The 66,594-nt window shown below is 30.0% G+C and overlaps 4 protein-coding genes, 1 long non-coding RNA gene and 1 pseudogene across 7 annotated transcripts; 2 read left to right on the top strand and 4 right to left on the bottom strand.

The window, feature by feature from the left end:
• The first annotated feature begins 8,298 nt into the window (after positions 1–8,298).
• On the top strand, positions 8,299–16,193 carry LOC149518920 (uncharacterized). Its single transcript, XM_089761184.1, has 2 exons — positions 8,299–8,437; positions 13,590–16,193. The coding sequence occupies exon 2, from the start codon at positions 13,723–13,725 to the stop codon at positions 14,272–14,274; it is 552 nt and encodes a 183-aa protein (XP_089617310.1). The 5' UTR covers positions 8,299–8,437; positions 13,590–13,722; the 3' UTR covers positions 14,275–16,193.
• Positions 16,194–16,228: 35 nt separating this feature from the next.
• On the top strand, positions 16,229–17,334 carry LOC111281665 (uncharacterized). Its single transcript, XM_089760413.1, has 2 exons — positions 16,229–16,670; positions 16,763–17,334. Exons 1-2 carry the CDS (start codon positions 16,229–16,231, stop codon positions 17,332–17,334), a joined length of 1,014 nt encoding a protein of 337 aa, XP_089616539.1.
• LOC111283126 (disease resistance protein ADR1-like) lies at positions 16,653–25,246 on the bottom strand (annotated as a pseudogene). Its single transcript, XR_016342002.1, has 8 exons — positions 25,098–25,246; positions 24,633–24,843; positions 24,143–24,540; positions 19,671–19,953; positions 19,110–19,527; positions 18,929–19,014; positions 17,662–18,196; positions 16,653–16,955 (listed from the first exon to the last, which is right to left on the bottom strand). The product of XR_016342002.1 is annotated as a disease resistance protein ADR1-like (transcript).
• A 2,792-nt stretch (positions 25,247–28,038) lies between these two features.
• LOC149518919 (uncharacterized) lies at positions 28,039–29,548 on the bottom strand. The gene is made up of 2 exons (XR_016342492.1): positions 28,649–29,548; positions 28,039–28,538 (listed from the first exon to the last, which is right to left on the bottom strand). It is a non-coding gene; the product is annotated as an uncharacterized LOC149518919 (long non-coding RNA).
• A 2,204-nt stretch (positions 29,549–31,752) lies between these two features.
• Positions 31,753–33,646, bottom strand: LOC111282843 (cytochrome P450 81D11-like). 2 transcript variants are annotated; one of them, XM_089761183.1, is made up of 2 exons: positions 32,681–33,636; positions 31,753–32,509 (listed from the first exon to the last, which is right to left on the bottom strand). In XM_089761183.1, the coding sequence occupies exons 1-2, from the start codon at positions 32,813–32,815 to the stop codon at positions 31,883–31,885; spliced, it is 762 nt and encodes a 253-aa protein (XP_089617309.1). In that variant the 5' UTR covers positions 32,816–33,636; the 3' UTR covers positions 31,753–31,882. The 2 variants fall into 2 exon arrangements, 1 of the variants encoding a protein (XP_089617309.1); XR_016342350.1 differs by having other exon boundaries at positions 32,388–32,509; positions 32,685–33,646.
• Positions 33,647–51,273: 17,627 nt separating this feature from the next.
• LOC111282131 (cytochrome P450 81Q32-like) lies at positions 51,274–53,255 on the bottom strand. Its single transcript, XM_022870090.2, has 2 exons — positions 52,304–53,255; positions 51,274–52,132 (listed from the first exon to the last, which is right to left on the bottom strand). Exons 1-2 carry the CDS (start codon positions 53,186–53,188, stop codon positions 51,512–51,514), a joined length of 1,506 nt encoding a protein of 501 aa, XP_022725825.2. The 5' UTR covers positions 53,189–53,255; the 3' UTR covers positions 51,274–51,511.
• Between the last annotated feature and the right edge of the window lie 13,339 nt (positions 53,256–66,594).

Genomic DNA, 66,594 nt, shown 5'->3' with positions numbered 1-66,594 from the left:
CTTTGATTTTCGATTTTAGTTTTTATTTACTTATTTTTTATAAAATTTCACAAATTTCATTTATAAGCCTTCATGTAAGCCTTTTCCTTCCTTTGCAACACTGTTCTTTACTCTCCTTTGGATGACCCTTCGTTTGATTCAAGGTGAAACTCTTGTTAATTATAAACTCAAAATGTTGTACCCTTGGCTAAAAGACTTGTTTGCATTTCAAACCCAAACAATTCTGGTTCGGATAACAGAATCAATTTAGTTGTTAATTACTTAAAAAAGTTATGTTTCTTTATCAAGTGAAACGTTGAATCTAGTGATCAGAGTTTAAACGTTGACAACCTCAAATTAAAAAAAAAAAAATTATTTGTTCACTAATGAAGAGTTATTTTATGCTTTCATTGGTGAAATGTTACATTTATTAGTCAAATGTTGTGTCTTATGATCAAAGGAAATATTTTTTCACCAAGTATTTTTAAAAACTATTTTGCTTGAAAATGTTGAGGCTCTCAGACCTCAACATGCAAAACCCAAACAATTATCCTACAATGGCAAGGATCTCAAAGCGTCTGACCAGAAACGACGTGGAGCAATGCTTATCATTACCTATTCCTCATATCTTTCATGTAGAAGAAGGCCAATTGTTTTACTTCTACTTTAGTGACAGGGCCGGCGAAGGCATTACTTTTCCATGTTCCATTCAGCAGAAGCAAGACATGGGATTGGTTTTTTCTATACACTGGCACAATTTTGTTCGTGCAAAAGAAATCCGACAGGACGACAAGGTTGTTCTCCTCGGCAAATTAATGGGGGGTGAAGATAGGAGGATGCAGTACACTATTGAAGTTCGAAGAAAGATCAGATTGCTTGGCAAGGATATTTGGGGTCGATTGGTGTAACAGCATGAGAATGTTTGTGCCTTGCATCTTTTTAATAAGGAGCCAATGCTTGAGAAATAAATTTGCTTTATCGATCGTGTCTTCAAGTAAGAAAACAATGTTATATAATTAACTAAATCCTGTTTGAGGTATTGTTCCTATTGATGTGTACTTTGTACTATTTTTTTTCTTTAAATTGTGTTGGAACTTCCATTTTGGCTCAATGAATAATATTTGTTTCCATCTCATCATATCATTTTACTCTTTCTCTTCATTTTTTTGATCTTAATTCCTACATACTCATGAAAAAGATCAGTTAGGGAACTAAAATAAAATCTGGTTTTTTTGTTGTTATAATTGAGAATTTGGGATGATGATAAGCATTATGTCGTTTTTTTTTTTTTTTTTTTTTTGGTGGAGTAAATTAATGTACAACAACTAATTACTTTACATGCAAACTAAAAAAAAAAAAGGTTAATCATTACAATTTCGTTTATTAAAGATTAGTAATAACAAAAGATTAATAATAAAACCTTCTTTTCAAACTAGTGCACATGATGTTGAATTTTAAAAAAAAAAAATTAAATGAAGTTATTAAAGTAAAGTTTATAAAAATTTTTTAATAAAAATGATTAAATAAAAATTAAAATTGAAAATTCAAACTAATAGATTAAAATATATTATTACATAGATCAAGTGTACAAAATTTAAAAACGTTTAATATAATTTTTGCAGTTGATTTGAAATAAGTAGAAAATTTCAAGACATAAAATCATAGGGATATTAAGTGAAAATGCAAAAAATTTAGGGGTGTATATATATATATATATATATATATATATATATATATATATATATAGCTTCTGCTGAAGAGAAGCAACTGAATAATCTTCATCCGTCTGCAGTAAAAGTAGCTCAATTATTAACCCTGCAATATTGATAATGTTCTCAATGCTACTAACAAAAAACGACGTCAAGAAGAGCTTGCTGATCCCTACTTGTTCTTTCAATTTCATCCCTTTCAAAGAAGGCCGTTTCTTTTATATGAATGTAGTTGATAACACTTGCAATGCCAATGGACATTTCCATGCTTCATTCAGCAGATTGGTGATATGATCATGATCAGAGCATAGGGTCATCTGTTACTTCCTTTGGTTGGCTAAAATTTGATTGGAAAAAAGATGTAAGAGTTGGTGATATGATTTTTCTTCTCCAGAAATCCTTGGATGATAATTCTACAGGGACGATGCAGTTCAGAATTGAAGTGAAGAGAAAAATCAGATTGCGTGGTTAGCACTCCTGGACTGCTGTGGATATCAGTGATTCTGCAGCCAACGATTACATAAAAGTGCATTATGGTTGATTTTTTTTTTCACATTAATTCATAACTTTTAATTAATTTTAAACTTGATTAATAACTTTTAATTAATTGTAAACCATTATTAGGAGAATTATTCTTTTTGTATTAATCAAAATGCATGTTCATTTTCGAGTATCATATATGAGAATTTTCTTCTTTCTATATATATTTCTTTTCTTATTTGATTATGATAGAAGTTAAATAGTGAAATTTTAATTAATCAAAGGATAAACTAATTATTATCAAACTAAAGACACATGATTTTTTTCGCTTTTATATATATATATATATATAAACTTCAAAAGTATTTTTTATGGACTAATTACTTATATTAGTGGCAAAGAATTTTTTTATAAAACATAAGAGAAATTACAATCATTCAAGTATTACATATAAAACATTAATTAATTAATCAATCAATCAAAATAGATAAATCAATCAACTAATATATAATTGGATAAATTTGATATAAAGTTGGATTAAACTTATACATATGTGAGATTTAAACCTGAAACCTCATTGTTTTAAAACCTCTTTCTTATAAAAAAAAAAAAAAAAACCTGATAATTGGCAATGATAAAAAATTTTAGTTTCATAAATTAAATTAATTTAATTAAAAAATTTATTCAATCGATACTTAATTATTGTATAAATTAAAGATTAAAACATAAATTTTAATGATACAATCCAATAACTTATACTTTTTCAACCTATTAAAAAATGAAAAAAAAAAAAACTAAACTAAAACATAACATTTTAAATTTAATTCATGGTTGTTTATATTTTTTTTAATAGGTATGTTAAACTTTAATTATACTAATAACTAAATACATTTATCCAAAATTAATTAAATTCTTGATCATAAATTCATTAATAGATAAGTTTATGAATAATACATTCATGCAATTTAGATTTGATTTGTTGTTATTTATACTACTTAATAATAAACATGAATCTAGACTGAAAATGTTAAATTTAAATGACACTAAAGTACATTCATTCACAATTAATTTAAATTCATAAATACCTTGAATTTGAATTGGTTCAATTCACAAATAATTATATTCATGAATAATTAAATTCATATAATTTAATAATTAAATAATAAAATTTTACCAAACCAACTTTTTTTTGGCAGATTTCTTCAATGACACTAGCATAGGCTCTTGAATAGAGAATTTACACTTTGTCTTTTATCTACATGTGTAATTCTTAATAAAAATTTATCGTAATTCATTATAAAAGTATATATACTTAAAATTCACAAATTTTAAGAATTTTATAAATTTTATTAATTACTGTCTATACCATATTATAAAAGTTATCCCTAATTGTTCTTTACTCCAATTTACCATACACCTATATGATATCTTAACAAAACAATTTAAGCGTAAATTTGGGCATATATTTACAACTCTTTGCTTCTAAAAGGGAAGGGAAATGGAACAAGCTTCTCCACAAACAGTAATGAAAAAAGGGGAAGGGAAGGGAAAGGCAACAATAAGAAAGTTGAATCTGATTTTTTTTTTTTTAATTTTTGAAATATTATTTACAAGAAAAAGAGGAAAGAAGTGGAGTTTGCATTGGTGATGGTGACAGCAAAGGCATCAGCTATTATAATGGGACTGTTTGAATTTTGGTTTGGTTTTCTCCATTTGCTTGAATTTTTTTTCTCTCTTTTAATCTGAGTTCTTATTTGGGTTTGTTATTTCTCATTGTTTTTTTGTGGTTGATTTTCACGCCAGGTTTTCGATTGGTTTTCGATCACGATCAGATGTTAAAACTTGGAGGTTCTACCTTCATCCAAACGAAAGCTATGAACCGTTGTGGGCATCTTCATCGACTTGAAGTATTAGGGTTGTGCATTGGGTCGGTTTGATTATAAAATTTCAAAACTCGATTAAATCGATTTAATACCTTAAAAAACTAAACCGACCAATTATTGGGATAAAAATTGAAATTAACCGAACCAACTTAATTCAGTTGGTTTCTTCAAATTTTTTTTATTTTTCAAATAAAATTACAAAAAAAAAAAAAAAAAAAACTGAAACAAGAAGTTCACACACATGAAAATGCGTGCATTTTAGAGCTGGCTATGGGTGAATATAGAAAACTAAGACAATTGCTAGCGATCCACTAACATTCAAAGATACGATAGTAAAACAAATTTAGAAAAGAGTATAATGAGGCAAATATGTAAATCTCTATATTTTCTGTTTACATTTTATTTTTAGCAGCACTAACAAATCTAGAAATTACACCTGATCATAACTAAGAATCAAACAATCATACCAAAAATTACAAATTCAGAAAGAATAATACTAAAAACTAGATATTATTGCCATAATAGACATATCAAGCTGAGAGTATGAGAGGTGTGAAGACCGACAGTTGGAAAGAAGTTGAGAGGTGTAAGGGCAGGAGGGGCTGTGGGACATGAAGGTTGAGAGGTCGAAGGCATAGAAGTTGAGAAAAGATTGAAAGGGTTAGGAGGCGTGAAAGAATGGTTGAGAGCCAAAGAGGGGCAAAGAGCTAAGAGGCATGCATGAGGAAGAGAAAGCCAGAAAGAAAACAAAAAGATTAGGGTTTAATAGCATAAATAAGGGTAAATGGGTATTTTCATATCAAGAGGGTTAATTTTTGGTTTTTTTGGTTGGTTCAATCTTTGGTGTGCAAAACCGCAAACTGATCGATTAAATAGTCCAAACTGACAAGATCGCTAAACCCGAAAAAATCGAACCTGATTTAATTAAATTTCGATTTTTCATGAATTTATTCGATTAAAACTCACCCCTATTGAAGGTAATTATTGTTTTTATTTGAGATGTGGAAAGAGATTTGTCTACATTGTGTTGTTACTTTGTTTTATTGTTGTCTAGAAAATTTTCATTTGAAATGACCTTGATAGCAATTGTGTGCATTTGTATAAGATTTTGATACTGGTAATTGAATGACGCCTATTTCACCAGGACTTGTCTTGATCTAACTAATTGAAGGGAACAATCTCATGTACTATTGTGCTTTTGCATTACCATACTGATGGAATTTTGTTTTTCGGTACCTCTGCTTTTAGAAATGGCGTGGAACCTTGAAAGATACTAGATAAGGATAAAGTAAAAGTAGAATTATATGCTGGGAAATTGAAATGGGAGAGCTTTTACTAATTTTGGCAAGACGGTATAGTTGTTATTAGTTTTGTTGCAAGTGTTTGGAAGAAAAGGTGATGGAATGTAATCAAATGTACACATTATTTGTGTACTTTTCAAGTTGTATGAGTATTTAAATGTACCCCAAGGCTTGGTCATTCTAGTGACGATGCGTTTTCACTTCTCAGTCTTTTTTTTTATTTTTTGTGAATGGCCTCTGTTGCCTGAGCTGTTGACTTTGTAATGCTAGGTTGCTGGCAGCTACAAGATGAAGTCATCCTTTAAGATGCTGAGAGATTGCTAATGACTCAGAGCAATGTAAAAATGGTACTGTATTCTTTATTGGTCTCTTCGGGTTACTGTTTGAGTATGTTTTTCACATTCTATTCTTTTTGCAGCTCCTAAGGCATTTCCAAGTAAAACTCTTCCGAGGATCCAGAGAATGAGACAAAAGGAGCAAAGCCTCCAAAGGCGCTTCTTAAAGGTTGGACAAATTTTGATTTATTTTTAGTACCAATTAGAAATTATTGGCATGATCCTAGGCATTGATCAGAAACATAATTTTGTTGAGCTGAAAATCAATTTTCTTGTTTCTTTTTCCCTTGATATTCTGCCCCCAAAACTCAACAAAATAAATAAAGCGGAAAAGGAAAAGGAAAAGAGACATCAACAAGTATATAACTATGTACCAAATTCTCCCTCTTTTTCCTTAAAAGTTCGAATCATTTTTGAGATTAAATGCTTTATATTTTGGAATTGACAGTGGTTTTCATAAGAAATCAAGCTCAAATTTGTCAATGTGCTGCTGGTAACATTATCTATCCCAGCTCAAATTTGTTAAATTGTGTTTTTGCATGTTTGGTTTGTTTGATTTTTTGTGATACTTTATTTAATTTAGTTCTCAATTACTTTTCATATACATATTTTTTGTATTGATTGTTGGTATTTGTTTTTAATTTGTATTGAATTTGTTTTACTTGAAATTAAAGTAATCTAAAAAATTCAAGTGTAAGTCAAAATGAAGTGATGTGTTTTTTCAATTAAGAAAAAATTGGATGTTGATACGTATCGAGTTATTCTTTGAGTTTTTTTTTATGTGTTTTTAGATTTTTTTTTTTAATTTCTTGAAATTTTTAAAAACCTGTTTTTGTGATGTCCTGTTTTTTGTTAACTGAAAGCATTTGTCGATTGATTGATTGATATGTGAACTTCTATCTTCAAGGTAATGTTAGCCAAACAAGAGAGAATAGGATTAGAAGATCGGAAAGATTAAGGTCTAATAGATTGAGAAAACAAGATAACATCACTTTGAATGTAGTTTCTCAGTCTGGTATTACTTAAACAAGGGATGATAGAGTTTTTGATCAGATCAGGGGTAGGGGAACTGAAAGATTGAATGCCAAAAGGTTGAATAGGAAAACATTGCAAAATTCATATGATAGTTTAACAGTGCCTGTCAGTAATATTCCGGATGATAGATTGATGACACGTGATGTAAATAGTGGATATCAACCTCATGTATCAATTTGTTTTACTGTTGGTATAAATGGAGAGTCAAACAATCTGTATAATCAAAATGGTTTGTATTCAAGTGTGGATCAGCTTAACTTATTACTTTTCTGCAGATGTTGTTAGAGTATTAATATCACTCACAACTGTCGTGAAAGTTTGGTTGAACAACGAAAGTGATGAGGTTGACAAGCAAGATATCTGTATACAAGATATAAGGTTCGTCTTTTTAAAAGCTTAAATTTTATAAAAACAATAAAAGCAATCCCCAACTTAAGATTTTTAGCCATGTTATCAATTTCATTAAAAATAATTAGAGGATAATTTAAGGAAGAAATGAATATATCTATATATAAAAAACAATTTAAAATCTTGAAAACCTCATTTCTTCTATAGAACATCGTATACATCATCAGAAAAAGGAAGAAAAAGTGACGCTGTTAATGGCGTCATCGATGTCGGTGGGGTGGTGGCGAAATATGCTGCGGAGATGGAAGAAGAAGAAGAGGAAGACGCTTGCAGGATCTGTCGAAACCAGGGAGATGCAGAGAATCCGCTTTGATACCCCTGCGCGTGTAGTGGAGCATCAAATTTGTCCGTCAAGATTGCCTTCTTCGATGGCTCAATCATAGAAGTGCTTGCCATGTGAGGTTGGGATTTTTTTTTTCTAATTACTTCTGGTATAAAATGATGGGTATTTTTGTAAAATAGGTTAAATTCAATAGGTAAAAGAAGGCTCTGTTCAGGTGTCTACTATTTTCTTCTGTAATCTTTTTCATGAGTTCAAATACATAATCGCATATAATCTTTAATGTTTAACAACTATATCAGATTGTTCTATATTTGTGATATTTTGTCATGCTACCAAGTCTAATCAATTCATCGAAAACTTATTAGTTTTATCGTTTTATTATGAACTCTAATGTGGTCAAGAGTTGGACTTTTCAGTGGATTTACTTGACAGTTCCATGTGATAACTCAAACATGATAATGATTCAGTGCAGATATTATAACGCTTTTGCGGCATATGCTGGCCGCAATTTAGGTCTGGCAACAGCAACTGTAGCTCTTTGTGGTTTTATTGCTCCAGCAGTGACAGGTTCTGGTATTCCTGAAGTGAAAGCCTATCTCAATAGAGTGGATGTTCATTCAATATTAGCTCCAAGTACTCCTTGTAAAGGTGAATGGAATTGGGAGTATAAACCAATATTTAATAAGGTTCTTTTTCTTGCCATCATCACCCTTTTGCTTTCTTGACACTGGTTTGTCCTTTTTGCATGTATCATTATAGACAATACATATATGACTATATTCTGTAAGTAGGGTGGCGGCGAAGTATGATGCAGAGATGAGAGAAAGAGAAAAGGAAGACAATTGCAGGATCTATCGAAACCAAGGAGATGCAGAGAATCCAATTCAATACCCCTTCGGGTGTAGGGGCGGCATTAAATTTGTCCAGCAGGATTGCCTTCTTCAGTGGCTCAATCACGGCATATTGATGGACAAATTTCTCAACACGTTTTTTTGTTGAGAAAGAATATACTATCAGATTGAAGGTAATTCCAACTCTGATTTGATTTCAATCTCTTTAATTGGGGAAATTTTTTTAGATGTCAATTTGTTTTTTTCCTTTCTATAGCCGGTATTGTTACAGATTTTGTAGCAAAAAAATTTGGATTCTGAAATTGTTTTCTACTTAGTTGACTGATTTTTTATTTTTTAGTTATTTCTTTGTTTTATTTTTCTTTTTTATTGCAGATATTGTCAAATCATTGAAGGAATATAAAATAAAACGTGGTTTTAAACAAACTTTTAATGTTTAATACCCAATCTCACCAAAAAATAATAAAAAAAAAAGACAAGAAAAAGTTTCCTCCTATTGTAATTACACTTTTAATGTTTTATTACATTTTAGTTTATACTAACAAAAGAAGGAATAACTTTTTAAAACCTGTTTGCAATAATCTTTTGTTTTAAGATTAATTTAACAAAAGATTATAAATATCATCTATATATAAAAATATGAATTTCAAAAGTGATAATAGTGAACGATCAAAATATTTTTAGTAAATCAAAAGTGATTATAAAATAATTTTTTATTATTAAATTTTTATTGAGATAAATTATAATTTGAACTCTTTTATTATTAGACTTAAAAATTGTAATTTGAATTTTTTTTATATTATTATACTTTTACACAAAAAAAATGACTTTTTATTATTAAATTTTTATTAAAAGTGATAATAATGAACAACTAAAATACCCTTAATAAATCAAAAGTGATAATAAAATAATTTTTTATTATTAAATTTTTATTAAGATAAATTATAATTTGAACTCTTTTATTATTAAACTTCTTTAAAACTGTAATTTAAGCTTTTTTTTTTTTTATATTATTAGACTTCTATAACAAAAATAATTAAATATTCACGTTCCTTTAGAGAAATCAATTTACGATATCAACAAGAAATCTTCTTTTTTACATTAATATTAGATTTTTCACTCTCCCTATTTAGGTAACTTTGCAACTTATACTAACTTTTAATTAAAATTAGTTAATTTAATTGTTTTTTTTTTTAATTTCAGAGTGTTTAATGCTTATGCTTCTTTTATTGAACTAAAAACAAATATACATAGTTACGAGGAATGTTTGTATACTCTGATTTTTGCATGTGTAAATAGCTAACAAATTGTAAGAGATGAAAGTTTCTAAATAGTTCTAACCTTGCATTACAAGATGATATATATCACTTTTAAGATTCAGATTTTTTTTTTTTTATTGCTGGTGGTAATACAAAGCATATAAATGAATTTGAAGAAAACCAAAGCTAAAATTCTCTGGCTCATCATTATATTCCTTAATGAATATAAACATCACTTTCATGCTAATACATTAAAAATGATAATTATAACTTAGTAATACTACGAAAAATATTTTTGACTTTTCTTTGTTAGATTCAAATAAGACAAAGAGATGGTCTTCACCTTATATAAAGATAAATCCACATAGTGATAACCATCAAGAACAGAAAGCAAAAGAAATAGACTCCTCAGTTCTGTTACTCAAACTATACATGAATCCCCCTGATATGCTTATACAATTAGCAATACTAGAGGAAAAGTAACCAGGTATTTGGAAAAAAATATAATCAATAAACCTATGTTCACGAGCCTGATAAGATGATAAGATATGTAGCTTTTACAACTTTCATTTAAATATAAAAACCACATACAAACATTTCTCTTCCTAAATAGATAGTGCAGTTCGTTAGAAGCTCTGATAACATTGCCCCAAAAAGGCCAAATAAAGCATCAGAGGCATCAACAGAAATGTTATGTTGAATGAAAAGAGAATATAGTATACTCCCCCCAAAACCAGACAATAGATAGATAAACCCAACACACACTGCTAGGGGAAATAACATATATCATTTATAACACCATGATGGGCAAAATCACCCTCAAGGTAGGTATCAAAAGAAAAATCTGAAAGTAAGATTTACAAAATCCAATAGACTTAGTACTGTTGGAATGAACAAATCCATCCACCAAGTAATGCAATCAATGGATCATCTATAAGTCATATTTATATGATATTTCATTTTGTTAACTGATCAAGACTAACCAAAAACTTAAACTTCAAAATTTCACATATTCCAAAACATATTATATACTACAACACAAAATTTTCCTAGGAGAATTTGGAATAATTAATGAAACATTAAAAAAAAGGAAAGATAACATACTAAATCGAAATTGCTGTTCAAGGCATATTCCAATGAAGACCAAGCTCAACATGTTTGCTAGCAGATGAATAATACCAGCACGAAGCCAGATGCAAGGGCTTTCTTGTAGTATGTTACTGCCATAGGAAGACTTAAAGACATAGATGCTGGTGAAATATGACAAAAAAGCAATGTAAATAAAATGAAGATGGAAGGCTAAATTACTACATATATTAGTGTGATTCCAGTGAAAACCCATTTTCTTGGAAGCAATAATCATTCACATAAGGTTTTGCTTCTACAATCAATCATTTATATTTACATTTACATTATTCCTATGCATATTCAGGAGTCAGCAGAACATGGTGTGTGCTTTAACCATTATAAAATCTCTATTAGTATTTATTGATTGCATGATGAGGGCAATAGAAAGCAGAAGTACCTAGACTCCATCTGTTGAACTTCCTCAGCTAATGTCTTTTGCAGATATTCACAATTTGAAAATCCATCAAAATGAACCAACTTTCTAACTTTTTGTAGTGTTTCCCTGAATAAATACAAACAGTAGATTCTTTCAAGGATTATACATGAAACTGTTGATGCACAAGACATCTACCCACATACATCATACATCTATTAGAGATGCATGCATAAGTTCACATTCATGCATGCCATATGTACATGCTGTTAAATTAACAGTCATTGAAGGAGATTTAATACTAAGAATGCCACATAATAAGCACTAAACTAAAAAAATTTTACATTTTTACATCCTTGATAAGCAAATGCAGCATCATTCAAATTTAATATGCATAATGTCATTATCATTAAAAAGTTTAGATCAAGTTAGACATTGAACAATATCTTTTAAATGAAAACCTTTGTGTGATTTTTTGTGCAAAACTTATGCATGTTTATCTTTTTGTCTTTTTGTGTAAAGATTCTTCTCTTCTTTGTAGACAAATACTTGGCTCATTCCCATTGTAAAACTATCTGCTGATTGCTTGGAATTTCCTACATCAAATTTGACCTTAAATCAAGAAGAAAAGTTACACATCAGTGAATTCTTTTAAGGTGAAACGAAATTCATTGGAACATGACAAGATATCAAGGTTAAAAGTTTATTTTATGCTATTTTTTAAAATTATGCATTTTAAGATTTAAATATAATAAAAATTTATGTATAACAAAATTTTCAGATAACAAAAGAATTAATCATTCAATTAATAGAACATGCAATTACCTTCAATCAATGAAAGCATCAATGGAGGATTATCCTAAGCAAAAAAAAAGACGAAAGAATGACTGGTTATACATAGCTCTATCTTCTCCATATGACAAACAAGGTTAGTTTTATAAGATTTTTAAATGAAAAAATACAATTGTATTTATTTCAATTTTCTTTAGAATTAATATGAAACTATTTTATCAGTGGAAACATTGTATACTCCTTCATTTTCTCCATTACATCAATTGAAGAATATTTCATGTTGTAATTATTGTGGTGCTAAAAAGTTTGAATATGAGCCTCCATCATTTTGTTGTCAAACTGGTCAAGTGAAATTAGCTACCACTCCTGTTCCAGAACAATTATACTATCTTTTTGTATCTCAAACTGAAGAAACCATTGAATTTCGAAAGCACATTAGATCTTACAATAGTATGTTCTCATTCACATCATTTGGAGTTAGGTTAGATAAGGATCTTGCATCTTCAAGACAAGGTATTTACACTTTTCGAGCACAAGGGCAAATATGTCATGATATTCCAGCATTAGTTCAAGAAGAAAATACTCCATGTTATTTTTAGCTGTATTTCTATGATACTGGTAATGAACTTCAAAATAGAATGAAGACACAACATAATGAAAACTTAAGTGCAAAAGTTGTGGAGATGCTAATAAAATTTTAGAAGAAAATCCTTATGCCCAAGTCTTACGAAGATTAAAGGATATATCTTCTTTTGAGGATTTTGAAATTCGTATTGCGGCAAATGCTAATCTAGATCAACGAGTTTATAATCATCCATCTGCTGATCAAGTTGCTGCTATATGGGTTGAAGGAAACAACTCAAACATTCCATTTGAAAGAGATATCATAGTTCATGCTTATTCAGGAAGACGACATAAGAGTTAAACATTATTTCGGTTGTTATGACCCCTTACAGTATCCTTTACTCTTTCCAAATGGAGAAGTTGGTTGGCATCAAAATATTAATAAAGTTATTTTGAATAATGCTAATGAGAATGAAGCAACAATTGGAAATAGATCATCTTTTCATTTAGCAGAAGAAATTTTTGAAAGATAATGTTAAGGTAATTATCATGAACTTAATATTTTTAAAATTATTATAAGTTTAATTTTTTAAATGTTATTTATTTCTCATTACTTTTATCATATCATATATAGTAAAATTTTTATCTAGAATTTGTTACTTTCATTGTTAGCAAATCATTTTTAAAATTTTCACTTTCTTATATAAAATTGTACTTTGCTAATCAGTAAAAAAATACATGCACTATTCATTCAATTAAATCCTTAATAAATATTAGCTTCCTATGACAAAGATTCTATTTTTTTATTTTATAATATCTAATCATACTTTGTTAATTTTTTATTTTTATATACTTGATTAATGTTAGTTTTATGTTAAAGACTCGTAGCATTAGTCTTTTAGTTACTTTAGCATTTGTACAAGTTTTTAGCATTGCTTTAACTTATTGATATTTTATTTCCTATAATAATCTTATGTTTTATTGTTAAATTGGTAGTTAAAATAGTAAACTCTAAAATTTATTTATTACTTCAGGAATTGTTGCAGAAAAGAGTAGAAATATGTCAATAAGGGAATATTATTGTTTCAAATTCCAAATCAGAGAGTTTGAAACAACAATAACTATATACCTTTTGGCTAGGCAATTGTTTCAACAATTTTTCGTAGATATGTATATTAAAATTGAAACATCAAGGCTTGATTTTTACAGGATAAAGCAATCAAATATTTGATCTGAATTGTATCAAGGAATTGTTGATAGTGTAATAGCCGGAGAAGTAAGAGGAAGCCAAGTGGGAAAGAGGATAGTTCTTCCTGCAACTTTTATTAGTGGCCCTAGAGACATGCGGCGTAGAGACTATGATGCAATGACTTTGGTCCAACGATTTGGAAAGCCAGATCTTTTTATGACTATGACATATAATCCAGAATGGAAGGAAATTATAAATGAGCTCAAAGAAGGTCAACTTGCTCAAGATAGACCAGATCTGACTTCCAGAATATTTCGTACTAAATTGCAAGATCTCAAAGATCAAATTTTCAAGAAAGAAATATTCGGAAAAGTTGCAGCACGTGTCTATGTTATTGAATTTCAAAAAAGAGGACTTCCCCATGCCCGTATATTAATCATATTAGAAGAAGGAAACAAGATTTTATCTGAAGATCAATTTGATAGATATGTTTGTGCTGAATTGCCAGATAAAGAACTTTATCCAGAGCTGCATGAATTGGTTGTGAAAAACATGATACATGGCCCTTGTGGAAAATACGGACCTATCAAATCATGCATAGTTGATGATAAATGCAAGTTTCACTATCCTAGAGCTTTTTGTTCACTGACACTGCAAGGAAAAGATGGATATCCAATATATAGAAGAAGAGCAAATGGTTCGTAGGTGAAGATAAAGAACAAAATTGTTGACAACAGATGGATTGTACCATATAATCCATATTTTTTGACAAGATATAATTGTCACATAAATGTTGAGATATGTTCAGGAGTGAAGGCAGTCAAGTACCTTTATAAGTATATATATAAAGGGCATGACAAAGTTGCTGTTTATATTGCACAAGATGACGGGGATAATGTCATTGATGAAATAAAGTAATTTCAAGATGCAAGATGGGTATCTCTTCAAGAGGCTATATGGAGAATTTTTCAGTTTGAGTTGAATGAAATGTCTCCTCCAGTCATAACTTGCAGTTACATCTTCCAAACCAACAAGCTGTGTATTATTGAGAAAATCAAAATTTACAAAATGTGTTGTATTGGAATCATGTGTCAAGAACAATGTTGACAGAATATTTTGAAACATGTGCTAATGAAAGTAATGCAAGAAAGTATTTGTATAGAGAATTGCCTGAGCATTACGTGTGGAACAGGCAAAATCAAATATGGACAAAAAGACAAAACAAAACTGTGATTGGCCGCATAAATAGTGCAAATCCAAAAGAAGGTGAAAGATTTTATCTGAGACTTTTATTGAATCATGTTAGAGGGCCTACTTCTTTTAAAGATTTATTAACAATTGCTGGAATATGTTATTTGTCATTCAAAGAAGCAACAGAGAAAAGAGGTCTTTTGGAATCAGATGAAAGTATCACAGAGTGTTTGATTGAAGCAACAACATATCAAATGCCAAAAGCACTTCGAAAATTGTTTGCTATAATATTATATCATTGTGAACCTACAAATGTAAGGAAACTTTGAGATAGATATTTTGAAACAATGTCTGAAGATTTCAAAAGGATTCATAAAGATGCAATCTTCGCAATAGTATCAGATACATTGACAAGTATCAATTATTTTTTAGAAGGTATGTGCTAATAATCTTTTCCTCTATTAAATTATTTTACTTTCATTTTTAAATTTTGCTTATATGATGCCGTTTAATTTTTATACTTCTTTTTTATAAACTTTAGGACACGATGATGGGGCATTTGATTTTATATAAATGGAATATGTAAGACATTAAGAAATTTAATAAGTAATGGAAAAAGACAAAAAAAAAGTGATCCATAATTCATTTGAATAGTTTGAAAAAGACATGATAAGTGTTTTTTTATATTTGTAGAATTAGATCAGACAAACTCGCCACTTTATGCTTGCAGAAATATCTTTAGAATAACATAACAACAAATAGATATACCAATGATCCAAAAGTTTAATACCTTTCTCTCTCTAATTATTTCTTATACAAGAAGATTGGAATAGTAGTATTACTTGAATACTTATATAAAATTCTATAAAATTTCTGTCCATTATATATGATCTAAGGTGAAAATTTTTCTAATGACATGGTGCTAAAATTTATTATGTTATGAAGGTATGGGGAACAAAACGATTTGTGATTATGATTTACCTTCTTTACATATTGATCCGATGGAAGGCAAAGGACCAAATTGTCGACAAATAATAGAAGAATCAATACAAATTCATCCTGAAGATTATGATGCAGAAACAAAATTAATTCCTGACCAAGAGAAAGCATTCACAATTATAATGGAAAGGATTAATTCAAGAAGAAGTGGAGCTTTTTTTATTGATGGGCCTGGTGGTACAGGTAAAACATTTCTTTATCAAGCCTTACTTGCACAAGTAAGATCAAGACATATGATAGCATTAGCTACAGCAACATCTGGTGTAGCAGCTGCAACACTACCTGGGGGTCAAACAGCACATTCACGATTTGTTTTACCATTAAATCCTAATGAAACAGATTTTTATGGTTTCTCAAAACAAGATGGGACTGCAGAGTTGCTACGAAGGGCATCCCTAATCATATGAGATGAAGCACCTATGGCTAAAAGATTTGCCATTGAAATGTTGATCGAAGTTTAAGAGATATCATGGATAGCACAGAAATTTTTGGAGGAAAAGTAATTGTTTTTGGAGGAGATTTTCGTCGAGTGCTACCTGTTGTTCCTCATGGTACAAGAGCAGAAACAGTTAATGTTAGTTTTGCAAAGTCTTATTTGTGGAGTAAGATAGAAAAATTGAAATTGACAAGAAATATGAGAGCAAGATTAGATGATGGCTTCAGTGAGTTTTTGCTTCGAGTAGAAAATGGCGTTGAACCTACAATAAGTAATGACTTAATTCTTCTTCCAAAGAAAATGGTGATAAAATACGAGAATGATGAAATTTCGGATAGAAAGCTGATTGACAACATCTTTCCTTTTCTTACAGAGAATGCCAGGTCTAAAAAATATATGATGGAACGTGCAATTCTTGCAACAAAGGATAATTATGCTGATGAACTCAATGAAAAAATGATAAAAATATTCCCAGGTATCAATATCAATAAAAGTTAAATAATTGTTAATGTTGCCATATTGATATTTATAGATGATATATGACTAATTTTGATTATATATTTGCAGGTGAAAGCAGAATTTTCTATAGTTTTGATAAAGCAGAAGATGAAAATAATAATTGCTATGAAGAGGAGTTTTTGAATACACTCTCACCAAAAGGACTTCCACACCATAAGTTGGAACTCAAAGTGAATTGCCCAATTATGCTGCTAAGAAATTTGAATCCTTCGATCAAGTTGTGCAATGGGACAAGGATGGTCTGTAAAGGATTTGACAAAAATGTCATATATGCAGAAATTACAACTGGACAACATACAGGTGAAAAAGTTCTTCTGCCAAGAATTCCTCTTAAACCAACGGAAGATAAAGATTATCCATTTAAATTCATACGCAAACAATTTTCAACACGACTTTGTTTTGCGATGACAGTGAATAAAGCACAAGGGCAAACGATACCACATGTTGGAGTTTATCTTCCTAATCATGTTTTTTCACATGGTCAATTGTATGTTGCATTATCTAGAGGAATCTCAATGGCTACAACAAAAGTTTTAGTCAAAACTGAGAATTCTATAAAAGAAAATGAGACATACACAAAAAATGTGGTTTACAAGGAAGTTTTACTTTCAGAAACATAATGAAACAAAACTTTTTTTTAATATTTTTAAGTGTTTTATTTGTATTCTTACCCAAGACATTTGACAAATGTTATTTTTTATTAAGGTATACTTGACCATCTATTATCTGGAGTAGATGCAGCGAACTAATCTGTTCAATATGTTTTACAAACAGGCAAAGAGAAAGAAGAAATGATAGAAACAACAAAAAAACCTATGAACCAAACATCAAAGTAAAAACCAAAAAAAAAAAACTATATATATCATATATATATGTTCTTGAATCTTGAAATTGTTTGAGCACAAAAATTGATTGATGAGATTAAAAGAAGTAAATAAAGAGATTACGTGGAGAGAACAAGGTCCTCATCTATCTTCTTCCCCAAGGGAATGCTTTAAATTTCCTGGAGAACATATCAACGGAAAAATAAGAGTAGGTTAGCTCAATGCTGTACCAATATTGTGCTTGATCTTTCTTTGATAAAACCTGCAAAGTCCAAAGGCAAAATAATTTTAAGTTGAATAACCAAGAGACTGTACTACAGGAAAATGAATGTGATCGCAAATAGAATTTCACTGTCCTCCTGAATGAAGTCCACCACCGCTTTCCTCTGAGGACACCTAAACCCACAGTTTTCAAAAAATTCAAGAATGTGATAGCGCTGTCCATGATTCAAGATTTTCCCTTCTGCCATCAACATAATATCATCAAAGAGATCAAAAGTTTCAGGTGCAGGTTGCAGCAGTGAAACCAACAAAGTAGCATCTGTCATATGCACAAGCTGCTGAAGACAAGCAACAATCTGAAATGCTGTGGAATTGTCAAGTCCATCTGCCATCTCATTCATAAACAAAATTTTTATGGGACCTCTAACAATCTCCCCTGAATAATTTGGAGAAGTTGAAATCAGAACTCACCCAAGATTTAGCATTTATCTATTTAGGGTTAAATCCCTTGGCCTAGCATGCGCATGCATCTTACTGCAGAGCATTATTTTGGTAAACTTTGTTATTTACATACACCAAATTCACTACCTGTAGTCGACCTTTTCTTCTAACCACCCAAGATACCTCTTCTAAGGGCATTACTAACAAATGTTTCAGAGCAAATATCAAGTCCAAGAATTTGATAAAAAAATGCAAGAACAGCAGAAGTAGACGTTAGCAGGAAGATCTGATAAACAAACCACAGTTAATTCATGCTTGCAATAAATACTAATTAGCAATTAAGCTAGCTATTAACCAGTGATACCTTGACATTGGTGTTGAGGGTTCAACTGAAATTATATATATTTTCATTTCCTGTCTTACTTAAAATTTGTAAGTAAGTGTAAAAACCTAAGTACATTATGTGTCACAGTTCTTGGAGACTCTGTTCCTTCACTTTTCCCAGTTATTGTATGTGCTATTTTAACATAAAGTTGAACACTCCATTTCCAAACTTCCTTATTTGCTTTTGTAAAACACAAAAGCTTTTGCAACTTAAACTTCAACCAACATCAATAATCAAATTAAACCTCCATGTATTTAAGTCAATCAAAGCTTAGTATGCTCTATTTTTTTTTCAATTATAAAAATATAGATAACATGTCAAAGACTTGGAGAAAGAACTAACCTTTTATAGGCCAGACAGCCAAATCAACAGAGAGATTCAAGAGAAATTTAGCCCATCCTTTTAGGTGAAAGGAGCATTCAATGTTCCCGTATTTCAAGAAGCAGGATTAATGGTTTAATAGAAAATCATTCATATAATACAAGAAAAAGAGAAAAGAAAAACTGGGTTTTGCTTGGTTAACTTGAAAGTTCCATTGCAGCAACAAGCCAGCGCCGAAGTCCCAAATTTCTTTCCCAAACAAATAAGCAGCAAGGGTCATATTCCAAGCAAAAAACCTTCCAGCTGACAGATATGATAATGCAGATAATTGCTGGGGCCACCATTCCAGCTAGTGGAAGCCCATGGCTTAAACCATTACATCGTAGAAAACCTTGATGATGAGGACACGGATGACCTCGATTCTGAATCTGAGCTTGGTATTTATAGAAGCCGGGAGATAGTCTATGCAATGTAATAGGAAGAAGACAGCTTCTCTGCATTAATGGTGGACTTTTTTCGGGCATATCAAAGTGTGAAGACATGGTTGCAGAGAATTTATGGTGGTGTGCCTGGTAAAGTATCAGAGAGAAAGACTGTAACAACGCTGGTCTCAAATTGCCCTGGTCCATTGAGTCCATTATGTTCATAAAATGAAGCTTTATACATGAAAATAAAGGGAGCTTATACAGTATATGAGAAAAAAGGGAACTTAGAAACATGTCTGAAGCCAATTTAAGTGGATATCTTCCTCATGAACTTTTACCTTTAGATTGGTGAGATCACATTTGAAAGAATACCATTGATAGGCTGTCTCCTCATCACAGATGACATCCTTCAAATGTTGAAGTTTTTTGATTGTTGAAGGTAGGTTACAGCTGGAGCACCCCCTCATACAGAGCTTGCTTAGATTGTGCAGTTCACCAATCTGGATTGGCATGTTGATGATGCTTAGACAGTCGGAAATGTTAAGAACAGTAAGCTGGGATAAGCTCCCAATGGTCTCAGGCAATGTCTTGAGGTCAGTATAGGATGTTAGTGTGGACAAACTAAAAAATAAATCAGTGTGGAAACTGAATGTATATTAAAAAACTGTTTATTGAGAATTATACAAGAATCTTAGGTTTATATACAACTAACTAGGGGTTAAACTAGGAAACTAAATCTTCCTAAAAAACTAATCCTATGATTGAGGGATTGTCTATCCTAATTTTAGGGATACAAGTACTTAATTCTAGATATACAAATATAAAGATACAGATTACAAGATTATAACCAGCTGTAAATAAGTGTTTTCCCACACTCTCCCTCAAGCTGATGAATAAGTGCTTTCCATTCCCAGTTTGAAAATAATTTCTTGAAATGTTGCACTGCTGAAATCTTTAGTCAACACATTTGCAAGTTGACCCTTGGTTGATACATAAAGTGTACAAATCAACCCACTGTCTAGTTTCTCTTTTATGAAATGCCGGTCTACTTCAATGTGTTTTGTTCTGTCATGTTGCACAAGATTGTGTGCAATGGTTATTGTAGACTTGTTATCACAGTAGAGTCTCATTGGTCCATCCCACTTGATCTTCAAGTCTTTTAGGATAGTCTTTAACCATAGTAGTTCATAAATTCCTTGAGCTATTGCTCTGAACTCTGCTTCAACACTTGATCTTGCCACCACATTCTATTTTTTACTCCTCCAAGTCACAAGATTACCACTTAAGAAAGTGCAGTAACCTGAGGTGAATCTTCTATCAATTACTGAACCTGCATAATCAGGATCTGTATATGCTTCTAGAACTAACCTCAAATTTCTTTTGAATAAGATACCTTTTCCAGGATTGGCCTTCAAATATTGCAATATACGGTAGACAGCCTGGAGGTGCACTTTTTTAGGACTATGCATAAATTAACTTACCACGCTCACAGCATATGCTATATCAGGTCTAGTATGTGAGAGATAAATGAGTCTTTCAACTAATCTTTGATACATCTCTCTATTTATAGTAGCATCTTCATTAGCTTCTCCAATTTTATGATTAGGATCTATAGGGGTATTTGCAGGTTTACATATAAGCTTTCCAGTTTTCTTCAGAAGATCCATCACATATTTCTGTTGTGAGATGAAAATATCATGTTGTGAGTAAGCTACTTCAATTCCAAAGAAGTACTTCAATCTCTCTAGCTCTTTTATCTCAAATTCTCTAGCCAAACATTGTTTTAGAGATTCTTTCTCTTTTTCATCATCTTCAGTTACAATTATATCATCAACATACACTAATAGAACTGTGACTCTCCCTGAATCAGAGTGCTTGATAAACAATATGTGATCTCTTTGACTTTGTTTATATCCCATTGCTAGCATCACTTTGGTAAATCTCCCGAACCAAGCTCTAAGAGACTGTTTGAGGCCATATAAAGCTTTTTTCAGCCTGCATACTTTGTTTACTTCTAGATGACCTTCAAATCCTGGTGAAATCTTCATATATATATTTTTTTCCAAATCACCATGAAGAAAAGTATTTTTTACATCAAATTGTTGAAGCTGCCAATTGTAATTTACAGCCAATGATAACAAATTCTAACTGTATTCATCTTGGCAACTAGAGCAAAGGTTTCCTGGTAATCTAATCCATAGGTTTGCTGGTAATCCAATCCATAGGTTTGAGTGTAGCCCTTAGTCACTAACCTGGCTTTATACCTTTCAACAGTACCATCTGCATTGTATTTTACAATGAAAACTCATTTACACCCTACTGGATTTTTTCTTTTAGGCAACTCTACCAGTTTTCATGTCTGATTTTTCTCTTAAGGCCTCCATTTCTATTTTCATGGCTTACCTTCATTTCTCACTGGATAATGTCTTGGATAATGTTGTTGGAATAGAAATAGTGTTTAGGCTCACAAAAATTTTTTTTTGGGATGGTGAAAATTTTTCAAATGACACAAAATTAGAGATTGGGTATAGTGGATGCTTGGTACATTCTCTGGTTCTTTTTCTAATGGCAATAGGCAGATCATAATCACTAGTTATAGTTTTAGGAGATTTATGCTCATTTTGAGAAACAGAGTCAAAAACTATAGTTACCTCATTTCTAGAGTTAGGATCAGGTTCTTGGACTGGCATTAGTTCAGGATCTGAAACTTTTCTTCTTGAGTACACCTGTAATTCCTTCATAGAATCAAGAACATATTATCCTTTGTCACATCTTACATATTTGGAATGGGTTTAGACTTAAATTCAGTATTTGACTTGAGCTCAACAGAAATATATTTCGATTCAGAAGAATTAATGGGTGTAAATGTTGAAGAAGGGGGTAAATCAAGCAAAAAGAAGTCTTTATTCTTATCTTTCATAAATGAAGTCTCCCCCTGAAGATAAGGTTGAGTAAAAAATAGTTTATTTTCTTCAAAGTGACATCTGCAGACATAAAATTTTTTGATAGGAGGATGCTAGCACTTATATCCTTTTTTAGTTAAAGAATACCCCACAAAAATACACTTAATCGTTCTTGGATCCAACTTTTCCCTATTATGATTGTGAACATGAACAAATGATGTACAATCAAATATCCTAGGTGTGAGATTGTTTGTGGTATTGAAGTTGGGATAAAATTGTGAGAGTAGTTCTATAGGAGTTTTAAATCCCAAAACTCTTGAAGGTAACCTATTTATAATGTGTGTTATAGTGAGAACAGCTTCCCTTCAGTAAGATTTAGGTACATTTGCTTGAAAAAAAAAGCTCGAGTTATAGCTAGTAAATGGCTATTTTTTCTCTCTGCCACTTCATTCTGCTATAGAGTATTAACACAAGATGATTCATGAATAATCTCTTCTTTTTGGAAATAGGTGGATAGACTCTGGTTGAAGTAGTCTCTTGCATTATTAGACCTAAATCTCTTGATTCTCACTCCAAATTGATTTTGGATCATATTTTAGAAGCTTAAAAATACTATTCACATCTGATTTAAATTTAAGTAAAAAAACTCAAGAGATCCTGGTACAATTATCTATGAATGAAACAAATAATCTCACACAAAAAATATTAGAAATTGTAGAGGGACCCCAAATGTCACTATGAATCAAGTAAAAGAGAGTAGAACTTCTTTTGTTACTGATTGGAAAAGACATACCTCTATGCTTTGCAAGTTAGCAAATATCACAATGAAAATCTTCAACATTTAATCCTTTGAACAAAGAAGGAAACATGTTTCTCAAAGTTTCAAAAGAAAGATGTCCAAGACGAAAATGATAAAGCCAGATTTTATCTTTATTGGAAGATTTTTTAGAAAGAAATGACAAAAGTAAACTATTCTTGATATTACTTGTGTTATTTGATGTCTTCAGATAGTATAGTCCATCCTTCTCCTTAGCAAGTTCAATCATCTTCCTCGAACTCTGGTCCTGAAATTCACAATAAAAGGGATAAAAAGTTACCATCATCTTTGGTAAGTTTTTGTATAGATATCAGATTAGTAGACAATCCAGGAACATGAAGAATATTTTTGAGAACAAACGAGGGATTAACTTGAATATCTCCTAATCCTGCCACTGTAGTAAATGAACCATCTGCAACAATAAATTTCTTATTACTAGGACACAGGTTATATGTACTAAACTTTTGTGAGGAATGTGTCATATGGTCTGTGGCTCCTGAGTCAATGACTTAAGAACTCGTAATAGGTTTAGCTAAGACATTTAATCCATGAGAACCGGAAGCTTTATCTGAACTAAAAACATTTCCCAAAGAACATACCACAGTAGGCTTTTCAAGAATTTTCAATAAGTTTTTTAGTTTTTCAATCTCTTCCCTATCGAACTCTCCTTGTTTCTGAGACATCTGTAGTACTCTAGTGATTTTTTCAGTTGACATTTTCTCAAATTGGGTGGTAGTGATATCTTTCTTTGAAAGAGTTCGACAATGAAGGCTAAAAATTTTGTTTTCCAAAAAAAGCCTAAAGCTCTGATACCATGTGGACAAACTAAGAAATAAATCAGTGTGGAAACTGAATGTATATTGAAAAATTGCTTATTGAGAATTATACAAGAATCTTAGGTTTATATACAACTAACTAAGGGTTAAATTAGAAAACTAAATCTTCCTAAAAAATTAATCCTATAATTGAGAGATTATTTATCTTAATTTTAGAGATATAAATACTTAATTTTAGATATACAAATATAAATATACAAATTACAAAATTACAACCAATTATAAATAAATATTTTCTCATCGTTAGTCTTAGCACTTTCAAGTTTACCAGCTTTCCAATGCCTTCAGGCAATGCACGAAGCTTGTGACAGTTGGTAATACTAAGCTTCATCAGTTAGAACAAGATCACACAACCCATCAGTCAGTTCCACCAGATCATCACAATAGTCAATGTCAATGTCCAAAAGATTTGGAAAAATATCTAAGATCCTGTTAGTACCATTCTTAAAAGCCTGACCAATAGTACACATAACCAAGTGGAAAGTTACTTAATTCGGTCGGTAGATACCATTATTCATGACTACCAAAACCTTCAATTTCTCCATTTTCTCCATGAAGACAGGCAAGGTGTAGTTCTTTGTCCGAAAATTGAGAACTAGAACCTCAACTTCTGGTGCTTGAATGCTGCCCCAATTGAATGAGAATGTTTCATCTGTGATTAAACGGCATAAGAAGTTAGCGGTAGGAGTAAATTTCTTAATTTGAGTGTATGTGTCTGAAGGTTGGAGAGGTACAGATAACAACCTGTGGAAATAGACAAGAGGCGGGCACCAAGAGGTGGTTGCTTTTCTTCCAACCACCAATTGGGAAAATTATTACTGCTTAGTTCTACAATTAACCTCTTTCTTTTTTCAACAGGGTCAAGCTGCTCAGATAGATAGCCAGCTCTCTTAGAAGATCATGCCGCATGATGAAGTGATCATTGTAGTATCCATCAGCTTCACTTGCATCTTTCCTGGTGAAGAAGAAACAATAAATATGTTGGTAAAGACACAAACAGATATAACATAAACAATAACTTTGTGCCTATCTAATAAAGGAAGCAAGTTTGAGGATTTGTCCCGGTTGATTTCCATTTAGATTAATGGAATTATAGGCTACCACAGGAGAAACCCCTACAATATGAATAGATTTGAAGAGAATACTTAAACGAATATGGACGGCGAAACGAAGGAAATGAAGAAGGCGATAAATGAGGTCGACGGTTACCATGACCCCAGGATGAGGGTTCCGCTGATGATTCGACCTAAAAGGTACCAACTTTCATAGTCAAACCAGTTCCAGAAATTGTAGAAGCCATTTTGGGTAAGGTAAAGAGTGGTACGGTAGTTGAAGTAAGGGTCAAATTCATGAATCATGCATTCATAGCAGAGGACGGAGAAGAGACGGGCATTGAAAACAAAGATGTAAAAAAAAAAAAAAAAGATAGAACCATGGGCAGTACCTGAAGAAATGGAAATGCAGAGAAAATCTTCAAAAATTTAACAGAAAACGAAGTTCAAAGTACAAAATCAAAAGAAGGGAAAAGCTTTTTAGTGGTTTATCAAAAATAAATGAGGAGTTTTAGAGAGAGGAAGAGAAAGCATACCATAAGACATGTCAGAGACCCAAAAAGATGATGTCTTGAAGATGGAAACCGGCAAGAAAATGGCCAAATTCTAATTATTAGTGTTATTATTTAATTAAATAGATTCTAAAAGTGAAAGGCTTTAGAACGAGCAAGGTAAGATAAAAATGACAAAGTAACAGACTTTTTTTTTTTTTTTTACTTTAAATGATTAAAATTTAATCTTTCTTAGCTCCAACTATTAAAAAAATTCAAGCCTGAATTTTGTTCCAAAATCTCAATTTTGAATTTATCTAAACATTTCAATGAATAAAAAATAAAATTTTTAAATATAAATTTATATAAATTTAAAAAAATTTAAATTAAAAAATAATTTAAACTTGAAATTAATCCAATCAAATTAATAATATCTTAAATTTAATATTAAAAATATACTTTATCACTACAGGTAATAATCACATCTTTTGTATTTTGCCATCAGGAAATATAGTAAAATAATTATATATCTTATTTATTATGCCGTGAGGTAATATATATATAATATTAAAGTCACAATTCCTACTTTTACTAGACTTCAATTCTTTTAATGTTTCACTTTTGTTTCGGATTATTATTTAACTTAGAAACAAAGTTTAGTTAAACAAAACAATTCATTCACAAAACTTTAATAGAAATCAAAGTCTCTATGTTTTAGTGTCAAAACTATAAAGCTAAGCGTATTATTCCATAGTGTTATCAAATGCATAGGTGTTTCTTTCATTATGTAAACTTCAATATTTCTTCATAAAACTTTTAAAAATTAATTTTACAATCATTCAAACAATCTAACTATTTATTATTTATTTTGTCATTGTAGCTTCAAATTTTCATCACAATGGAAGAAAAGAAGTAGACATATTTATTATTTTCCTGTACTTTCAATTCACATGTTTTTGCTTCTTTATGGTATTGATATTATTAGTATTGTTAACTTGGTCACCTAATATGCTAAAGTTGGGATTTGGGAAGGTTTTCATCCATTTGCATGTTAACCAACGAGAAAAATAATTAAAATTTGTTATGAATTCATTATTATTCCTTACAGTACAAACATAATGGCTAATCAATATTTAAAAATAAATCAATTAAATGTGAAAAATGATAAAAGTTGTAGAACTTAAAAAAAAATACAAAAGTGTACAATAATGCACAAGGATCAAGAAAGCTTTTAAAATTGATCTTCATTGATGAAAAGGTAAAAATCTTTAGTTCTTTTTTAATATAATTTTGATATAACATTTGAATATTTTAATATAAATTCTGAATTTAATCTTATTTATGAATTGCAGGGAACAAAATTTTCAGCTGTGATGTTTAATGAGACAATAACAAAATTTCAATTCTCTTTAATGAAAGACAAATAATATATAATATCAAATGCATTTGTCAAATCTATTAAGAAAGAATATTTTAATGTTAACAAAGAGATTGAGTTAACAATTACATCTTATACCAACATAAGAGAAGCAGAAACTCCTATAAGTTTAGAAAAAATGTTGCTTGATTATCATCTAGTGGATAAAGTGATGGAAATCCCAAAAGGAGAAATATTTGGTAAGTTTTCTTCATTTTATATAAATTTTATTAAAATAAATATATATTTAATTAATTTATTAACATTAATATATGTTAATTACAGACACATTAGGCTTTGTTATTGAAGTCAAATCTTGTATTATGGGACGCAATGCCAAGCGTCAAATAACAATAATGAATGATAAGTAAGTATATATTATACTATAGTTATTTTTATATATTTTCATCATTTGAAAATTATTTAATAAAGATCATTATATATATATATATATATATATATAATTGCAAGATGAAATCCATTGAAGTATTATTGTGGGGAAGTTTGGCTGAAATTGAAGGTCAATTACTTGAAGACATAAAAGAAAAAAGACCAATTATTGCATTATTAAATGTACAAGGAAACACATATCAATGTAATTGATATATTTTAAAATTATATTTTATCTTGGCTAAAACTTGCTTAAATTTTTTAAACTTATTATTTACTATTTATAAACTTGGTCAAATTTTCAAATAGTTTTTTTTTTTTAACTTATCATTTACTAATTGTATATTTTTCAGGTGTTTATCAACTAAATACATTCGCAATATCTTCCATCGTCATTAATCCTACAATAAAAAAGACAAAGAAATTAAGAAAGTGGTAAGTTCTTTATTTTCTTTAAATACATTGCACTCAAATATTTTAGAAATAAAAATTATTTTATATTAATTAATTTATTTATTAAGATATTTTATTACGAAAGTCACAATGTGATATCATACTCAATGCTTGAGAAAAAAAATGGAAGAATTGGAAGTCACTTTGGAACAAATCATTGATCCATCATTTGCAACTACAAAGGTGTCTAATTGGTCCGAGCCTAAGCTCATTGGACCTGGTTCAATGGGGTCTAAATGAGAGGCCCAACTGTTTATTCTTATTTTTATTCTTATTTTTTTTAATTTTGATTTATTTATTTATTTATTTTATTTTAAGATAATAGGATATTAGCACAAAAAAAAAAAAAAAGATAAAATTTTACCATGTAAATGCATGTTGGTAGAATTATACAGGGATTGAATCGGTTTTGTGATGAAAATAGTTCCCAATAATCCAATTTGTCAGCCTTTCCGAGCAACGGGTATAGACCAAAACCCAAATAGTTCAACCGCCAACTCTTGTTCAAGTTAGCCCTGCTACCATTTTCAAGTCCTCACCTAACAATCACCCATAGCTACAGCCACGCTAAGCCATCCCTCAAACAATATCCATAAACCAATACACAAATATACTATCATTCTAGAGACCACCATTGTCCGAAGACAGAAAGAAAAGGCCAAAGAATCATTCTGCCAATCAAAACCTTTAAGAATCTCACCGTCACCTCTGTCACAACACAGCAAAAAATAACCAATCAATACCCAACATAGCCTCACACAGTCTCACAATATTGAGCCAAGCAATATTATGAATCCAGAGGTACTGAAGCTTTAGTTTTTGGTTTGGTAGTCACGCAGTAGAACACCTGAAACTCAGTAGATAAAAAAAGATGACAATCAATTCAAAGAGTTTTCGCCATAACAGAGACACAAACTACCAACAGAAAAAATAAGAATCTGGGTTCCCGTGACCTACATCGGTGGGGGCAACGACAAAGGGAAGGGAGTTGCATGCGATGAGAGGCAAGTGGTAACATACGGTAGACTGTTAGTGTGGAGTTACCTTATTCTGGGGATCGAAAAAATAAAGGAAGAAGACAACAACAAAAAAATTGAGAGCTGTATCACTAGCTTTTTGAGAAAGAGAAGTTGTCTAACTTTTTACAATAAAGAAAAAAGAAAGGAAAAAGATCCTGTAAAAATGGTTTAGAACTTGAAGATCTGGTCAAGTCCAAAAAGCTTAAATTTTGAGTGTAACTTGAGGAGGATTCAAGACTCCATAATTCGAAATTGAGAACTCTAAGCTCGACTACTTTTTAGCTTAAGCGGGCCTACGTTGGATTTGAGTTGTAACTCAAATTTCAGGTAGCAGTAGAGGTGGTCTTTGGCGTGGTGGCAACTGGTAAAGGCTGCAGCAGACATCGATTGGATTTTATGCTTCTGGTAGACGACAGTCTCCGACTGTTGGTAGCAGCTGGTGACAACGAGGAACAGTGACAACCAGTTTTTGGGTTTTTGCTCACTTGTAAAGACAAAGAGAGGATTGGCAGAGAAAATGGATAAAAGAGAAGAAGAGGGACGGGTTGACCCGTTCAAAGCTCAGACCCGGTTTGAGTTTCTATTGAACTAGCCCACTCAGTGATCCATTTAAGCCTAAAACTTCTTCTCAAATTGGCTTAGACTTATTTTGATTATGATCTTAGCCCAAATTTCGGTATTCCATTTTCTATCATATTTTGTTTTTAGTCTTAGCATTTATTTGATTTATTTATATTCATTAAGGATATGTTGGTTAATAATTAAAAGATAAATTGAGTAAAAAATATTTTCAGTTATGATATTATTTCCAAAAAAAAAAAAAAAATTAAAAAATATATTTTTGAGGAAAAGTTAAAAGTATCAATTTTTCTTGAAAATAAATTTTTTTTTAAAAAATATTTTTAGGAAAAAGTTGAAAGTATCAATTTATTTGAAATTAAAATTTCAGAAGAAAATAAATATTTAAGAAAAAGTTGTAAGTACCAATTTTCCTTAAAAATAAAAAAAAAACATTTTAAGAAAAAGTGAAAAGTATCAATTTTCCTTATGCAAAAACAATTAGTTTTTTTTTTTAAATGAAAAGAAAAGGATTTAAATCTCAAGTTGAATTTTTATTTCTTTTCCTTTTTTTTCTTGAAAATTTTTAATGTTAAATAATCCAACGACAGAGTCTTTGCAAGTGAAACAGTGATTTTCTTGCATATTCTTGAGGTGAAGGGATTTTTTTAATTTTCTACCAAAAGTATTGGAGTTAATTAAGAATAATTTTTAATAATTAATTACTTAGTAAAATTTTTTAGGCTTATTGGATAATACGAATTTGAGCTGGTACCATCTTTCGATAGGTGTTGTAATGGTGCTATAACCTTCTTAACTCGTAATCGAACTCCTGAACCCTGTTCTGGTTAGTAGACCTGAACCTATTCTTTTAGGAACTCTTAGTCAAGCTTAGGTGTTCCTTGAAATGATAGATTCTTTAGGTGACCAATCGCATCTAAACAAAAAAGATTGGTAGCGACTCCTTAAGCCAATGTGGAGCCATAGATCACCAGATCTATTTGTTATGATAAAAGGTTTATAATATTCACTTCTATTAAATTATTATTTTTGAAATACTATAAAAAATTAATTTTCTTTAATTTTGTAGAATATGGTATATTCATTCAAAGCAACTGTAATGAATATTACCAACAAAAATATTACCAATAAAGAAAAACCTTGGTATGATGCTTGTAAAGAATGCAAGGGGAAGGTAGAAATTGATGAAGACATCAACCAAGCATGGTGCAAAAAATGCTTAAATTCACTACAAATTTTGGACCGAGGTAAGAAATTTCATTATAATAGCATTTTATATACATAAAATAAGTATGCATTTTTTATTCTAATTAAATGAATTTCAAACTAATTTATATCATGTTAATAGGTACATGTTAAAATTGGAGATTAGTGATGGAAAGGAAAGTATTATACTCACTTTATTTCAAGCAACAGAAACTCTCATTGGTTGTGAAGTTTCAAAATATCTCAATTATTGAATGATAAGGTAATGAATTATTATTTACATAAATGTAATTTTATTTAGTATAATATGAAATATTATTTATAACATTATTATTATTTAATTGCAGGAAGCAACAAAGAATAGAGGAGAACCTGATTATTATAATAATATGGTTTCAAGTCTCAATGAAGAATTTAAATTCACAGTGCAAATAGATCAAAATTAAGAGCTTGAACGAGTTAAACGGCGATTAATTGCTTTAAAAATACATAAAATTAAAGATAAAGATTTACCAACAAAGAAAAGAAAAAGAAAGCTCGTGAAAAAGCAAAAGGCAGAAAAAAAGGAAAATGTTCGATCCAATTTCATTGTAATAGAAGATGATTCTTTAAAGAAAGATGAAGATGTAGACAATAACCTTCCACTAAAAGACTTTAAAAAAAAGTTTCTCAATAGAAAAATCAAAATGGAGAAAGATTAGATGTTTATTTTTTTATACAACTTCTTACTCAGTTTTTTATCTATATTTTTTTAAATTTTAAATTTTATTTACCATCATAATTACAAATATTAAAATTAAATTATTGTGATATTATATTTTAATTGATTATCACGTGCATAGCACGTGGCAAAAAACTAATATATAAAAAAGAGGCCCTCCCTTAAGTGGGGATAGAAATCTAGTTTTATTAATAATAGGCTCTAATTGTAATTATCTAAGTGATATTTCATTTTCATATTTTTTTGATCAAATTGTACAACAAATACTTGTACTTTGATTAAATGGTGAAATTAATTCTTTTAATGTGTTCAAATTAAATTTTTATATTTCATTTAATTATCGAATTTAATTAAATTATTAATAATTCAAATTTTTACTAGATAGATAATCAAAGCTTATTTTTGCATAATTTAATTTATTTTTTTACCGGAATTAATTTCATCATTTAATTAAAGTACAAATATGTTTTGCCTAATTTAACTTACTTTTTTTTAATCTAGACTAATCCAATCATTAAAAAAAGCGAACAAAAAAATAGAAAACACTAACTGAGTCCTACTACAATAAAATAATTACTAGATAGGTAATAAAATCATTACTAGATAGGTCATCAAAGCCTATTTTTGCAATATAATCACCCAACTAATGATAACTAATGTAACATTTCAAATATATTTATAAAAAACCTTATTCACGATGGGACGAGCTTTGCACATAGCAATTAATGGCTGAACTTTAGGCATGGTGATTCCCTTTCCTTCAGTCATGTCAATTTCCTTGCCATCAATCCTTTCCCACTCAAAGCATTGAATCAAAGATCCTAAAGTTAATCCCAGCATTCGCTGAGCTAGGCTTGCTCCTGGACATGCCCTCCTTCCTAACCCAAATGGCATTAACTTGTGAGAATATTCTCCTAATTTCTCACCATTTTCAAATCTCTCTGGCTTGAAACTTGTTGGATCATCCCATAGTTTTGGATCCCTATGAATGGCCCATGCATTCACCAATACGATCGCACCACGTGGCACGTTGTATCCACCTAAGGTACAATCGCTAGATGGCATGTGTGGAAGCAGAAGAGGAGCTGCAGGGTATAATCGAAGTGTCTCCAATATAATACTTTGAAGGTAATGTAGCTTGGAAACATCTTGTTCATCAATCAGGTTTTCTTGACCAATTTGATTGTCTAGTTCAGCTCTAGCCTTCTTCAATACTTCTGGGTGATTTAGCAAATTGGACATTGCCCACTCTATTGCGACTGCTGATATATCAGTTCCTGCAAGTATTATCACCTTCACAACAACGTTAATTTGTTAGTTTAGGACATTTCAGATTTGAATGTCATCTTCTAAAATTAAGAACATGAACCAATTAAGCTAAGCTCCGAATTCAAAACCGAATATCTTTCAATAATAAAATATTGAAAAGTAAAAAAAAAAAAAGATAAAGATTCAACTAATTACCAACCCTTTTATAATTTCGTCAGTATAGTAATGAGGCTCAGATTCTTGCAAGGAAAGAAGGTGATCAATCATACTATTATTGTCCTGCCTCTTGCTTCGGCGATTCTCAATTGAAGTTTGCAAGAACCTGTCCATCCTTTTTCCAACCTTCTTCACCTTCTTTTCAAACCCTTCACCAAACCAGTTCAATATAGGAAAGTAATCTGCTGGATTTGCTGTTCAACTATTCTTGAATGCGTCTGCCATAAGTTCCCTAAATTCTCTTGCTTCTTCTTCATTCGTCACTTCATCTCCATAGTACCACATCCCTGCCAACATCCTCATTATGTTATTAAGGGTCATGTCATTAAACATAGATTTCAGCTCCACTTTCGCAAACTCTTGACGCGAATCACACGACAATTTTAGTAACAAGCGCCTGATTTCATCTTTTCGAACAGTTACGGAGGCGTTTAGACGAGTTGATGAGAAGATTTCAATGGCACCAATTCGACGTAAGTTGCGCCAATGATCACCATAAGACGATGTTGTAACTGTGGTATTGTTGTAGCCTAAGTGTTTCCCTATGATAAACTTGGGGCGATTGGCAAAAACTATATCGTTCTTGATGAAGCATTCCTCGGCTGCGGTTGAGGATGATACTACAACAAGAAGCTGAGAACCGAGGCGGAGGGAGAAGATTGGACCATATTTTTGTGAAAGGCTATGGTACAAACGATGGATGGGGGGTTTTAGGAGGTGAAGGTGGCCAATTATGGGTAGTGATGGTGGGCTTGGAGGGAGGTTTTTGGGGTGTTTTCTTGATTGAAAGAACAAGTTTAAACAAATGATGAGAAAGATAAAAGAAAGAAATGAGTAAAGAATTGTTGCTTCTTCCATTGTTTGATTTGCTTCTGGTAGCTCTGTGTTTGTTTGATCTTATCTGATTTGATTTTTTTTTTATTATTTTGTGGTGTAGAGAAATAAAATGTATTTGCTTTGATAGAGGGGCGGCGTAATATGAGCATTGCTAAAAAATTTGGACCAATCTTTCAATGGGTGGAATTTTCCAAGTTAGACTTCTTTAACATGCATCACAATCATGTGCGTTCTTCGCTTATTTTAATTTGTCACTCACATCAGCAGCCTTTTTGTTTGATTTTTCCTTTTCTTAAATGTGGGTCCGGTTTACTTGCGTAAGAGATATTGCCATCCTGGAGACTTCTTGCGTAGGAGATATTGTCGTCTTATAGACTTAGTCATCATTTGGCTGTTTTTAAAATTGTGTAAGCGAAATGAGAAGGATTGATACTGTAGACACCCGCTTTTCATATAAGTTTAATATATTTAAAATAATAAATAAATAAAAATAAAATTTCAGTTTTAGTAAAATTTTAAGGTTAAGAGTTTAATTTTTAAAAATAAGATCAAAGATTTGATTTTTGAACGAGAATAAACAGATTGGATGAAAGGAAAAGTTTGATTTTGAAATCCCATTAAACCATTTACCCAATCTTATATAAACCTCATCAATCACAATAGTAAGAACACAAAAAAGAAAGGAGGGAGAAAATAGAAGTGATTCGAGGAAATTTTTTGTTTCAAAAGATTTTTTGGAGAATTTGTGGTTTTTAATTTGTTTTTTTAGCTTTTTTTGAGTTTCTAAAAATTTTTTAAAAATTTTTAGAATTTGGTGAATTTCTTGGCAAATATTCAAGTTTTTCGGTAAGTTCCGGTGAAAAATTCAGTTTCTGATGATAAAACTAAAAAATCAATGATTTTTTCGACGGCATTCAGCGAAAGACGATAACTGAAAATCCCCTAGAGCAAGAAATAGAAGAGAAAAAAAAGAAAGGAGAATGAGCGTCTGAGGACCAGAAGACTTTTTTTTGCCTTTTATATAGTCCAAAAATGAAGCCATTTTGAGCTAAGAACCCGATAGGATCCACGCGTTTCCTTATGGTCCAACCCGACTCGTAACGCCTCGACCCACCTACCCGTATCACCTAGCTCCTGTTGAGTGGAGTGAGCCATGCTGCGCACTGAGCCACTCCAGCCGAGTTTGTCTTTGGAGTCGCATACTGTCCAAGCCTAGCCAAAGCCGAGCTAAGGTTTTTATTTATTTATTATCATTATTTATTTATTTACTATTTTTTTTGCTTATGAATTTTTTTTATTAAATTGAAATAATTTATTTTATTAAACATTCTTTAATTTTCAATGATTACTTAAAATCAAATATTTTTGAGGAAAAGTTGGAAGTACCAATTCTTTTTAAAAATAAAAATTTTAAAATCAAATATTTTTGAGGAAAAATTGAAAATATCAATTTTTCTTGAAAATAAAATTTTCTAAAAAAACATTTTTAAGGAAAAAGTTGAAAGTGCCAATTTTTCCTAAAAATAAAATTTTCAAGAAAACATTTTTTTTTTAGAAAAGTTGAAAGTATCAATTTTTCTTGAAAATAAAATTTTCAAAAAAACATTTTTGAGGAAAAAGTTGGAAGTATAAATTTTTCTTAAAAATAAAATTTTCAAGAAAACATTTTTTTTGGGAAAAGTTGAAAGTATCAATTTTCTTGAAAATAAATTTTTTCAAAAAACATTTTTGAGAAAAAAGTTTGAAGTACCAATTTTCCTTAAAAATAAAATTTTCAAGAAAATATTTTTTGAGAAAAAGTTAAGGAAAAGTTGAAAGTATAAATTTTCCTTGAAAATAAAATTTTTCAAAAAGCATTTTTGAGGAAAAGTTGAAAATACTAATTTTCTTTGAAAATAAAATTTTCAAGAAAATATCTTTTGAGGAAAAGTTAAAAGTATCAATTTTTTTTAAAATAAAAAACCTTAAAATACTTTAAAGAAAAGTTGAAAGTATCAAATTTTTTGTATAAAAACATGAGTTTTTTTCTTATAAAACTACAAAAGATCTATATCAAGAGTCGAATCATTATTCTTTTCTTTTTTTTTCTTTGAAAATTTTTAATAATAAATAATCCGACGACGGAGCCTCTGTGAGAGAAACAATAGTTTTCTTGCATACTTTTGAAATGAGGGAATTTTCTTAATTTTTTTATCAAAAGTATTGGAGTCAATTAAGAATAATTTTCAATAATTAATTACTTAGTAAAGTTTTTAAGGCTAATGGATAACATGAAATCAAGTTGGTACCATCTTTTGATAGATGTTGTGGGGGTGCTATAACCTTCCTCACATGTAACCCCACTCTCAAATCTAGTTCTGGTTTCGCGGATATGGAATCTACCTTGCAAAGATACCTAAGTCAAACTTAGGATTTCTCTCTAAAAAGGGACAGATTTAGTCAAGTGACCAATCGTACCTAAACAAAAAATATTTATGGTGACTCCTTAAGTCAATATTTAGCGATAAGTCTCCGGATCTAGATGTTATGATAGTTTGGCGACTCCACTAGGGAAAGTCGAGAGTCAGGCCAGCAAATAAATTTGTGTTATCCAAAAGCTTAATAAAATTAAACTTTTTGTACAAATTTTTATTCATTCATTCTATTTATTTACTTTGTTCACTTTGTCATTCATATGCATATGCATAACATGAGTTCTATACTCGAGTTTCATCCCTTTAGGAGGTAGTAAAGTACCTATGCTTTCGAGAGATTTTAATGCCTCCGCAGTAGCTAGCAAAATACTCCTACTCAAATTAAATCTTTTTCGCTTGCAGTCTGTAATGGGTGAGGATTGGGATGCCTTACTAGTTTGTGACGAACGATGATGTAAAATACAATTTGAAAACCTTTAGATTTTCAATCTTTAAACCACATATAATGAACCTTAGAAATGACTAACCTATAGATAAAGCCCTCTCTTTCCCTTTAGAATTGACCAAAAGCTTAGGATTCATTCTTTTATTGTGTGATGTTCTACTTTAGTTATTTATATGTTTTTTCTTATCTAGTGTACTAACTGTCTTTCTTTTTCATCTTTGTATGATTCATACTCATATCATGAAGTGGCATAAAGAATATTTGCCTAAAAAGACAGTCTTCAACAAAGAGTTTTTCATGGACTCCATAGAACGACTAGTTTGCTCTTCATCCGTATTAGCTCCGTGTGAGTCACCAAACGAAGTAAAGGTTCATTCAGAAAAGATCCAACAAAAGGAAGCGGATTGTCTACCAATTGGCTATGCTTCCACTTTGTCTCAAGAAATATCTATCCTTTTCAAACAAAACAATCTAGAGGATTTAGTTGATATATGGAAGAATATGAGTCCATCAAAATAAGAGGAATTTTGCCAGAGACATGGGCATATAACACACCATCTTGCAATAAATGTCAAGAATAAAGTAATTAGAGCTATAGTACAATTTTGGTATCCTTCATAAAAGTGTTTCATTTTTAATGAAGTTGATATGGCATCAACTATCAAAGAATATTCAACTCTGTTGGGTCTACACCTCAAGGCCCATGACAAGATATATGTTAAGAAACACAAATCAGGATTCCTTAAGAATCTGGCCTATCTGATGGGGATAAATAAGGAGATTGTGGATTCTCATACAAAGAAGAAATAAGAACAAGTTTATTTATCTTGAAAGTTTTTTTACGATTTCTTAGTATAACATGCCAACGAAGAGTGGGGGTTAGACGTGTTTGCCTTGGCCATATATGGAATGGTGATCTTTTTAAAGGTTTTGGGGTATATTGAAATAGTAGTGGTTGACTTCTTCAAAAGCATGATCAATGGCTGTAACCCTTCAACGGTGACATTGGTAGAGACTATTAGATCTTTGAGTTACTGTCGTCAGAATGGGGGACGTTTCACGGGCTGTATATAACTATTGTATTTATGGATGAAAAGCCATTTTGAGTGTAAAAGAAGTGCATTCTCAAAGCTTTATTTTCATAATCGAGTTTCAATCAAGAAATTTTGTGAAAGTGAGTGGCCAGAGTAAAAGTCTAAAAGAGAATGGATAGTTTTTTTACAAAAGCTGACAAACATCGAGGTGAGATGGTTGGTCTCGTGGATGAATCGTGAACCCATGCTATATCAGTGTGAAGATAACACTGTGGTCCCACTTCTGGGTCTATGGGAAACAACAGGTTATGCGTCACTTCTAGTGAGAAGATAGTTTGAGGTCGAACAGTTCATTCTCATAACACATAAGCTTCATCAATCAAATTTTTTTTACAGTAAACTAAAAGCATTTCAGAGGATGAATGATGTGATTAAAGCATGGAAAAACTCCCATAAAGTGAGTCCTAGATCGTTCATTGATAAGGTTACTTATGGGTACTTAGCTTGGAGAACAAGACGAGTACAGGAAATGGCACTCACTCATGAAGGTTTTCAACAACCAACAAGAGAAAAGCTTGAAGAAATACCATTAGAATTGGAGCTTACGAAAAAATAATTCGAGATAAAAAAAGATAAGCTAAAGTAAGAAATCGAAAAGCTTCAAGAGAAGAAAGATCAATGAAAAGATAGAGCTGAAAAACATGAAGTCAAAGTTTACAAGATTGCTAGAGAACATGATACAACTGTTAAAAATCTAGTGGAGCTACACCAAGAACATAAAAGGTTATGTGTAAGGGTTAAAGCGAAGGAGATAACAATCCCTGAGCTGGCTGATGAGAATGAGCCATTGAAACAGGAATATGCTAAATTAGAAGAAGAAAGTACCTAAGTACAGACAAAAAATAACATGTTAAATAGCTACCTAAGCAGGTTAAAACAAAGGTTAAATGAACAAGAAGACTATATCGCTGCATTGGTTAGAGAGCATAGAGAATTATCATACCAAGTGTGGTGTGGTAAAAGGAAAAACCTAGGAAGACAGAGGTATATTGAGCATTTGACAACTCAAAATTTGTAAAGAGGTAGGTAAGATAAGAGAAATGGTCGAAGAGGTAGAAGCGTTGAAGCAAGTGGTGGCCCCAGTAGGGAAACATGGACAATGCCTATTGAATTTCATTAATGAAGCAAAAAACTAGTTGAGCAGATCAAACGATTCTATGGTTATAACTCTAGAATGATAAATTTTATGTAAATAAAGTTTTTTTGAAATAAATAAAATCTTTTGGTTAAACACTGTCTTAAGGTAAATGTTTTTTGCATGCATGCATTTTATTCATTGCATTCTCATTCATTTCATTTAACAAAATAATCATCTTAGGTTGTCATGAGATAGTCATATAAACTTGCTAATTCTGAGATATGGTATTAAAGGTTCAAGGATAGCTCGACAGTTGATAAATTCGAGCCAACCTATACGTCACCCATATAATACTTTATTGCAAGCCAGACAAATGGAACAGAAACAAAATACTCGTATGGACAAGTTCGAGAAAGCTTAAGAGGAGATAAATAGGAAGTTGACGAAGTTGATGGAAATGTTTAAAAAACTGGACAAGGGTAAGACAGTAAAAGAAACCCCTAATCTGAATGAAAGGTAAGATATTGTGGATCTATTATACCCTTCCAAGTTTGATCCAAACCAAGGTCAATCTTTTCAAGAGACACAGGTCCCACACATGCCATTTTCTAGGGCATATGCTTACACCTATCCTGAAGTACCATATCGTAGTTACACTAACTCCACTTTTAGGGTAAAGACAGCAGACCCAGTTGAAGTCTCTGATTTTGATGACCTTAAAAAGAAAAAAGGATTGAAAGTAAAAACCTCTAAGGTAATTGAAGAGTCAAGCTCTTAATTGAAAATGAATATTTTAAAGGATAGAGTTCGAGCCATTGAGGGTATGGATTATTTTGGCACTATAGATGCAGCCTAATTATGTTTAGTTCTAGATGTGATCATCCAATCAAAGTTTAAAATCTTTGAATTTGAAAAGTTTGATGGGACTAAATGCCCGTTAACCCACGTTACCATGTATTATCGAAAAATGGTCACCCATGCTCATGATGAGAAATTATTGATGCATGTCTTTCAAGATAGCCTTACAGGCTCTGCGATAAGGTGATACATGTAATTGGATTGAGCCCGTAGCCAATCCTGAAATGACTTGGCAAAAGCATTTGTAACCTAATATAGACACATTATGGACTTAGCACCTGACTGACTCTCTTTACAAAGTATGAAGAAGAAAATCATAGAAAGTTTCAAGCAATATGTTTAATGATGGAGAGATGTTACTTCTCAAGTCCTACCACCTCTCACAGAAAAAAAGGTAACAGTGCTTTTTGTCAGTTCTCTTAAGTCTCCATATTATGAAAGATTAATAGGAAATGCTACGAAAAATTTTATTGATATGGTTATATTAGGTGAGATGATTGAAAATGTTATTAAGAACGGTAAGTTAGATGGAAGAGAGACAATCGATGCAAAGAAGAGTGGCCCATTTAAGAAGAAAAAAAGAAAAACTCATGTTGTGAGTTGTGAGGGCCAACAGTTTAGAGGTTATGTTCATTTTTATAACCACCCTATGTATCTAGCCCAAGTTGCCGCTACCCACTACCCATATCAACCATCATACCAGCAAGTTTATCGACCAACCCTTCAATCACAACCACCCGTACACATATACAATTCATCCACCATACCTCAAGCAAGATTTACCCCTAAATAGAATACCCAGCCAAGTAATTCAAGAGTGTCATGAAACAACCAAGAGAATGTCACATTTGACCCAATCTCTATACCTTATACAGACTTACTTTCACAGCTCGTGGAGAAAAATTTAGTAGCTCATGTCTTTGTAGATCCTATGCAATCACCTTTTTCCAAATGGTATGACCCAAATGCTCATTGTGATTATCATTATGGGGTTATAAGCCATTCCATAGAAAACTGCATCTCTTTAAAGCACAAGGTGTAAAACTTGATAAAAAAGAGTTTGATAAGCTTTGAAAAAGAAGAGGCACCTAATATCAATGGTAACCCTCTGTCAACCCATACTGGGGAACAATTAATGTCATACATAAGGATCAAACCAACAAGATCAAAAGAAGGGTAGATAAGATTAAGACCCCTCTAGACAAAGTGTTTAATGCCTTGTTGAGAGTAAAGATATTGTATCCAGTGGACCAATATACTTACCGTGGAGAGTACAACCCGTCCTTAAAGTGTAAATACCATAAGGGAACTGTAAGGCATTCGATTAAAAACTATGATTAGTTCCGTCAAATTCTACAACAATTAATGGATTCATTCCAAATTGAGTTTTACAAAAATGAAAGAAGCTCAAGAAATGTAGAGGTATCCACCACCGAGCAGGTTTCAAAGCCTACCCCGAAACCAGTGACAATATATTACAAGAGGCCAAAGCTAATAGAGAAACCCACTTCTAAATCAGTTATAACTTTCAAAATCTCTAATCTTTTCCCATACCAAAATAACAAGATAGTACCATGAAAATACAATTGTGAGGTTGTAACGACGAGGTCAAATGAAAGAGATATATCAAGCAATTATGATATGACAAATATAACTAGAGTGGGTAGCATGACTAGGAGTGAAAGATGTTACTTTCCAAAAATGGTAGAAAAAATGAAAAAAGAGAAAAAAAATTGGAAAAAAAGAAGGGAATAGAAAAGATCCTATGGCAGTGCCAAGATAGGAGTACTAGAAACCCATTTTTGAAAAGAAAGCTTGTGAGTTTCTGAAACTAATCAAACATAATGAGTACAGTATGATGGAACAGCTAAACAAAATACCAGTTAGGATCTCACTTCTATCATTATTGTTGAATTCAGAGCCTCATCGTAATGCCTTATTAAAAGTTTTAAATCAAACACATGTATCCCATAATGTATCTGTAGAGTACATAGATAACCTTGTGAAAAATCTGGTGGCCTCAAATTACATTTCCTTTAATGACGATGAGATTTCCCTAAAAGGAAAAGGGAGTACTAAAGCTCTGCATATAATGATTAGATGTAAAAGTCATACAATGACAAAGGTTCTTATTGACAACATCTTTGTAATTAATGTGATGCCTATGTTCACCCTGGCTAAGTTGTTTATTGAGATGTCTCACATGAAAACTAGCCACATAGTCATCAGAGCTTTCGATGAAGCTAGATGGGAGGTGGTAGGTGACATTGAACTATAACTATAGATCAAGCTATGTAATTTTAACATGAAGTTTTAAGTGATGGATATTTCACCATCATATAGCTATTTATTAGGAAGGCCATGGATTCACATGACGGGCTCTATCCCATCCTTGTTGCATCAGAAGATAAAGTTCATTATCGAGGGGAAGTTAGTGAGTGTATTAAGAGAAAAAGATCTGCTAGTGACCCAACCAACAAATACCCCATATGTAAAAACTACAGATGAGGCTGTAAAGTATTCTTATAGATCTTTTGAGCTGGTTAATGTAACTTATGTTAGTGAAAGATCTAGGCTGTATACACCATAATTGTCGGCCACTACCAATATGGTTGTTAAATAGATGATTGGAAAAGGGTGGTGTCTCGAAAGAGGATTAGGAAAGAAGTAAGTAAGTAATTCAGAAGCTATCAGCGGTGATCAACAATCAAGAGAGGTTTGGCTTAGGGTATAAGTCTACAAAAGAGGATAAGGAAAAGTTGAGTGAAAGTAAGAAAGAGAAAAGGATGGATAAGCTTAAAGAACAAGAGCTAGAGTAAAAAAAATGATTATTTCTTATTTTTATTACATCTTTCGATCAGGAGGATGTATCTATCCTAGAGATGATAATCGGGATATGGGGTTGAAAGAACCCTTTTCTGAACTTACCATTCAAATTGTGGAAAGAGAGGCGATAAAAGTCAAGATAAAGAGTCGCTGGTGTATCCAACCCCACAAGGTTCAAAGCTGAATAATTAGGAAATCATTGAGCTACCTATTATCCTTTAGTCTTTCAAAAAGTAATGTAGTGAATAAAATTCCTATACTTCTGCCTAAAAGTACTAAGATTATTTTCTTATGTATGGTTCATTCATTCATTTCAATAAAAAGATCGATGTGATGTATTTGTATTTCTTCTGTCTATTTTTTAATTTTCATTCCATACATCTTGTCAATATTTCTCTTTTTTTACTTACTCTTAGGTACCCAAATAATAAATATAAAGATAATCATGATAGTAACCTAGGGTTTGATTTTGAAAATTCAATATATATTGATGAACTTGATCATGAAGAGAACTAGGATGGTGATACTTTACTTCTTGGCTTAGTGAAATTGGTAGAACAAGAGAAGAAACCAATTGAACCTCACTAGAAAAGTACTGAATTAATAAATCTGAGAGATGATATTAATAAAAAAGAAGTTAAAATAGGCATGTCACCCCTGAATGATAAGCAAAGATTAAAAGAATTACTTTGTGAATATATGAATGTCTTTGCATGGTTCTACCAAGACATGTTTGGACTTAGTACTGAAATAGTGGAGCATAAGCTTCCTTTAAAGCCAGAGTGTAAATCAGTGTAATAGAAATTGAGATGAATGAAGCCTGAAATATTATTGAAGATCAAAGAAGAAGTGAAAAAATAGTTTGATGCAGGTTTCTTAGAGGTGACTAAGTATCCAGATTGAGTAGCGAACATAGTCCCAGTACCGAACAAAGATGAAAAAGTTTAGATGTGTGTCGATTATCAAGATTTGAATAGGGTAAGCCCAAAGGATAACTTTTTCTTACCTCACATTGATACCCTAGTAGACAATACAGCCAAACACTCTATATTTTCTTTTATGGATGGATTCTCAAGGTATAATCAAATTAGGATGGCTAAAGATGACATGGAGAAAACTACATTCATCACTATGTGAGGAAATTTTTGTTACAAAGTAATGTCTTTCGGGTTGAAAAATATAAGGGCCACTTACCAAAGAGCTATGGTAACTCTCTTTCATGACATGATGCATAAAGAAATAAAAGTATACATGGATGACATGATCACAAAGTCTAAAGAAAAAAAAGATCATGTTGCCAACCTTAGAAGATTATTCAAGAGGTTGAGAAGATTTTAACTGAAATTAAACCCATCAAAATGCATATTTGGGGCTAAGTCAGGGAAGCTATTGGGTTTTGTAGTCAGTGAAAGAGGAATAAAGGTAGATCCTGACAAAATCCGAGCCATCCAAAACTTGTCACCTCCATGCACACCAAAAGAGGTATGAGGTTTTTTGGGAAGGTTGAATTATATATTTCAATTCATTTCTCAGCTCACTCTTAAATGTGATCCTATTTTCAAACTCCTTCGTAAACATAGCTCAGGTAAATGAGATGATGAATGTTAGAAAGCTTTCGATAATGTCAAAGAGTACCTATCAAATCCACCTATACTAGTACCACTTATTCTAAAAAAATCATTGATTCTTTATTTAACTGTGAACGAAAGCTCAATGGGATGCATGCTAGGATAACAAGATGAAACAAGCAGGAAAGAGTGAGCCATCTACTATTTAAGTAAGAAATTTATTGACTATGAGTTAAAGTATTCCTTATTGGAAAATATGTATTGTGCATTAGCTTGGATGACTCGTAGGCTTAGGCAATATATGCTGTACCATATCGTATGGCTCATAGCAAAATTGAATCCTCTCAAATATATTTTCAAAAATTCTTCACTATTTGAAAGAATTGCTCGATGGTAGGTAATGCTTTTCGAATATGATATCGTCTATATAACTCAAAAAGTAATTAAAGGAAGTGCCATAGCTGAATTTCTAGCAGAACATGCAGCTAATGATTATGAGCCAATAAGGCTTGATTTTTCGGATAAAGACCTGATGGTCGTTTCTTAAGTTGATAAGGAAGAGTCTACTGAGCAGTCCTAGAAGATGTATTTTAATGGAGTTGTAAATGCTTTAGGACATGAAATTAGGGCAATCTTGATATCTCTATAAGGGAATTATATCCCTATCACAATAAGGTTAAACTTCAATTGCACTAATAATATAGTTGAACACGAAGCCTGTGTTATGGGCTTACAAGCTGCAATTGAAAGAAAAATCAAAGTATTAGAAGTCTATGGAGACTCAGCCTTGGTTATTTACCAGTTAAAATGAGAATGTGAGATAAAAGATGCAAAGCTAATAAAATATCACAAGTATGTCGCTGTCTTGGTTAAACAATTTGAGAAGATTCAATTTGAACATCTACCTAGAGAAGATAATTAAATTTCTGATGCCCTAGCCACATTAGTAGCTATGATCAAAGTGAAGACAAATATTAAAATTCAGTCCATAAAGTTTGATGTGAGAGAATTTCTAGCACATTATTCAAATGTCGAAGAGGAGGTTGATAGGAAGCCTTGGTATTATGATATTTTATAGTATCTAAAGAATCAACAATACCTAGAGCATGCTCCTAAAAATGACAAAAGGATTATTACGAAAGTAGTCATGGGTTTCTTCTTTGACAAAAATATCTTGTATAAGAAGAATCGAGATCTAGTTCTCTTAAGATGTATGAATGTAACAGAGGTACAAAAGATCATAAAAGAAGTTCATGATGGGAGCTGTAAAGCTCATGTAAGTGGTCACATAATAGCAAGACAAATTATGAGGGTAGGGTATTACTGGTCGACCATGAAAAGTGACTGTATAGATTATGCTAAAAAATGTCATAAGTGTCAAATCTACGCAAATAAAATACATGCCCCTTCAAATGCTTTACATGTCATAGTGCCTCCATGGCCATTTTCAATGTGGGGTATGGATGTTATCGGACCCATCGCACCGAATGCTTCAAATGGACATAGGTTCATTTTTGTAATGATTGATTATTTCACAAAATGGGTTGAAGCTGCATCATATGCTAGTGTGACCCGATCGATGGTGTGTAAGTTCATTAAGACAGAGGTAATATGTAGATATAGGTTCCCAAAAAGAATTATCTCAGATAATACCAAAAATCTTAATAGTAAGATGATGAAAGAGATATGTGCCCAATTTAAGATCAAGCATCACAACTCGACACTTTACCATCTAAAAATGAATGGAGTAGTGAAGCAGCAAACAAGAATATTAAAAAGATTCTTGAAAAAATGACTGAGACCTATAAAGATTGGCATGAGAAGTTATCTTTTGCTTTGCACGCTTATCGGATATCAGTACATACTTCTACTAGGACAACCTCATTTTCTTTGGTCTATGAAATGAAAGCAGTGCTACCTGTAAAAGTAAAAATTTCCTCTTTGAGAATCTTAAAGGAAGTTGATTTGGAATAAGCTGAATTGATTTAGGAATGTTACAAGCAATTAAATTTTATTGAGAAAAAAAGATTGACAACGCTATGTCATGGGTAGTTGTACCAAAAGAGAATGATGCAGGCATATGATAGGAAAATTCGACCTCGATGTTTTCATGAAGGGGAGTTGGTTTTGAAAAGGATTCTCCCAAGTCAATATGACAGTAGAGAAAAATGAACTCCAAATTAGAAAGGTTCGTATATTGTCAAGAAGGCATTCTCAAAAGGAGCTTTAATCTTGATAGAAATAAATGGAAAAGATTTACCCAATCCAATAAATTCAGATGCTGTGAAGAAGTATTTTTCTTAAAAAAAAAATGCTCAAATTGAAAACTCGTAAAGGGCAATTTGAGTTAAAAAAAAAAAGAAAAAAAAAAGCTCAAATTGAAAAACCGTAAAGGGCAGTTTGAGTTTAAAACAAAAAATAAAAAAATAAAAATAAAAAATAAAAAACAAAAAATAAAAATAAAAAATAAAAAGCAAAAAAGAGAAAAGAAAAAAGAGCTCAAATTGAAAACCCGTAAAGGGCGGTTAGAGTTCCAAAAAAGGGAAGGCTCGAATTAAAAACCCCACAAAGAGCAGTTTGAGGATATTTAAGTTGAAGGCCCGAAAAGGCAGTATAGAGGTTTAAGATATTACTTTCATGGCACAAGGAGCAAGTGTGATTTGATGAACTCGACAAGATCAAGAATTCTAGGTGGATGATTTTGGGAAGAAAACTCTAGGTTACTTTGATCATGATTATGTGACAGCCCACTTTAGCCCATCTTTGTAACTCAGTCCCATTCAATCAATAAAATCCATTTCTTTTCTGACGTCAACATTAACCTCTTTTATTATTTTTTTTTGTTTACCCTTTTACCCAGGTAAAAAGAAATGTGCATTTGCTTTACATCTGTCATTATATTGAAATGATAATGAATGAACAAATAATGATATGAAAATTCTCTTTATTACTTTGGAAAGCCAAGAGTGGCATAGGTAAGTGAAATGAGAACAATGGAAACTTAGTGAAATGGTGATCTCGGTTTGGTTGAAGCTAAAAGATAATGATAATTTGATTCCTTAACCAAATATCTTTAGAAGTTAAAGGATCCATCACTGAAGTGAAAATGAAAACGACAAAGAGCTTTAGAATCTTTTTATCATAATTAGATAAGCCTAATGTCTCATAACATTTCATGTAGGCATTCCAAGAAAATTGGCATTTCATAACACTTCAGGTACGCATGTCATTTGCTTTTAGAAGAAGGTGTTTAGACCCCACAGATGATTAAAGTTGCCAAGAATAAAGCAGCAGTTGTTTCAAATACAACCTGCACTAACTTATTATGGCTTAGTCCAGATTATTCATTTCAGGCTTCGGTTCAGTCCAAGTCTTTCAATTTTGGATTCTGACTTTTGTCAAATCCTTCTTAGTCTAAGTTATTCATTTCAGGTTTCGATTCAGTCCAAGTCTTTCTGTTTCAAATTTTGACTTTTTTCAAATCATTCTTAGTCTAAGTCATTCGTTTAAGATTTCGGTTCAATTCAGATCATCCGATTTTTGAATTCGATATATGCCAGATCCTTTTTCAGCTTAGCCTAAGTTATTCATTTCAGACTTCGATTCAATCCAGGTCATTCTATTTTTAGATTTGACTTATATCAAATTTTTATTCGGCTAAGTCCAAGTCATTCGTTTCAGACTTCGGTTCAATCTAGGTCATTTTATTTATTTATTTATTTAGATTTTGGCCTATACCAGATCCTCTTCAACTCAGTCCAAGTCATTCGTTTCAAATCTTGGTTCAATCCAGATCATTTTATTTTTAGATTTTAGCCTATGCCAGATCCTTCTTCGACTCAGTCCAAGTCATTTGTTTTAGAATTCGATTCAATCCAAGTCATTCTGTTTTTGGATTTTGACCTATGCCAGATCTTTTTTTGGTTTAGTCCAGGCCATTCATTCTAGACTTTGATTCAGTCTCGGTCATTTCGTTGTGGATTTTGACTTATGTTGGATCCTTTTTTAGCTTGCGTTTCAGACTTCAGTTCAATCCAGGTCATTTTGCTTTTGGATTTTAGCCTATGTTAAATCCTTTTTTAGCTTAGTCCAAGCTATTTATTTTAGACTTCGGTTCAATCTAGGTTATTGTGTTTTGGATCTTAGCTTATGCTAGATCTTTCTTAGAGTTATTCCATTTTTTGACTCGATTCAGTTACACCAAAGTATTTTCTTTCTTAAACAAAGTCATGATAGGTGTTTACGTCTTTGCATAATCTTTATTTCATAAAGAATATGCAAAAAGGGGCAACTATAAACACCCACTTTTTAGATAAGTTTAATATATTTAAAATAATAAATAAATAAAAGTAAAATTTTAGTCATAGTAAAACTCTAAGATTAAGACTTTAATTTTTAAAAATAGGATCAAGGATTTGGTTTTTGAACCGGGATAAACAGATTGGATGAGGGGGAAAGTTTGATTTTGAAATCCTATTCAACCGTGTACCCAACCCTATATAAACCCCATCAATCACAAGAGTAAGAACACAAAAAAGAAAGGAGGGGAAAATAGGAGTGATCCGAGGAAATTTTTTGTTTCAAAAGATTTCTTGGGGAATTTGTGGTTTTTAATTTGTTTTTTTTAGCTTTTCTCAAGTTTTTAGAATTTTTTAGGAAATTTTCAAAATTTGACGAATTTTTCGACGAGTATTCAAGTTTTTCGGCAAGTTTCGATGAAAAACTCAGTTTTCGATGATAAAACCCAAAAATCGATGATTTTTTCGATGGCATTCAACGAAAGATGACAATCAAAAATCACATAGAGTGAGAAACAGAAGAGAAGAGAAAGAAAGGGGAAGGAGCGTATGAGGACCAGAAGATTTTTTTTTTGCCTTTTATATAGTCAAAAAATGACGTCATTTTGAGCTAAGAACCCGATAGGATCCGTGCGTTTCCTTACGGTCCAACCCGACCCGTAGCGCCTCAACCCGCCTAACCGTATCACCCAGCCCCTGTTGAGTTGAGTGAGCCGAGTCGCGCACTGAGCCGCTCAAGCTGAGTCTGTCTCTAGAGTTGCATATTGTCCAAGCCTAGCCGAAGCCGAGCCAAGTTTTTTTTTCATTTATTATCGTTATTATTTATTTATTTACTATTTTTTTTGCTTATGTGTTTTTTTTTATTAAATTGAAATAATTTATTTAATTAAACATTCTTTAATTTTCAATGATTACTTAAAATCAAATATTTTTGAGAAAAAGTTGGAAGTATCAATTTTTTTTAAAAAAATAAAAATTTTAAAATCAAATATTTTTTAGAAAAAAATTGAAAGTATCAATTTTCCTTGAAAATAAAATTTTCAAAAAAATATTTTTGAGGAAAAAGTTGGAAGTACCAATTTTTCTTGAAAATAAATTTTTCAAAAAAACATTTTTGAGGAAAAAGTTGGAAGTACCAATTTTTCTTAAAAATAAAATTTTCAAGAAAACATTTTTTTTTTGGAAAAAGTTGAAAGCATCAATTTTCCTTGAAAATAAAATTTTCAAGAAAACATATTTTGAGGAAAAGTTGAAAGTATACATTTTCCTAAAAATAAAATTTTTCAAAAAGCATTTTTAAGGAAAAGTTGAAAGTACCAATTTTTCTTGAAATTAAAATTTTCAAGAAAACATCTTTTGAGGAAAAGTTGAAAGTATCAATTTTTCTTAAAACTAAAAAATAAAGATTTCAAAAAGGGATTTTTAAGGAAAAGTTGAAAGTATCAATTTTCTTTAAAAATAAAAAACCTTAAAATGCTTTAAGGAAAAGTTAAAGTATCAATTTTTCTTGTATAAAAACATGAGTTGTTTCTTATAAAACTACAAAAGATCTATATCAAGAGTTCGAATCATTATTCTTTTCCTTTTTTTTCTTTGAAAATTTTTAATGATAAATAATCCAACGATGGAGTCTCTGTAAGAAAAATAATAATTTTCTTATATACTTTTGAGGTGAGGAGATTTTCTTAATTTTTTGCCAAAAGTATTGGAGTCAATTAAGAATAATTTTCAATAATTAATTACTTAGTAAAATTTTTAAGGCTAATGGATAAAATGAAATCAAGCTGGTACCATCTTTCGATAGGCGTTGTGTGAGTGCTATAACTTTCCTCACACGTAACCACATTCCTTGATCTAGTTCTGGTTTCGTGGATATTGAATCTACCTTGCAAAGATACCTAAGTCAAACTTAGGATTTCTTTCTAAAAAAGGACAGATTCAGTCAGGTGGCCAATCGCACATAAACAAAAAAGATTGTGGTGACTCCTCAAGTCAATGTCTAGCGATAGGTCTCCGGATCTAAACGTTATGATAGATACATTCTCTATTAAATTATATTTTTAAAAAATTATTTGATATATTATTAATGAAATTTTTTAATTTTATAAGTGAAGTTAATATAATGATATATGTTTCAGTTTTTTTAAAATTAATTTTTTAATTTTTAAAAATATATAATAAAATATATTTTATTTGTAAAATTAAAAAATTTTATTGTTTTAATAAATTTGATAATATCTCTTAAAAAATTAATAAATAAATAAGAGGATTCCTTTTATAGAATTTAAAAAACTCCAATGTTGGTGTATATTATAATAATAAACAACCATAAAAAAAAAAAAAAGCTTAAAATTGAATCCTTTAACCCTCTTTATTCTCAAAAGGTGTCATAAATTGAGATTTCTAAGTTAAGTTGTTCCGAAAAAAAAAGTCACTTTCAAGGATGTTGACATCCTAGGAGGTAAAAAACTTAGAGTTCATTTGGGAGGCTAGATTAGCTTAAAGGGCTCTCAATGCATCGAATGGTTTGTTTTAGTCGAGCATGGGGTCCTCTTATGTGTTGTCTTTCACCAAGACTTTGTTAACTCTCTTAACTTATGTAAGGAGCTTTTGGCTAGTCTTATTCTAAGTAAGATTTTCATGTTTTCATTAAAAGATCTGTTTTTGAGTTCTGAGCTCTTTCAATTATGTCTTTGAAGTTTCAAAATTCATTAGAATCAAGTTGAGGTTAGATTTCTATTATCAGTGTTCCATTTAGTAAAACATTGATTAGGAATAATTTAAAAATAAAATTTGAATGCAATGAGTATCAAATTCTAAATTCAATAATTAATTAATATATAAAGATCAAAATTATAATACACAATAAGATAAAAAGATTAATTCTATTATTTAATCGAAAGTATAAAGACGGTCTGTGCAATTTGAAAAAGTTGACGTGAAAAAGTGATGATAAATAAAAAAAATTTGCCATGTTATTATCTTTGATCATGTGGACCTTAAACATCAATATAGTCAACAGTTACGTAAAAAAAATGCTACCTTAAAAAAGTCAAAATATTAAGTCATCAATTTTAATGAAAAATATTTGAACCGTTAATAATTTTATTAAATTCGATAATTAAAGGAAGTATAAAGATTCAATTTAAACATATTAAGATAGAAAGATTAATTTTATCATTTAATTAAAATACAAATATTTGTTACATAATTTGACCTACTTTTTTTTATTTGGACTAATCCAATCATACCAAAAAAAGAGAGAGAGAAAAAAATAGAACACACTAACTGTATACTACTACAATAAAATCTTTACTAGATAGGTAATCAAAGCTACTTTTGTAATATAATCACCCAACTTATGATAAATAATGAAACAGTTTTAATCAAATTTATTTATAAAAAACATTATTCACGATGGGACGGGCTTTGCACATGGCAACTAATGGCTGAACTTTAGGCATGGTGGTTCCCTTTCCTTCAGTCATGTCAATTTCCTTGCCATCAATCCTTTCCCACTCAAAGCATTGAATCAAAGATCCTAAAGCTAATCCCACCATTCGCTGAGCCAGGCCTGCTCCTGGACATGCCCTCCTTCCTAACCCAAATGGCATTAGCTTGTGAGAATATTCTCCTAATTTCTCACCATTTTCAAATCTCTCTGGCTTAAAACTTGTTGGATCATCCCATAGTTTTGGATCCCTATGAATGGCCCATGCATTCACCAATACGATCGCACCACGTGGCACGTTGTATCCACCTAAGGTACAATCGCTAGATGGCATGTGTGGAAGCAGAAGAGGAGCTGCAGGGTATAATCGAAGTGTCTCCAATATAATGCTTTGAAGGTAATGTAGCTTGGAAACATCTTGTTCATCAATCAGGTTTTCTTGACCAATTTGATTGTCTAGTTCAGCTCTAGCCTTCTTCAATAATTCTGGGTGATTTAGCAAATTGGACATTGCCCACTCTATTGTGACTGCTGATGTATCAGTTCCTGCAAGTATTATCACCTACACAACAACGTTAATTTGTTAGTTTAGGACATTTCAGATTTGAATGTCATCTTCTAAAATTAAGAACATGAACCAATTAAGCTAAGCTCCGAATTCAAAACCGAATATCTTTCAATAATAAAATATTGAAAAGTAAAAAGAAAAAAAGACAAAGATTCAACTAATTACCAATATGAACCCTTTTATAATTTCGTCAGTATAGTAATGAGGCTCAGATTCTTGCAAGGAAAGAAGGTGATCAATCATACTATTATTGTCCTGCCTCTTGCTTCGGTGATTCTCAATCAAAGTTTGCAAGAACCTGTCTATCGTTTTTCCAACCTTCTTCACCTTCTTTTCAAACCCTTCACCAAACCAGTTCAATATAGGAAAGTAATCTGCTTGATTTGCCGTTCCACTATTCTTGAATGCCTCTGCTATAAGTTCCCTAAATTCTCTTGCTTCTTCTTCATTCGTCACTTCATCTCCATAGTACCTCTTCCCTGCCACCATCCTCATTATGTTATTAAAGGTCATGTCATTAAGCATAGATTTCAGCTCCACTTTCGCAAACTCTTGACGCGAATCACACGACAGTTTTAATAACAAGCGCCTGATTTCGTCTTTTCGAACAGTCACAGAGGCGTTTAGACGACTTGATGAGAAGATTTCAATGGCACCAATTCTACGTAAGTTGCGCCAATGATCACCATAAGACGATGCTACAAGTGTCGTATAGTTGTAGCCTAAGTGTTTCCATATGATATACTTGGGGCGATTGGCAAAAACTATATCGTTCTTGCTGAAGCATTCCTCGGCTGCGGTTGAAGATGATACTACAACAAGAAGCCGAGAACCAAGGCGAAGGGAGAAGATTGGACCATATTTTTGTGAAAGGCTATGGTACAAACGATGGATGGGGGGTTTTAGGAGGTGAAGGTGGCCAATTATGGGTAGTGATGGTGGGCTTGGAGGGAGGTTTTTGGGGTGCTTTCTTGATTGAAAGAACAAGTTTAAACAAATGATAAGAAAGATAAAAGAAAGAAATGAGTAAAGAATTGCTGCTTCTTCCATTGTTTGATTTGCTTCTGGTAACTCTGTGTTTGTTTTATTTGATTTGATTTTTTTTTTTTTTGGTGGTGTATAGAATTAAAATGTATTTGCTTTTATAGAGGGGCGTAACAGGAGTATTGCTAAAAAGTTTGGACCCACCCATCTTTCAATGGGCCGAAATTTCCAAGTTTGATTACTTTTAATATGCATCACAATCATGTTGCTTTCATAGCTTATTTTAATTTCCCACTCAGATCAACTGTCTTTTTGTTTACTCGCGTGGGAGATATTGTCATCTTAGATACTTCTTGCGTAGGAGATATTGTCATCTTGGAGAATTAGGGCCATTTGGTTTCGCTTTTATCACCGCACCATTGCGGTGCAATAAAGCATAATTTTGCACCATAGAAGCATGTTTGGATGCACGATTGGAATCTTTCAACTGCACCACACCCCTCAATCGTCATTGGAGCTAAAGAGATCAGTGAAAATTTGTAATCTGCGATTGAAGACAAAAACCCTTAAATACCCTTACATATAACTCAATTTAACATTTTTCAATTCAATTTTAAAAGCCTTAAATCAAGAAACCTAATAAAGAGTATATGATAGTCCACGTATTTTATTTTGTGTCCAATCTTTATGTATATTATTTTGTATTCCTTTTTTTATTATTTATTTATTTTTCTTTGATCAATGTTTAGAAAAAGCTTTTAATATTTTTATCACTTGCGTGCTGAAGTAAATTATTTAAAAAATAAATTATATAAAGCTATCATTTTTGTTAGTAATTTTTAATTATTTATTGACTTTAAAAAAATCAAATATACATTAAATTTTATTATGTAAAAATTTTAATTTGATATATACAAATAATTTTAATAATTTATAATTATTTAATAACTTTTCAAATATATATTATAAAGTTTATTATATATAAAATTTAATTTAATATTTTTAATAATCAATTTTTTCATTATATTTTATTTTATCGATGTCACTATATTTTTATTTAAATATATATTTTATCATTAATTTTAATTACATATTTAATTTTATTATTATAATAATTAATATCATCATTATTATTTTTTTTAATTTTATTAAAATTAATTTTAACGCTACAATATCATATTCACGTTGTCTGAATGGAGATGTTGATTGGTATCTTGTAACACCGTTGTATGAGATATTTAAGGAAAAAAAAATAGAGTTTGACATTGTCCAAGAAATGGCTGCTGTCATCGCTTACATATTAATAGCTATCGTGTACGTTGGGCTTTTGCACGTGGGGTGATAGTAACAGATCATACGACTTTTCACCATATCATTACAAATTTAGTTTCTCTTTGTTTTGTTATTCTGGATTTTGCTATTGCATGATACAAAATATCTTAAACCAAACTTAGTTTACGGGTTGGATTGGCTTATTAAATTATAAAGAAAAAAGTTAAATTCATTTTGATTATCTAATTTAATTATTTTTTATTATTAAAATAATAAATATTATCTTTATATTTGTATTATAAAATATTTTTTATTCATATTTAATGTATAAAATGATAGATAAGATAAGATCATAATTATTTTATATTATATTTAATTTATATTTAAAGAAAGAGATATTATTACAATAAGGATTAATCATTCTTTTGGTATAAGATACTTTAATATTCTCAAAGTAAAAATAATTATTTTAATTCATGAAATTGAATTTACATATCTTATTATACCCTTAAAAATTATATTAATAATTTAAATTATATAAATTTTAAGAAAGAATAATTTTGACTAATAAATAAATTATTTTATCTTAATTTTTGCATATATCAAATATAAGATAAGATAATACTATTTAATTTAATTCTATTCATTATATCATTTTATCTTATCCTATAATAATCTAATACCAAATACATTTTTCATGCACAATATAATGGTAAAAAAATGAAATTATTTCTAAGAATAACTAAGGGTGATAGGGTGACAAATAAGTAACCTCACACTATGTACAAATGTAATATAATTAGACTTGATCATAGGCTGGATAGTCTGTCCGAACTTGAAACCCTATTTTGAATTTTTGAAATATTTAGATATAATTATTAAGCTCATTAAATGGACCTAGATAAATAAATGATATCGAATAAAAAAATGAGGTTGGACTTGTGTTTCACCATTTCATGCTCGAGTTTGATCTTGTCAAACTCGAAAATTAAAAAAAATATTTTTATCATAATGAAATAAGACCCATTTGTTTTATTTTTTTATAATGGACAATGCATATTTACTTTATTACTTATAATAAGATAAAACCTATTTATTCTTTGTATAAAATAATAATATAATTTTAAATTATATTTAACAAAATTAAATTAGACTCAAACCTAAATTCAAAAAATCAAACTGGCTCTAAATTTACTTAAAATATTAAAATATAATACTAAACTTGGGCTAAACTCGACTCAGCCCGATTAATAAATCTAAATATAACCAATCAAAAATTTTTTTTAATTACCAAAAGTAAAATTAAACAATTACAAAATAACTTTCTAATAGTTTTTAAAATTGATTGTTTTAAAACTTTTTTATAAAATAATTAATACTAACTTTATCTACAAATTAACTAATTAATTTGAAATGTTTCAAACAAAGAAATTTATCCAAAAATAAAAATTTAATGACAAGCATCAAAAGAAAATGAAACAAGCTATCGTGTTTGATTATCTTCATAATAAATATAGAGTTTATATTTGATATATTATCAATATATAAATTTTATATATTATTAATAAATTAAATGATATCATTTTATTAATAATTAAAAAAAATTTTATTAATCTTTAAAGATAAATAAAAAAATTTATTTTTTATTAAATTTTTATTAATAAATAAATATTATTTTATTCATTAATAATATATAAAATTTATATGTTAATAATATATCTAATGATTATTTTAAAAAGGCTAAATCAATTGTTTCAGTTTTTCTCCTTTGATCATCAATTTATCTTGTCGGTATTTTAGGAGGCCCTATTTGACAAGACTTCTTAATACGTTGAATTGTCCTTTTCCAGTGACACTTGTCTGGGTTAGTCTTGTTGGGAGAGAATCCAATTCAGAAATGGTTGTACGTCTTTTTCTTTAACCACTCGGCTAGTAATCTGATCAATAGCGTCAGCGCATACGTGAATGTGACACTAACATGGCTTGGGCTGTTGGACGAGGGACCCCTTCACGCCTCTATGATTGCTACTTATATTATTAATGCATGGTTCACATCAAATTGAATGGAGGGGAATGGAGGGGAAGATGAGATTTTTTGCCATGTCTAACCTACATCAAATTATATGGTTCACAACAAATATCATTTTGATTTGTTTTCAATGTTTTTTGTTATTTTGATTTATGTTTATGGGATCCATAATCAATAATCCAATTGGATACATATGAATAATAATTATAAACATATTAAAATTAATAGATACAAAAATAAAGAAAAAAAATTTTAACTTGTTCACAATTAGAAATGGTATTGATACTTTAAAAATAGAAGTTTGAGCATAATTTAATTTAAATTGACCCATTCATTTATTTTATATTTATTATTATACATGAAATTTTTTATATTAATGTTTAAAAATATATTTTGTAATAAAAATTATACAAAATAAATTATTTATACAATATAATCTAATATCTTTAAAACAGGGCAGATCAAACTTAAATTATAATTCGGTCCAAGTGAGTCATTCTCACGGGCCTAGCATGTAGGCTAGCCCTTGAGCACTTTTTATTTACAATAAATATATAGAAAAATGAAGGCTCGAACTTCACCAAATGCCCTTGAACTTGGCCTAATCGGTTTGGGTGATCACTTTTCAGCACAAATAATTCCACGATTTTAGTATATCAAATGCACAAGAGTATGTTGCCACCATCTTTTACATCAGGTCACCCTTTTTCAAAAGGATACTAGTATTCATCCCCGCTATTTTTTATGTTAATTAGGATGTTAATTTTATTCAAATTTAATGAAGAATTTAATTTTTATTTTAATTAAGATAAAAATGGATATTAAATTTTGATGATGAAAATGAGAATAAAGATGATTTTATATGTTTTATAGAGTATGGGTATGCTAATAAGTAATATAGTATTCATTTCATACCCATATCCTATATATTTTTTTCTATATTTAATAAATTAATTTTTATTTAATAATATAATTTTATTTTAGATGTATTACATCAAATATATTTGTATTTAAAAAATATATATTTATAAAAAAATTACTTAAATATGCAAGATAAAAATATTTTAAAAATAAATCTTATTTTTTATTTTTTTAAAAAAGTCATGGATACAAGAATTAGTAATACCCATTAAATACCCATAGAAATAAAGATGTGAATAAATTTAAAATATTCATTAGATATGAGTAAAAAAATAATTATAATATAAGAAATTAAGAATAAGGAGAGGGAATGCTTTACCCATCTCATACGTTATCAATTGACATCCCTAGTGTTAATTAAGTTGATTTATTTATTAAATAATTGATGCTAAAATATTAGAATGTGTGAATAGAGTTACAATTATTTTTGTATTTATTTGAAATAATTTTGCTTTTCATTAATATTTTGTTACACATATTTATAATTATTTTAATATAAAAATAATAAAATATTAATTTGCATACAAAATATTATAAATATATTAAGATATAAAAAAGAAAATAAATTTATGTTTAATATATTACGATCAAATTTTTGTTATTATCTTTTTGTATTGGTTGCAAGTGTCATAATTAACTCCTTAATTATCATATATAATATTATATTATAACATAAATAAAAAATTGATAAAATTTACTTATGTGGATATTTAAGTGGATAATTTGTTTTTTCGACACATAGAAAAATTTTTAAAATTTCTCTTTATAATAACTTATAAGATATTTCCTAATTTTAAGCTATTTATCAAAAATATATATTTAAAAATTACTTAATTATCTAAAATTTTTAAATTTAAGTAGAAGACCAATTCGGATATTTTTAAGTTGCTAACAACAAAATCTAATTTAAAAATATTTTTTTTTCAAAAATGCATTTCTAAATAATCTATACATACATATATATATATATATATAGATATATATATATCTTTTTCCATTTAAAATTTTCAAATATAGTGATATATTATCTTTTAAAATAGGTTTCCTAATAATATAAATATATATCCTTTTAAATCTAAAAATCTTAAATGTAGTGATATTATAAAATAGATTTCTTAGTAATTTAAATATGTCATTTTAATTTTCAAAATTTAAAATATAATTTTTATTTTTAGAGATTTCATAATAATATTTTATTATTTGATTATTTTTAAATTTAAAAAGATAAAATATCACATATATTAGAAGATAATTTATTCTTTAATGATATTCTCAATGTTACTTCTATTTCTCTATTTTTTTAACATTTATGCTTGCAAAGAAATGGGTTTTTAACTCGTGAGATGCACCATTTTTTTTCTTTTTATAATTTGTTCATCCACATATTAAAAACATTAAAATCAATGTTTCTTTTTCTTTGTTTTTGAAATTTTTATAAAAACTTTAAATATTATATTTGTTTCAAAGTGTATGCATGGATGTTATAGAAATTCTTTGACAATTCTTGGATATTGGAGTGGAGAAAAAAGATTGGTTTAGTATAATAATAATTCACTACAAGAAAATGAAATATTAGTGACAATTTTGTAGCGGCGTTTTACTTACAAACGTCGCTAATTTTCATGTTTTCATAAAACTTAAGACGTTTATTATCAAAACGTCACTAAATATTCAAATAGTGGCGTTGTTACTTATAAACATCACCCAAGACTTTATATTAACGATGTTTCTCAACTAAAAACCTTAAATAATCTTGTCTTAAAAATTTGAGTGAACACTAAAGGCGTTTTTGTCAGAAACGCTTTGAATAATCCCATTAAAAAAATTGATAGGGAATTACTGAAGGTATTTTTAGCAGACAACACATTCAATAATCCCCTCATAACAAAAATGTATACAATTATTGAAGGCGTTTTCTATAAGAAACACCTTTAATAATTTCACCAAAAAATTTCACAGGCTTATTGAAGGTGTTTTTGGTTAAAAACACCTTCAATAAATATCATATCAAAATTTTAAGATCGTATGGATGTTAACCATAAGGTGATATGTTTGATCCCTCCCTTTAGCCTTTTTTGGGTTTTTGTAGAGATTATTTGTAATTGATTATTCTAGGCATTTTCTTGGTAAAAATGCCTTCACCATTTGCTTTAAAAAATTTTGGAGAAAATATTAAAGGCATTTTTTCGTAGAGAAACGCTTTTAATAATCCATAGGAAATATATGGAATCGATTTTTGAAGGCATTTTTGGCCCAACTCGCTTTCTATAATCTAATCAATAAATTTTTAGTTAGGATTATTAAAGGCAATTTTTGTAAAAAACGCCTTCAATAATCCATAGACAAAAGTTGAAATAAATTCTTGAAGGCATTGTTGGCTCAAAACGCCTTTAATATTTTAGACGATAAATTTGAATGGTCGGATTATTGAAGGTGATTTTTTCTAAAAATGCCTTCAATAATATTTTGTTGGGGATTATTCAAGGTGTTATTGGTAAAAAAATACCTTTAAAAATCCATTCAATTAATTTTTAGTTGGTATTATTGAAGGTAATTTTTTAAAAAACGCCTTCAATAATCCATAGAAAAAAGTTGGAACGAATTCTTGAAGGCATTTTTTGTCCAAAACGCCTTTAATATTCCACACAATAAAATTTTAGGTGAGATTATTGACGGTGGTTTTGGTAAAAAACGCCTTCAATAACATTTTGTTAAAGATTATTCAAGGCATTTTCTTACTAAATATGCTCTTAATAATCCATAAAAAAAATATGAAACGAATTCTTGAAGGCATTTTTGGGTGAAAGTGTTTTCAATAATCCAATAAATAAATTTTTAATAGAAATTATTAAAGGCAGTTTTTTTCAAAAATGCATTCAATAATCCATGCACAATATTTGGTACGATTCTTGAAAGTAATTTTTTTTTCAAAATGCCTTTAATATTTCACATAATATATTTTTAGGTGGGATTATTGAAAGCGATTTTAGTTAAAAATGTCTTCAATAACATTTTATTAGAGATGATTCAAGGCATTTTTTTTTGCTAAAAACGCATTCATGAATCCCATCAAAAAAATATATTTGATATTGTATATGTCAAGTCAGTTGTAGGTTTATGCCCAGAAAATATTTGAAGTCAGTTGTATATTTATGCTAAAAAAATATTTAATTTATATATGTGATACTATGAATTACATTTTGGAATTTACATAATGAATATTGTTGTATTTCAATAAATTGACCACACATCCGGAATTAAAATTGATAACGTTGCCATATTAATATACTTTTATGAAATAATCATACTCAATAATATATTAAGTACACATAGTATATTCATATTAAGTATACCAATAATATTAAACCAATACCTCAATGTACAAACTTAAAGTTTCCATTCAACATGGCATGTTTAAAACATTATAACAATTTGTTCCTCATATATTTACATTCAACCAATAATGTCTAACCTAAGGTTTATCAACATTGATAAATGATAATACATACTCACACCATTTTTTACGAACTTCATCCAATTCTTTTTCCGTGAAGATTTCTTTACTCTCTTATTAAAAAATATATATCAGAAGTAAATGTTAATAAATGAGAACATAATGTACCTTTTTATTTTTTTGAAGATATAACGAGTTTATGAAATTTATACTAATCTTGAATGGTGTGGTCATAAAATCATCTAATACTATCTTTCGCATAAAACGAAGGACATAATATCCATATTTAGTATTATCGGGTTGACAAGGTACCTAAAAAATAAATTGAGTGGGTTTAGGAAATCTTTATCTACACAAACTCAGCATAAAAGAATAAATTTCATATTTATCGATAATGACACCCATTTTAGTTTCTTTATCTTCTTATCGAATGCAAATACTACCCTAAATTGAAAAGAAAAAAATTACTTAATACATAAATAAAATTACTTATAAAAAAATAGAAGATATATAATATAATAAAGTGTAATACCTCTTTATAAAAGTTTGAATATCGAGATTAGGCATCGTTGTTAGATTAACTAAATTAAGTAAGTATGGCGTTAAAGATTTGATGTCAATCACAATAAGCAACCAATGACGACTGTAAAATAATAACAATGATATACTCAGATTATGCATCAGATCAGATTTGAGTAAAGTTGTAATATAACTTACTGCACATTATACGAGAGCAAATAATAATAAGCCAATCTTTTCATGCATTGGATCACATGATTAGCACGATAAGCGACTGTGTCACTCTGCTCACTAATGAAGTTAGGGTCAATGAATCTAAATTTGTTGGTCAACTATCTCCCCTTGAGCTCTCTATATAGTAAGCTGCATAATAACAATCAACATTGATAGTTAATATTACATCCTAATATAGATTACTACATATTGAATGTTCATATTTGTATTTATAAGCTAACCTCATATAAACAATAATATCAATAGTTGATAATTCATTCAGTTCACAAAATTCTTTAACCTCTTCCACACCAATGAAAGAAAATGATAGTTTATCAAATAATCCTTTTTCAGACTCAATGGCTATGAAGTTTTCTTTGGATAAATACTCTAACGAATATTTGGATAACTCATCTATAGTAAGCTGAACAAGGGTCATACTGTGAGTTACAACATCCTGCCACAATATTTAATAAAATATAAGTATTAAAACTAAATCAATAAATAAAATAAACAAATGAATATTAACATTATAAATAAAATCATACTTCTTAGGTGGTAGCGGAAGATGGGTTCACTTTCTTACTTACAATGGCAGCTTATCCTACATGGATAATGCTATCGATCGGCCTACTAGCATGTTATGTTACATTGCTACCAACATGAACTCCAAAGCAGCAAGTTTTTATTGTTGCTCATTGAGGCATTGCTCCTAGTCATCAATTTGTTGCTATTGTTGCTCAATGATTGCTTCATATTGTGCATTTTTCAATTGCAGGGTTTTATGTTGATTACTAAAAAACTTTGATGGCAAGACAAATTTACCAACCATACTAACCCCACCAAGCTTTTCTTTAGTGCCTAATGCTAAAGACAAAGGATCTTTACCATACTGGGTTACCAATTCACCAGATTAGACTTTGACAACATAATCATCCTGAAAGACAATAATAAAATAGGTTGTAACAATAAATCTATACAAGCTAGTATACAATCATGCATACAATCACAATGTCAATCATATATTATATTAAAAAAGTAGTTATACATACAATCTTTTTTGTCATTTTTTCGATTACTTCATCTACAAAGGATCTATCATTCTATAGATGTTTTTGTTTCTAGACATCCCATTTAGAAACATCGATGCCAGAGCTTACTGATTCCTATTAAATTAACACAATAAAAGAATTAGAATGTATGAAATGAATGTTCATAAATATTCATTAATGAGTATAAAACAAGTGTGTGAATACATACAAGCTTATACTTCACATTTTCATATCCTTTTCTCGCTGTTCGATGGTGATATTATTGTTTGACCCAAATGTTTCGTTGGTTTTCTTTGATTTTCTATAAAAGAAAGAAATTACGTCAATCACATATGAAGATCAAAGGCTATATTGCATAAAGACTTATAAACAATATTTTTGGTAATGGATTTACGTACTGAGAAATCTTCTGAAAGTTGATATCAAACAAAATTTATCCAATCTTCAACATTTATCATATCTGTATATACCGTAGGTGGAATAACCAACACATCACCTTGATTAGCCAGTGATAAAATATATTAGGTTATCAATCTGCTTTTAAAATCTCTAAATGCTTTTTCAGCATATTGCAACACAATCTTTTTACAATAAATTAGGATGTCAAACCGTTCCTAAATTATTTAACATAATTTGTGAGAACACATTGAATTTCAATTAAATGATCATTAACAAATTTTATGAAATAGTTGAATAAACATACCACTACCAACTGCCAAATATAATCTTTTAGATCATTAGAAACTCGTCGCCAAGCGATGTACATAATTGAAATCTTACGATGGACGATGGCTCTAATATGAGTAGCCATCTTGGAAGCTCTTTCAGACACAGGCTACCCACTTTGATTAAAATCAACGTGAATTTTTATGTTACTCACTTTAATTTATTTATTTGGGCCCTTTTCCTTTCTTTTTTGACCTACATGTGTGTTTTTTGCATGTTTAATAGAAGAAAAATGATGTTGTTCAGAGTCAATAATACCTATAATTTTGATTATAATTATACGAATTACATAAAATGACTGTCTAAATTTAATACTGTACGTAATTAAATACCACCAATACCATACTACATATAGAAACACCATTCAATAAATCAATCAGCAATGTACTCAGACACACCATTCAGCAAACCACTCAGAAACACCATTCAGCAAACCATTCAGAAACATCATTCAGCAAACCATTTAGTATACAATTTAGCATACCAATATCATACAATACTATTCAGCAAAACACTATCACATAACAAGGTTCAGCAAACCACATTATTAACAAAAGCCTACACAGAAATAGCATACATGCAATGATAGGTACTTGGAGGACTACGCTTACGATAAAATTAATAAAAATATATATCCATATGTAAATAGTAAGGAATCGAAAAAAATAGCTCTATCGAATAATATAAATAATACAGTAAACAAAAATTATAAAAACATACCGGTAAATAGAGAGGTGAGCGTCATTGATTTATTAAAGGTTGGTAGCGACGATAGGGATAAAGAAACCAAAAGTGTGATAGAAATGTATTTGTGGGTTTGGTTTGATTGATTAATACAACTTTTAATTATTCTGTATACTAACAAATTTTGATTCCGATGTCCAAGATAGGGAATGAATATAAAATTTATTATTAAAGGTGTTTTTTCTCAAAAAATACCTTTGATAATTATGAACAAAAATTATTGAAGGCGTTTTTAGTAGAAAACTGCTTTTAATAATTATGTACAAAAATTAAAAGAAATTAGTGAAGGCGTTTGTTTTCAAAAAATACCTTCAATAATTATGTATGTAAATTAGAAGGAATTAATGAAGGTGTTTATTAGGTATTTTTCTAGAATAAACACCTTTACTAACTATCTTAAAATTTGAATTGTGAAAAATTAAAAGCGTTTTTCACTAAAAAATACCTTTAATGGTCTCAAAATTAAAAAAAAAAAAAATTATTGGAGGCGTTTGTTCTAAAAAAATATATTCAATAATTATGTATGTAAATTAGAAGGAATTAGTGAAGGCATTTTTCTAGAATAAACGCCTTCACTAAATGTCTTAAAATTTGAGTTGTGAGAAATTGAAGGCGTTTTTCACTGAAAAATGCCTTTAATAATTCTAAAAATTTTAAGAGAAAATTATTGAAGGCATTTGTTTTCAAAAAATACCTTCAATAATTATGTATGTAAATTAGAAGGAATTAGTGAAGGTATTTTTCTAGAATAAATGCGTTCACTAACTGTCTTAAAATTTGAGTTGTAAAAAATTGAAGGCATTTTTCACTAAAAGACGTCTTTAATAATCTCAAAAATTTTAAGAGAAAATTATTAAAGGCCTTTGTTCTTAAAAAATACTTTCAATTATTATGTACGTAAATTAAAAGCAATTAATGAAGGCATTTTTCTAGAATAAACGTCTTCATTAAACGTCTTAAAATTTGAATTGTGAAAAATTGAAGGCGTTTTTCACTGAAAGACGCCTTTAATAATCCCAAAAATTTTAAGAAAAAATTATTAAAGGCATTTTTTCTTAAAAAAATACATTTAATAATTATGTATGTAAATTAGGAGAAATTAGTGAAGACATTTTTCTAAAAGAAACATCTTCACTAACTGTCTTAAAATTTGAGTTATGAAAAATTAAAGGCATTTTTCACTTGAAGGCACCTTTAATAATCTAAAAAATTTTAAGAAAAAATTATTGAAGATGTTTGTTCTAAAAAAATACCTTCAATTATTATGTACGTAAATTAGAAAAAATTAGTGAAGGCATTTTTCTAGAATAAACACCTTTACTAAACGTCTTAAAATTTGTGTTATGAAAAATTGAATGTATTTTTCACTGAAAAACGCTTTTAATAATCTCAAAAATTTTAAAAAAAATTTATTGAACTCGTTTGTTCTAAAAAAATGCCTTCACTAACCGTCTTAAAGTTTGAGTAGTGAAACATTGAATGCGTTTTTCATTAGAAAACGCCTTCAATAAATTTTTTCAATAAAAAAAAATTAGTCAAGGTATTTTTCTGGAATAAACACCTTTAATAACCCCTTAAAATTTTAGAAGTATAATATTAAAGGCATTTTTTTATAGAAGATGTCTTTAATAATCTCAAACAATTTTTAAAAGAAAATTATTAAAGGCATTTTTAGTAGAAAACACATTGACTGATATTCATAGAAAAAAAAGAAGGAATTATTGAAGGTGTATTATGCAAAAAACACCTTCAATAAATATATCATAAAAATTAGATGAAATTTTTGAAGGCATTTTTGGTGCGTAAATGCCTTTAATAATTGCAAACAATTCTATTACGACTTTGTTGATGGCACCTATAATATATTTAAAAAATGTATAAGAGAAAATTATTGAATGCATTTTTCTTCGTAAATGCCTTTAATAATCCGGTCCAATAAAATTGTCTCCAAACTTAGCGCATCCAATCACCAACTTAAAGCTTCATATTTATTATTTTACTATTTCTTTTTTCAGACCAATTACAATTTACTTTCCTTTTCCTTCAGCTTTTACTATTCGAACGTTATATTTTAGAACCCGATTTCAACTATTCATTAGTTATTTACTAATATTTTTACGTAATTCGACTATTCCTTCAGCTTTTGCAATTGGTGATTTTTTTTTTAGTTTAAACAATTTTCTTTAAAGCCCACCTTCTTGAAATACCCATTTATAACCCATTATTAACTTCCTTTTCTCTTTCATTTTCTTTTTTCTTTTTTTGGGTTTCTTCTGTACCTGTTTTACCTTATTTCAACCTCAATTATAAAAACTCTTGGGTATTGTCTATGTTAGCAGCAGATTTTAACATTCATAATATTAGATACCTGATAAAATATTTTACAACAAGGAGTTTTCATTTTTTGTAAGTACTGATCTTGTTATTATCTTTTGTTTAAAACATAGTAAACTTAAGTATTTGGCATGTTCGTTTTCATATAAATTATTTATATACATTTAGTTTGATACTGTAGTAAGTACTAAATGGATAAGAGTTAGAT

Source organism: Durio zibethinus, chromosome 5 (genome assembly GCF_047325235.1).
Source record: "Durio zibethinus cultivar Kanyao isolate XHJ-2024 chromosome 5, ASM4732523v1, whole genome shotgun sequence".
NCBI lineage: Eukaryota > Viridiplantae > Streptophyta > Magnoliopsida > Malvales > Malvaceae > Durio > Durio zibethinus.
This window is presented reverse-complemented; position numbering and strand designations above follow the sequence as displayed.

What these genes read in the sequence shown, in the direction of transcription:
- LOC111282131 (XM_022870090.2), bottom strand. Translation starts at nt 53,188, where the DNA reads ATGGAAGAAGCAGCAATTCTTTACTCATTTCTTTCTTTTATCTTTCTT. An exon ending in TTATAAAAGGGTTCATATTG is followed by an intron (nt 52,133 to 52,303) that starts GTAATTAGTTGA and finishes GTTGTTGTGTAG; the next exon opens with GTGATAATACTTGCAGGAAC.
- LOC149518920 (XM_089761184.1), top strand. Translation starts at nt 13,723, where the DNA reads ATGCGGCGTAGAGACTATGATGCAATGACTTTGGTCCAACGATTTGGA.
- LOC111282843 (XM_089761183.1), bottom strand. Translation starts at nt 32,815, where the DNA reads ATGGACAGGTTCTTGCAAACTTCAATTGAGAATCGCCGAAGCAAGAGG. An exon ending in ACGAAATTATAAAAGGGTTG is followed by an intron (nt 32,510 to 32,680) that starts GTAATTAGTTGA and finishes GTTGTTGTGAAG; the next exon opens with GTGATAATACTTGCAGGAAC.
- LOC111281665 (XM_089760413.1), top strand. Translation starts at nt 16,229, where the DNA reads ATGGATAGCACAGAAATTTTTGGAGGAAAAGTAATTGTTTTTGGAGGA. An exon ending in AATGATAAAAATATTCCCAG is followed by an intron (nt 16,671 to 16,762) that starts GTATCAATATCA and finishes ATATATTTGCAG; the next exon opens with GTGAAAGCAGAATTTTCTAT.